Raw genomic sequence first — 57,172 nt, forward strand, 5'->3', positions numbered from 1 at the left:
TTGAGTGCCAATGCAAGCATTCCCTCCGGGCTACAAACCATATTAAATCTCCATAATTATACTTTTAACCTTTCATGATAACAAAGTCAATCGAAGCAAAAATTCTTAAGAAAATTTGATGCAGAGTTCTCTAAATTTTTTGAAATTGATCTAAGAAAATATGCCGGACTTCGAAAATGTCAAAATTGAGTAAAAAAAAAAATTTTAAAAACGATCTTTGAGATCCAAAAAATGACTAAATTGGATCGTCTAATAAGAAAAAAAGGCTCGACAATGCGTAGGATACATAACTGACTGGTCTGGATGACATTTTTACCTATTTCAGTTTGAAGGTCAGTGAGCCATTTTTGCTAGTCACTTCAATTAGAAAAATTGCTTGGATCGAGGTAAATTACATTTTAACTATTTCAAATTTCGATAATTCCGCGTTATTGAGATTTTTCTGATAAAATTTGTAATTTAATTTTACAAAATGCAATTTTATTGGATTTTGGTAACTTTTATTCGTATTTACTCACAATCTAGTAATGTGGTGAAATTTTGAAAACTTAATTTTGACAAATTATAGATTATTGGATGGGGAATTATTTGACAGTCATTAGAGTATTTTTGTAGACTCATATAATAATACTGTGATTATTTTAGTAGTATATAATGCTTTTTTTTTTTCAATATATGTGAATAAAAAATTTGAACTAACCACGAAAAGAAATTATGATATGTATTAGAAATTCTAGATCCTCAAGGCTATATTTATTAAGAATGGATTTTGTTGGCGGTGCGTAGGAATTTTGTTAATTATTATATATAAAAAATTGGGTTATGCGGACCATTCTAATAATTATTATGAAATATTTGGTTATATTTCAGTCGGCATCAGTACAATTTTGATAGTTATTTAAATGCTTATTAAAATGTAGTAATGTTATCCATTTAAGTTTCAATTTTTTGCATAATACTTCAGTTTATTAATTCAGTATTTTTAGTTGGTTGAAGCTATTGATTCTTGTTTTAGGTTACGATAGCCTACTGAGCCGTGTCAGCTCATTCTTGCTTTTGCTTTCACTTTTAGGTCAGGGAAAGGGTAAAGAGAGAGTTGTATAGTGCTTCTATCAAGCTTTGATCTATGCTATATATATATATATATAATAGGTTGGGGTTTTATTTTATTGTACTTTATGTTTTCGAGCACTGTTATAAATAGGCATTAGATTGTACATGTATTTTTGGATGATACATAGAATAATTATTTTTGAGATTTAATCTCCCGTTTAATATTGTATTCAATAGTAGCTCTGTATTGTATAAAAAGAAAGTTTAATTTTTCTTAGCATTTATCCTGCTGGATCTTGGGATCAATTTCTATTTCTTGTTATGATTGGGCACGATATGACATGTGCCGTATTAGGTCGTATTAGGTCAGGTCGTGACATGTAGTCCCTATGGAAAGACTCTAATCCTCCCGTAAAAAAAGGGAGTTCATTATCCTTATTGGATGGATATAGTTTGAGGATTGTTAAGATTTCTAGTCCCTATGGTGAGGCTTCGTTCTTCTCTTGAAAGAGGTGTTTACTATCCTCTTAAAGAGATGATCAAGACTTCTAGTCCCTATGGTGATGCTCTGATCTTTCCTTAAAAGAGACTTTGCTTGCCTTCATCCGACCATATTTAAAGGCATTCAAGAACTTTAGACTCTATATCGAGGCTCCGTCCTTTGAAAGAGGTGTAGACTAACCTCTTTTTAAAGATAAAATTGAGATGTGATTAGGGCATGCTTCTGCACTTTTTCTCTAAATTTATTCTCCAATATCGGTTATGCAAATATTCGTGTCGGTCTTAACACTATTGGAATCATTTAAAATGTGATGCAACTGAGGCATTACTCTATTGAAAATTATAACAAACTTCAAGGGAAATGAGATATTACATTGGATATCAATATTAGTGATGAAATAAAGGCTTTACCAATGATGGAACTTTAACTAACCTCTTTATCTATGCTAAGTAGAGTCATGAAAAATTCCTTTCGAACTTTTTCTTTCTTAGGTTATTAGTATAATGTGTGATTCAAAATCTTAACTAGTGGCGAAATATGTTGAGAAAAATGCAACAATTTTTTTTTTAACATATCAAACATTATTTGCTAGAAAATTACTTGATGGCATTAACATATATGACAGAGGTTGATAAAAGACATATCACGTGTTATTTTTTAGAGTAAAACATAAATATTAAACTATGTGAAAGAGTTCGAGAGAAACCACAAAAGATATTTTACATATTCAAGATTGTTTGTCAAAGTGTTACTCAATAATTAATCTGTGTGAAAGAAGAGTTCAAGAAAATTCACCAATAATATTTAACATTTTTGAATTTATTATTCAAATCATTGCTAGATAATATTAACATATATGAAAGAGGTCGAAAGAAATCTAGCAAATATATTTAACTTATTCAATGTTATTTATCAAAATATTGTTTGATGATGTTAAACTATGTGGAAGATCTCAAATCAAATCAAAAAATTGTACTAAAAAACCGCTTTAAAAAGCAGTAAGAAAACCGTCCCAAACGAAGCCTTGAACAACCATTCAAGGTGTGACAAAGGTTGCTTTTGGCTGAGAATCATTTCGGCGTCAGGAGGGAACTCTGTTGCAAATTAGGAAGAATTTCAGCATCACGTGGAAGTTGTGAAGAACTCCTGCGTTCTCCCGAATATCACGCAGAATCCCGACGTGTTCGGGCAGCAGTAAGAGCTCCGGCGGTGGTCGAGGAGGAGCTTCTTCCTTCTCCTCATTCTTATCTTCTTCTTCTCTCTCTTCCCTTCTGTCCCTTTGGTGTAGAATGAGGGCTTTATTTATAGTTTTTCTGGAGTGGCATAGCCCGTAAATAGGTGTGAGATCACGGGCGAATAGGGAGTGATCCGAATGGACGACCGATATGGAACCCTTCGATCATGCACTGTTCGTTGGACATTTGAAGGCCTTAATGATGTCGGAATTCGGCGATCTTGGGCTCGTTTGATTCATCTCGTCGAGACGTTTGATTCGAGTATAAGCTCGTCAAAATCGGAGACCGTTTGATAACTCAAATTGCGGTTTGAACCTTCCAACAGCGCTTTGAGCCCTTGATTCGGACTCATTTGGGCTCGGATTGGGTTGATCTTGGTGTCGTTGGGTTCGTATTTCTGAGACGCTCAGTTTGACTATAAGCTCGCTGAAATCGGAGTACGGGAGATTTCAAATTTAATTTTTGAAGTTTCCAACTAACTTTTGCCTCAAGATTCGTGCCCGATCAAGATAATTTTTGCGTGACGTATCACTTATAATTTTTTTTCTCATATTTAATAGAAGCTTCACAAAAGATTGTTATCAACTAGGTTGCATGACTATAATTATGTCTAAGATGTTAGCATAAATATCTCTTAAAGGTTAAAATCAAGGGTTCTCCCTGTCTTGATTTGCTTCCCATGAAATTAATACAATAATGAATTGTAGAAGAGAGAAGTTTTTAGACTACAATCATGCGTAGGACTTTGCATGCTTTATGTTGTGATTGAAATGGCAAATTATTGGGTCAGGTGACCGGAGGCAAAAGATAAGTTCGGACATCCAATAAAAATTTGCCGCGTCACCTTGCGCTTTAATTGCGCTTTACCTGCACTTTTTGACTTGCGCTTTAGTTGCGCTTTAGTTGCACTTTACCTGCGCTTTAGTTGCGCTTTACCTGCGCTTTAGTTGCGCTATTTTTAAAATAATATTTTATTAATATCCGGACCTATCTCTGCGTTCGGTCACTTGACCCAATAATTTGCCGATTGAAATTGCACGCCAATCTTAGCTTACTTCTTTTAAAGCAGATGAATTAATAGATGACGAAGAGATTCTCCGAATACAACCATACTAAAGATGTTGACTTGTGCTTCGTTTGGGACGGCTTTCTTCCTACTTTTTAAAGCTGTTTTTTAATACAAAAATCATAAAATTTGTAGTAAAAAGCCGTTTTAAGAAGCAGTAAGAAAACCATCCCAAACGAAGTCTTGAACAACCATTCAAGGTGTGGCAGAGGTTGCTTTTGGCTGAGAATCATTTCCCACATACGACACTAAACTATTGCACGTCAGAATGTTCTTGACAACAGAGTCAAAGAATTTATTATCTTAATCCATCACACATAAATAAAACTATTACAATAGACAACAGAGTTTTACATTGAGAAACTAGGACCTAACCTAGCTGAAATAATTTCACTAATATATATTATCCGTTATAAATAATGACCTTTTTTTTATGATTGAAAAAATATATTGATACAATATGATAGACAACAAAATAAATTTTGTGGTGAAAATTAGAAGTGCCTTGTGGCAAATAAATTATAAGGGACCCTTTTTTTTCAAATTTTTTTCAAGAACCAAAACCAACCAAATATTATGAAAAACAAAATCAAATAATATCCCGACTCAATTTATATCAAAATGAGCTTTACAATCATCAATTTTTTTATACATCAATTTTTTTATACCAAAATTAACATATTAAGGCTATATATAACATACAAAAGCTACACTAATCTTAACACAAATCCAAAGACTTCAAATCCCATCATGACATAAACTAAATCGTAAAACAACCTTTGGTTCTGTAACTATAAAACAGTTGAAAATTTTTGTCTAAAAAAGATCTCAAATTAATAGAAGAAAGCAAAGCCAAATGTCACAATCCTCTAACTGAAATGCCAAATACAAAATCCTGGAAAACAAAAGCAGGAACTTAGATAGGAAATAAGCAATATTGAATTCATACAGGTTTCATGTACTGATAGCTGAACATACAAATTAAGGCCTCCTTGGTACGACTTTCTTTCGCTTCTCAAAATAATTTTTCAATATAAAAATTAAAATTTTTATACTAGAAAACTATTTTGAGAAGCAGAAGAAAGCCGTCCCAAACGAAGCCTAAGACGTCATTTTAAATTACTTCTTCTTAAATGTACTAAAATTTTGTTTTAAAAAACAGTAAAAAAGATATCCCAAATGAAGCCTAAGACCGGGCACAGATTTCAGAAAGGAAATCACTTGACCATAATTCTTTTCCAAAATGTTTATAAAATAATGAGGGAAATCACCGACTTTTTTACTGTTTTTTAAAGCAGCTTTTTAGTATAAAAATTTTAATTTTTGTACTAAAAAGCTACTTTAAGAAGAGGTGAGAAAGCCGCCCCAAATGAAGCCTAAGATGTCATTTGAAATGGCTTCTTAAATGTACTAAAAAGATGTTTTAAAAAACAGTAAGAAATGTGTCCCAAAAGAAATCTAAGACCGGGCACAAGTTCAAAGTTTATAATCTTTATAAAATAACGAGGGATTCAAGTTCTTTTCAACAGTCATGTGCTAGCCTCACCCAACCTCTTGAAACAATTTTAAAAGTTCAAAGTTTCAATTGATCAAAAGCATCTAAATCACAGAGCATAAAAGAGAACGCTCAAGGAAATGAGAAACCAATAACCAGTCAAATAAAAGTAAGCAGCTTTAATTTTCACTTAAGTTGATAAAATAATCATCCATGTCACCACATAATATGTATATAAAAGATGATCAGGAAATAAACTCTTTCAAACAGTCCTAGATAAGAAAATCACCAGAAATAATATTACCAAAATGGTTGCTTGATTTAAGAGCTCCTGCTTAACGTTTCTTCCTCGATGTCATTAATGGCTGCAAAGATGACGAAAAGCTGAGCAACAGTACATATAAGTTAGGATAAACAACAGCAAAATACAAAGAAGGCCATAGCTTCTCCTACATCAAAAGGCTACCATGCCAATCAATCCCCCATGTGAACAACTAAAGCGTATTTGTAATAAGTTAACCTTCATACAAATATTTCATCTTACTTCAGCATTCCCATGAAGTGGCTGCTGGGAAAAATTGGCCTATAGGAAACTGAATGACAAGCCCTTGGATTGCAAAAACATCATTAATGTTAAGGTAAAGCCTCAGTTTTTTGGATTGCTACTGGGAAAAGTTGCCAAATTTGGGTTATTTTGAGAGTTCGACTTCAAGTTCGAGCCGTCGCCACTGGCGTGCTGGACGAACTCCTCTTGGGACATATGGATCCCATGGCAAGCACAGACAACCTTTATTTCATTTTGATTGTATTTGTAGGTAACACCAGATATGGTTTTGCTATTTGGTCCTTGTCCTGTGGTGGAAACCCAAGGAAGATCTGGGTATGAACCACACCCACCAAATTCTAAATATGGGGCAATACCTGGCTTAATACCTGGCCCGCCATGGAAAAATCCTTCCTTTGTAGGCTTGTTTGTTGTTTCATTTGTCATTCTGGTAAGGTTTCCTAGGTTGTTCCCAACAGATTCAGCGGATTCACCAGTCTCTCCGACACGTTTAGTCATGCCAATTTTCAAATCTGATGACTTCACATCAGATGGCAAAGCTCCAGTTGAATTATGAGCTACTGATCCTAAAAAGATTTTGAAAAGTTATGAAAACATTTTCATGAAAATATGACATGGGAACTGCAATTTCTTAACACGGTTGTTATTTTTGATAGACAGGTGGGCCTGAAGTAAAAAAAAAAAAAAAACTCTTCTAACTCATTTATTTGATGACCTCTTCTGGATATTTGTTCTGCATTAACTTCATACTATGCGCTTAAATTAAATATGCAAGCACAACATGTAAATACAGAAGCCTACATTGTATTGAATGCAATCAATTCTTATACAGGAAGGGTGAAGCAATTATGATTTTCAATCAGATAAAAATTCCAGATTTAACTGAATATCTGCTCATAGCTTTAAAAATGGGAAAAAAAAAAGAGAAAATGACCAAAATGATCCTTTAACTATTTGGGATTGGCCAAAATGATCCTCAACTATTTTGAGGGACCAATTTGATACCTCAACTCTTTAAAATAAGACCATTTTGATCTCGTCATTAAAAAAATAACGGAAAATTTGGACGGCAGAAGTATGTTGAGAGGGTGTGATCGGCATAACCAATATAATAATAATATAACGTCAAAACAACAACTCATTCATTCTTCGAACCTCCAACAGATGAGCGTTGAACCCCAGCAACCAAACCCTTCTTCAAAAGTGAGAACAATAGTTACCATCAAAGAGAGCGAGCTCTCATCGCTATGTCCGATCTAATAGGAAGAATGACGAACTTTCGCGACTTCCAATGTGACAGGAAGGAACATCATTGAAGGAGGGGAAGAAGGCTTTAGTGACTTGTTTAAAACCCTACCTCACAGCTCATGCAAAGCACAAAGTCCACAACAACGAATAACGAAGAACACATAAGAGAAGAAAGAAGAGCAAATCATTTGTAAATAATTAGGAATTAATTTATGTAATTTAATTATTATAAATTAATAAATTTAAAATTTAATTAGATAATTAATAATGTAAATAATAATTAAAATAATTAATTAGATAATTAATATTCTAACAAATAATTAAGTAATTACTCAAAATAATATTAGTAGTTATATAGTTATTAATATTTATAAGAGTAATTAGATAATTAAGCTAGTTAATATCTCTAAGATATTATTAGTTAAGTTAGATAATTAATATATGACTAAATATCAAGCCTTTGTCCCACTATGTGGGGTCAGCTACATAAATCCTTTTTATCCATGTGTCCTATTAAAAGTCAAATTCTCGTTTAAATCTAATAAAGAAATATCATTTCTAATATTTTCTAACCAAGTCTTTTTAGCTCTACTTCTACCTTTCTTAAGTCAAATCTAATACCTCTACTTTCCTAATCAAGTCATCGGAAGGCCGCCGTTTTAGGTGATCAAACCATCTAAGACGTCTCTCTCTAATCTTATCTTCCACTGGAGCTACTCCAATCTTTTCACGTATATGCTCATTTCGTATCCTATCCCTAAAGGTAAAGCCACTCATCCATCTGAGCATCCTCATCTCTGCAACACTTAACTTAGTATTATGCTTCTCTTTTAATGGCCAACATTTGGCACCATAAAGCATTACAAGTCTCACCACCATCATATTGAATTTTCCCCTAAATTTGAGGGGGACTTTTCCATCACAAAACATGCCTAATGCATTCCTCCACTTCAACCATCTAACTTGAATTCTGTTAATAATATCCCCATCTATTTCACCATCACTCTGACCAATAGATCCAAGATATGTAAAATGTGTACTCTTATTAATAACTTGATCGTCCAAAGTCATAATCCCCTCACTAGGTTTATTACTACTAAAATTACACTATATATATTCAATTTTAGATCTACTCAAGTGAAAACCTTTAGACTCTAAGGTTGACCTCCATAATTCAAGTTTAGCTTCAACTCCTTCTCTAGTCTTATCTACAAGAAGACTATCATCAACAAAAAGCATACACCAAGGTACATCCTCTTGCAAATCTCTAGTGAGAACATCTATGACTAAAGCAAAAAAGATATGGGCTTAAGGCTGATCCTCGATGTAATTCAATCGAAATAGGAAAATACTTGGTCAAACCACCTCGTGTTTGAACACAAATAATAGCTCATGCATACATATCTTTAACGACTTGAATATAAGAGTTATAACTCTCCATAACACTTCTCTTGGAACTTTATCATATTCTTTCTCTAAATCAATAAATATCATATGTAGATCCTCCATATTCTCTCTATATTTCTTCATCAAACCTATCAATAAATGTATAGCTTCCATAGTAGACCTACCCGACATGAATCCAAATTGATTTTGAGAAACATTAGTATCATACCGCAACCTTTTGCAATATTCTTGATATCACTAGTCACTCTTTTTCGCATAACATTAACATCCTCATGCACAGACAAAATCTTAAGATCTAAAATCTCATTCTCAATAAATGATAAAAAAATATACCCATTATATGAATATATAAATTTAATGTTAGAAAATTAGGAAACAAAAGGAATAGGTCTAAAAGATAATATGAATAAAATTTAATGAAATGAATTTGTAAATAATAAGTTCAACACTGTTGGCACTCAATAAGAATGAATGAAAAATGAATATTCATAAAATCAACAAAAATTAGCTGGGATATAACTAATGATGATGATCATCATCAAACTGAAAGTGATATTGAAACTACACATTCAAAACTTCTGAATTCAGAGCTTAAGCCATTTATTTTGGCCAAACAGATAGGCTAACAGAACATTAAAAACTGTTTGGGGGAAGATGAAAACTAATTTGTGCTTTGCTGAACTTTGAGTAATTAACTATAAAATTGATCATTTATTAGGATAAAATAGCTAATACAATTTAACTAAATAGATAAACAATTAAACCGGATAATTAAGGCTTAAGCATAGTCTTTATGCCGATATTCAATGCAACGTAGATGCAGCAAGGAAGGATGATGATAGGCGGGTGATTTGGGCAGTGAGAAAGGCTGTTAAATGTTATAAAGAGCAGCAAGCAGTAAGAAGGCAGCATGACAAGCCATGGGATGCTGGCATAAAAAGGGACATGAGCTGGGTTGTACTACATCAATGGTGATGGAGGTCATGGAAAAGTGAGGGCAAAGAACCTGAGGGAAAAAAGTTGCTAGTTAGCTTAACCATACTGAAAGTGCCTCCTAGCTGAACAGAGTTGAGTTGATTATTCTAAATTCAGACCGTAGCTTTTCTAGCTTAAAGGAGCGAAATGCTTGGTGAAAAGTGAAATGACTAGGGGAATCAATAGCGCAGAACTGTTTGGTGAAAAGTGAAAAGATTATGAGCATCAATAGAAAATTTGATCAAGAGTTTGAGATAAATTAAGAATTTGATTTTTATCAGAAAACCTAAACCCAAACTTTACAAATAGCAATACAAATAGTTTTCAAAAAGAAAGAATTACAATATATATTAATATCAACAATCAAATAAAACTATATTGTGCGCATAAACGCATGCACATGAGATGCACACGAGTGTAAAATTTTATTATCGTTGGCATATTTTTGCACAGATGCACTGAATGGTTAGATGACTACACTTGGGGGTGTCAATTTTGGGTAACGGGTCGGGTTCAGGTCAAATTTGAAACTGACCCGACAGTATTCGGGTCAACCAAACCCGACCCATTTTTTTGCAAATGGGTAAGTTTTCGGACCTAAACCCGACCTGCTTTGGGTCCGGTTCAACCCGACACGAACCGAATGACCCGGGACCGACCAAAAATTGCTAGTTTTTTTTTGTCAAAAACCCGATAAATCTCAGATTTTCGGGTAAAAAACGGGTCAATCTTGGGTTTCCGGATAAAAAACGGGTCAATTTCGGGTTTCTAGGTCAACCTGAACCGGACCCGGTTTTTGAAACGGGTTGTTTTGTTGAACCCGAACCCAACCCATTTCGGATTCGAGTTGACCCTAACCCAGAATTTTCAGGTCAGGTTCATATCAGATTTCGGATCGTGTCAAATATTGACACCCCTATCTACACTCAATGATGTCAATATAAGAATAAATGTAAATATCAATGCATATATTAATATATGGGTCAAGTGCTGAATATATGTACAGGTTGATCCATCTCTACAGCCAAATGTTATGGGGCCATTCATTATTGGATCACATGGTTAAGTCTACTTCTAGGAAAGTAGGCATATAATATGTCCTTGTTTTGCTAAAGATAAAAAAGGACCTGAACCACAATATCCCATAGATAGGATAGGCTAAAATCCTTTACAATTGTGGATGCAATACTCTCCATATATCAATTCATATGTGTAGCTCTTTATCAAGCCAATGCTTCAAATAGGTTGAATTTCCAAGCAGGGTTAGAGCTGATATAAAGCCAGTATTAAACGTAGCAGAATAAAACTTTAAAAGATGCTAACTTAGATTTAATCTATACCTGAACAAATCTTATCATGAAAAGATTAAATTTAACCAACATGCCTTCCAAATTGCCAACTGACTTCATGAATAGCTTGCAACACTTGCTAAGCTGTTCAAATAATCTGAGCAGGCTATTCAATTGGTACTATAGAAAAGCCTAATACTATATTATATGAGCAAAAAAGCTTAGAATTTTAGTATGTTTAATGCTTTTTCTTTTGAACTATGCCATCAAGAAATTTACAATCGTGAGAATACACCAAATTATTGTAAAAAATCAATCTTGATGCAATTTGATGATGGTCCCTAAGAATGATCTCCTACTTGATCTCGTCTTCTTTCTACTCTTTGAATTTAACTTGATTGTTAGCTTTCTTTCTTGAATTCTACCCTTTGGATGCGTATTGCTACATGGGATTTGGGTTGCACAGCAGCTATGAAAGTGAACATACCATAGGAAGATCTTGAGAATTGGGTTTATGGAGAAGAGAGAAAAATAGGTATACAAAACCAAAATTTCAATGAGACGTTCAGATACTTGGGAAACCATGAGACAGAGAAAGAGATATCATGCGATAGAGGGAACGAGGAGAAGGATTTTTTCAAATTTTAACCATAATTGGATTATTCAACTTCAAGCAATAAACTCCTATTTATAGATATGAGGTTATATTTATAATAAACCTAGATAAGTTATGATTCCTATTATCTAATTTAAAATAAAAAAGTAACAATTAAGTTTCTTAAAATTGAAATAAAGTTTTAAAAATAACCAGAAAATATAATAATTTAGAATAATCTTGATGTATGCCTTCAATTGCATTAACTCCCTTAAGGCCCATAGAATTCTTCTCTAGAAGACTCATTCATAATTCCTTTCTTTAGAATCTAGTTTTTATGGTTGAGGCTGTGGAGTTGGTTCATGAACATACCTCCAATCATCAACATGTGCAAATTGAACATAGAGAGTAGAATCAACAACTTTGGCTCTGAAATCCGAAGCTCTTTATGCATAGTACATCTTTTTAATACTAATACCATAGAAGAGACTCCCACGGTCACATTTAGATGTCAGTATGGGAACACAACCTCAATCCATATTTCTGAGAATAACTTTTATACAACAATTTGGAACCTATAGAATAACATATATATGTCTAAAGAAGAATCTTACAAGAATACTAGCTTATAGGTCAATCTGTCTCTTCATCTAAATATTAGATATAACAAAAGATATATCTATCTCAAGCTTGATCTTAAATTTAGGATTACGAATAGTCTCAAGTACAACATCAATGTCAATCTAAGCTAGAGATATGATTAATGATAAATAAATATAAACATCAAGCACATTTATAGAAATTGGATCCTCATAAACCAACTTAGCATAAGATCATATCAAGCCCATCTATAGAAATCGAATCCTCATAAACACAGGTGCATGGGGGTAATATCAACTCATTTGAGTGAATCAACTTAAACTCAAAATAAATTTGTTTCATTTTAATGAGCTCAATTAAAGTTTAGCTAAAAGTAATTGATTTCAATAGAGTTTCAAGTTGATTGAGTAATTTTTATTACAACAACAACAAAAAAGCTTTTATCCCACTATATGGGGTCGGCTACATAAATCATTTTTCTACATTATGTCCTATTGAGAGTAAAAAAAGTCATTTTTAATACTTTCTAACCAAGCCTTTTTAGGTCGATCTCTACATTTCTTAACATAAGCCGGATCTAATAGGATCAATGAAGGTCATTGGAGTAAATTTTATTAATCTTACAAAATATATTTTGGGTAAATTAAATGCATGTACTTGAGATATATGCCATGTTTTACGTTAGTGCATATTTTTAAACACTTTGCTTGGATCTACCGCATCATTTTCCTCATTCACATAGGTCCCAAGCATAACTACATCATTGCTCAACATTAAATGCAGTCATATGACCTTGCATGTTATGTTTTTGAGCATTTTCAAAAAAATAAATGGCTAATAAACCCTTTTTCACTCATCAACTTCCTCTCCCTTTGCTATGTCCACCACCAAATTCTCTCCCACTTCTACTATCATGCCACTCCTTCGATTTAGTGAGCAAAAACAAATGTACTCAAGATTTAAAGATCAAAGAGATTTTCAACACCAATAGCCTCCATAGCTATACCATATTCCAGATCACAGATCACCACAAGATAAGGCTTTAAGAAGATATGACCACATAGATATAGTTCTCGAGGAACACAACTGCTTCACTTTATTTTAATCCACAAGAAATATCAAGTTTTCTAAGGAAAAAAATGAGGAATGAATTATCAATCAGCAACACTAAAAAAGAACTAAGAAGCACAAAATGATATATGAAGCACAAGATAGCTAAAAGCTTTAGTTCCCAAGCATCATAATTTCCCCTCATTTTTAAAAGTGTTTTTTATATTTACAAAAAAAACAAATAGCCCTCAAAAAATTAAGCGCCGGCAATTTCATATTCCCTCATTGTCAATAGAAAATGAGAATAAATTAAAGCACTTAATAGAAGAAAAAGGGGAAAGCATTGTAGTCTAACTATGAAACATGATCTATACTTTAAGAACTTGTATGTAATTATCAAACATTTATTGACTATTAATAAAAATTAGTTTACATAAAAGTATTCAAAATTTATTTATAAAATATATCATTAAATATACTAAATATAAGGGTAATTGCCATTTAACCCTATCACTTTATTATAATGCACGCATAACCCCAACATTGTTTAATAATAAGTGCTTAGCATAGATGTGTTTCTATATAAAATGTAACTTATTGAGGTGTTGATATTAATTTTCCTATTCTTTGTTGATAAATCCATCAATTTTTAGATCAAATTAGCTCCAATCGGTTATAAAATTTGTTAATTTATATTTCCTCATTATTAACAAATGTTTTACCTTATTTTTCTTGTCAAATCCCACCGTAGGAGATCTATAAAAGCAGTCATCGTTCTCTCAACTCTGTGTGGTCTTCTCATGTTTTGAGAGTAGCCAACATTAGAGATATTTTAAGTCCATCTTTCTCTTTCGGTAAAAGTTTATCAAAGGGATTATACCTCAAGAGGTGATCGATAAATTAAGATGGATGTAGAGGATGCAACCAACACATTTAATGAAGGCAAACTTAGTTCTTTATTGGAGTCAAAGTCCTGTCTACAAGCTACCAGATCATTAATGGTGTAACACCTAATTATTTACACCAAATTCCAAGTGTGCAAATGGCCAACAATTGATAAAATGAGAGCCACTGAGAAGCAGAAAACTCTGGTGGATCTATTAAATCAATCAATCTCGACTACTTAGCCCAGGGTCTACTCCCTCTGAATAATTGATCATTTTAAAGATTTTATTCTTGAAGGTTCATCTTCTGTTCACACTCTTTTAAGAATATCACTCATCGACCTGAATTGACGACCTTGGTCCTTGACATCCATCGATCGCCTTTGGCGCAATCTGCTCGGACCACCAACAGCTTAGGTTTATGCCTTTTTTAACATCATATTACTCCTCTTTTCCCTAAGTCTCCTCCAGTAGCTCAGATTAGATCAACCTATTTGGACCTCCATCTCTTTAAGTTGGTGGCATTTGTTAAGGATTTCCAATTGAAAATTTCAGTTGCAAATAGAAGAATTTATTTTTAGATAGTTTAAACTTGAACCTCATTTTATATGACCTATAAATCCCATGCATTAATATGGGTAAAATGATATGTAAAGGTCAATGATTACATTCAGCAGTTAGAACCTTAACAATTTAAACTATCTAATTTACAAGTAATCAAGCAACATCAAAAGCACTCATTCAGAAAATTAATCAAAAAATATGCATAAGAAGTGGTATTAAGATAATGCGAAAGACTGGTTGCAATGAAAGCATAAATAGCTACATGATCATTTGGGTTGAAGAGGGTTGACCTTCAGATGTCTTCACGCCATCCTCAAAATGCTCTTGCTTTAGCGCACCAGCAGAGTGCTTTCTGCTAGTAAAGGAAGATGCATGCAGAGATTGAGAATTAAATGCCCAGGGAGAACCTTTTTCCATTGCCGGATGCGGGACAGAAGGGTAACTAAAGGCAAGCTGCATGTTGTTGGTATTGACTGAGACCACAGGATGTTCACCATTTGCAGTTGGCATTAGTTGCATGACACATTTTGAAGGAAGAGACGCAGCATTTGGCCCGCTACTAGTAGAGGGTATCATTGCAGGAACTGGATAAGGTCCACTCATGGCAGGTAATGGCTGGAGCATCAATGGAACCCCAAAAGCAACTTTTCCTAACTCAGGTTTGGGTTCATTTCCTGATTTATAGGCCTCTTTCTGACATTGTGAAGCACTTGAACTGCTTAAAACGTATTTAGCATTTAAGTTAAAAGCTTCTGAGCACTTTGCTTTTTCTTCTCTAGGCAAAGAAGGCCAAGATTTCGGGCCTTCCGCTTCAGACTCAGCTGCGCCTCCATTTTCACCCGTGGTACCATCTTCCATGGTACTTGAAACATGTGAGTTTCTCATGGAAGGATCTTCGGTACGATTCTTTCCATGATTTTCAGCATAATCAATCAATTTTTCATGCTTGTTTTGAAAATTGATCTCCTCAAAGGACAATTTCCTTTTGCTGGAACTTGATTTCTCTTCTTCAGTCTCAAGAGTTTTATTACTTGATATCCACAGTTCTTGATACCTTGTGAATTGAGGCTTGCTCCGTCCATCATTATAACAATCTGCTATAGGAGAGGAGCACTTAGAAAGGTCTGTAAAGAAGTTCTCTTGTCTATACTGAATAGGATCACTCTTTTGTTTCCCCTTAGGATCATGGTTCTCCAAGCCTGATTTGAAAAAGTTCTTAAATGAGTCATCAGAAACAGTCATATTGCTTCCCGTATGTCTACTGGCATTTCCTTCATCACGTTTAGTATCTGAAGTTACATCTTTGACTTTAGATTTGTTCGATGATCTACCACATGAAAGGCCCAAGTCTAACTCAAGCCCACTTTCATCCACCATTTGCTGAGTGAGTAAGCAAAACAAAACACAGAATTTATACTTCCTGCATCTGTATAGATCATAAAAAGCAACTGCAAACGGAAAGACATGTTAATGTTAATAAAATTAACAGTGGAAAGAAAACGAAAAGTAGGGATGATGAAATCATGAACAAAGTTGGAAAAGAGTTAAATAGATGAAAGATATACCAGAGAAGCATTGGTAACCTAGAATTGTATTCAGCAAAACTAAGCAAATGACTAAGTGCCATGAGAATTGATTTGATGAAATATTAAAGAGGGAAGATGTGTATCAAAGAGTTTATTTTAATTATGTATGATAGAACATCAAAAAACATTAAAATCAATTCAGCAAAAACATTATTTTAATTATGTAGCCAAAGTTTCAATTACAATAGATTTACATCACTAATCAATATCAAATCAACACCTTCTTATATTAGGTATGTAGATGCTTACAAAAAAATATTCAAAATGTAATAACTATGCATATGTCATTAGCCAAAGATGCATCAATAAGGAGGCAAGTAAACATAATTAATGCAAAAGTTTTTACAGGAAAAAAAGGTGGGCTAAAAGCATGATGGCCTGTTAAACTTGCAAAAGCTAGAGATGAAACCCCATGTGGTACTCAAAGGTAATGAATCACGACGAAGAAATCGCAACACAAATGACAAATAATATGGATGAGGTTAAAAATGACTGATGAAAACAAGAACTAAAAAATAAAAAAGTTGAATAGAAAATCCAGTAGAAATCCCAAATTTTGCTCAATAAGAAGTATGTTGGATGTCCCATGAGTATGAACATAGAAACTAGGCAGTCCTCATAGAAACAGGTAGGAAACACAGTAAATAAAAGCACCATTTGCAGCATTCATACCCACTTGTTTTGGTTTCTACTAATCAATACAATAACAATAAGCCTTTATTCCACTACGTGAGGTTGACTACATGAATCCTTTTTATCTATTGTGTTAGATCAAGAGTCAAATTCTCATTTAAATCTAATAAATAAAGGTCATCTAATCTAAAGAAAATTAAAAAAAAAACTGATAACTAGCAAGAAAACCAAATATCTGATATGAATCCAACAAAAACATAAATCAAAAGTGATGTGAAACCACATAGGAATTCCAAGTTGAAATTTATAACGATTGAATTAGGCGTCGCAACTTAAACTTAATGTTTCACTTTGAAAAGATTTTACGAATTTAAAATTGTTTAAATTGATATGACAAGTAACAACACAATAAAAGACAATATCTCAAAATAATATCAAGATTATAATGAAAACAAGTAGTGCAACAAACAAACAATCCACCACGTAACAAAGAGAGAATTCACCTCAAGTTTCTGTTAGGCCGGCCAAAGAGGGGCCGGCTGGACCGGTCCAAGTTTATTCCAGGCCAGGGCCTGGCTGGGCGGAAACAGCAAGGGGAGCGGAAGCCCCTGTGGGCCCCACTTGGGGTTAAATCGATTTTGGGAGGAAAATTTCTGAATTAGGGACTGTTTAAGGTATTTTGTAATTTTCCCTTGTCTTTAATTAGGAGTTATGGTGAGAGTTTGGCTCTCATCTTGAATTTGAATTTTATTTGAGATCTAGAGTTTGTCTTGGGCTCTTGGCATTGCCAGAGATTGTGGAGAGTATTTCCTTCCTCTTGAATTGAAGGAAAATTGTATCTTGCAAGTGCTTTTCATCTCCTAGTGGAATACAAGTGTTTGCTTTGATTTCCTACGAATTTCTCTTAAGATTCTCTCAGTTTTCCCACTGTTTAGGCTGTTTTTCTGCTGTGGACAGCAGCTTTCTTTGTTTAGATACTTGATTTTGGTTAGGTTTCTAGTGAATACAACCATTTCCTATCAAATTGGTATCAGAGCATCGATTGGGGACCTTGGGCGGCTGAAATCCCTATTTTTCAGCGAGCTTTCGGCTTCCGGAAGTGTTTTTTAGAGATCCGTTGGGAAGAACGATGGCCGGAAAGAAGGTAGAAGTCTTGGAAGGCAAAATCGGAAAATTGAAATCCGATTTAAAAGGAAGGTTCTTCGACTTTCAAAATCAAATCACCTCCAACAATGAAAGGTTGGAAGGAAAGTTCACTGTGATGGAAGAAATGATGAAGAAATTACTTGAAATGAAGACCAATCCGGCGACATCGGAAGTAAGAGAGACCACCAACGGCCATGACATGGGAGGAAATCCGAAACCTTCGCGGGGGAAGAGAAATTCGGAGGTAGAGATCCTAGAGGGAGAGAACGACATGCCTCATCTAGAGCCTCTTTCTAGGGAAGAGATGAGTATGGGATATGACATAAAGGGGTGCTGATTTTGGCGGGAGAAGAGAGGAATTTCAGCGTCGATGTGCTGATTTTGAAGAAAGAAGAGAGGAATTTTAGCGTCGAGGTGCTGATTTTGATGGGAGAAGAGGGGAATAAGATGGTGGTTTGGGATACAATCGTCGGAGGGACGATCGGGACAATTGGGGAGATCCTCCTCTGAGAGGAATGGGAGGTTATGGAGGATACCGGGGAAACGGGAGAGATCCCAAGGTGAGGAAATTGAAGATGCCCGTTTTTTAGGGTGAAGACGGCCATGGCTAGATCTATAAGGTGGAGCATTACTTTGCTGTCAACGGGTTGACAGAGGATGAGAAGCTGACGGCTGCGAGATTGTGTCTGGAAGGAAAAGCTTTGGCATAGTATCAGTGGCGTGACAGAAGGGAGCCCATCCGGAGCTGGAGGGAGTTCAAGGATTGCTTATTAGAGCGTTTCCGAGCTGATGGGGGAGGAGACTTTTATGAGCAGTTCTTTGCCCCGACTCAGGAGGGGACGGTGGCGGATTATCGAGACAGATTTGAGTACTTGGTTAGCCGATTGGATCACATCTCGGAGTCGGCCCTGGAGGGGAACTTCATGAAGGGGCTTAAACCAGAGATACGAACAGTTGTCAGAGTATTGGAGCCTAGGAACATAGGGAAGGCTATGGAACTAGCACAGTTGGTGGAAGATCAGAAGAAATCTGAAAGAGAAGCTCGAGGAAACTATTCGCGGCGGAGGGGGGGGGGTCGTACAAGATGACTACTACCTTCTTGCCTTAAAAGGGGGCAGCCTCAGGGAGTCTGAAGGAAGCACCAAAGGATAGGACTGGAGGAGGGGGAAACTGATGTAGGCAAAGGGGGGGTCAACTCAAACCCAAAATAAGTTGGATTTGACTTCCCTTGAGCTTACAAGCTCAATCAATTTGAGCTAAAATTTTAGTTTTGAGCTGAAATTTTAGTTTTGAGCTGAAATTTTAGTTTTGAGCTGAAATTTTAGCTCATTTATGAGCTGGTCTTTAGTTCACTTATTGAACTAAGGGTTAGCTCATTATTAGCTAAGTTTTAGTTCATAGTTATCTTTTATTAAATGTGCTTTTTATTGTTTTTATGTCTTTAATTATGTTTGTCCCTTGAAATTCCAAACCGGCCTTTGGAATTCCAAGAAGTGTTGTTTCCCATGTGTGGCTCCTTGGCTTCCACTATGGGTTTTAGTTTTTTTTGTGTGCCTTTGCCCCCTGGAATTCTGGTCGACTGCTGGTTTTCCGAGCCTGGGTGTTTTCCCGTGGCTGTAGCGCCTTGGTTCCGTGCGGCCTCCTTGGCTCCCGCGGCTGCTCCTTCGGTTCTTGGGCTTGGGCTATTTTTCCATGAAAAGCATTTGGGTTTTAATGTTTGTGATGTTTAGAATTCCTATGTGAATTCATTGTTAGTGTCCTTTTGTATTTCCCCTTTCATATCTATAAATATGAGGGGGCTTGTAATGTTTGAAAAAGTGAATGTTATGTGATTTTTGGAAATGTAAACCTGCGGGTTTCATTGAAAAAGCTTGCGAGCTTTGTGCACTTCTTCTTCTCATCCCCTACGGAAATCTTGCGAGCTCTTTCCAACCTTTCGTCTCGGCTTCTAATCTCTTTCGTCTCTCCGCAAGTGCCACTCCATCTGTATCAACTTTAGGGTGCATTGATTTTCGATTCGAGTTTGTTAGCGTTTGTAATCTTTTAATTTCTTCTTTTTAGTTTAATTTGAAATGTAAGAGTTTGTTCTTCCTCATCTTAGTCATCATCGTTCGTGAATCAGCGGGTCGTCGGTTTTAAGGGCCAATCATTCGTGTGGGCGAGGGGTATAGACCCCCTATATTTCTTGCCCCCACCAGAAACGGGGGACAGTTCAAACGGCTGACCGAGAAGGAGATGCAAGAGAAGAGGTCAAAGGGGTTGTGTTTCCGATGTGATGAGAAGTACATGCCCGGACACAGGTGCAAGGACTGAACTCTTCAGGTTATCCTCGTTTGCGAAGACGAGGAGGGAGGTGAGAGCGGGTCAGAAGGGGAGAAGTTGCATCTGGATGTGACAGAAGTCTCTCTGAACTCGATAGTGGGATTCACTCCGAGTCACACTATGAAAGTAAGATGAGAGATAGCTGACCGTGAAGTGTTGGTGTTGATCGATAGTGGGGCAACCCACAATTTCATTTTTGCCCAGATCGTTGAGCAGTTGGGGATAGAGCTAGTCAATACAGGAGGCTATGGGGTGATGATGGGCACGAAGAAGGTGGAGATGGGGAGAGGAGTTTACAGGGGAGTGGTCTTGACCATCCAAGGGCTACAGGTGAGGGAGGATTTTCTACCCTTAGAATTGGGAAGTACAGATGTCATCCTGGGGATGAAATGGCTACAGACTTTGGGGGAGACCAAGGTCAACTTGGGTGCTCTGAGGATGGAACTTATGATAAAAGAGTAGAGGAAGGTGATCCAGAGGGATGCAGACTGTCAAGGGCAGTCGTATCTCTCAAATCCATGATCATATCCATATAGGAGGCGGGAGGGGGATTTTTGATGGAGCTGCAACGTTTGGAGAGGGTCATTGTGAGGGAAGAAGGAGAAATTCCACAGGTGGTGCAACCGCTCATACAGCAATACAGGGAGGTATTCCAACCACCCCAGGGATTGCCACCACCTAGAGAGCAGGAGCACGCCATCCTTCTGAAAGAGGGAGTGTCACCGATCAATGTTTGACCATACCGCTACCCCCAGATTCAGAAAGATGAAATTGAGAAGCTGATTAAGGAGATGTTAGAAGCAGGGATCGTCAGACCTAGTGTGAGTCCTTTCTCCAGTCCAGTCTTACTTGTCAAAAAGAAGGATGGGAGCTGGAGGTTTTGCGTAGATTACAAGGCCCTGAACAAGGAGACGGTACCAGACAAATTCCCCATTCCAATAATCGATGAGTTATTAGATGAGCTGCATGGAACAGTTGTGTTTTCTAAGATGGACCTGAAGTCGGGCTACCACCAAATCAGAATGAAGGAAGGGGACATTCAGAAGACGGCTTTTAGAACACACGAGGGACACTATGAGTTCTTGGTGATTCCATTTGGGCTCACTAACGCCCCTGCTACCTTTCAGTCCTTGATGAACAGGGTGTTCAGGCAGCACCTGAGTAAGTTTGTGCTAATCTTCTTTGATGACATTTTGGTGTACAGCCAAACCGAGGAGGAACATTTGAAGCATCTGAAGGAGGTTTTAAGGATTCTACAGACACATCAGCTGAAAGCTAACTTAAAGAAGTGCAGTTTTGCCCAGTCTAGGGTGGAATATTTGGGACATGTAGTGTCTCAAGAGGGAGTGGCAACCGACCAGTCAAAGATGGAAGCAATGCAGAAATGGCCCATGCCCAAGAACATCAGGGAGTTGAGGGGTTTCTTGGGACTGACAGGATACTACCAGAGGTTTGTGAAGGGGTACAGTTCCATCGCTTGGTCGTTGACGGAGCAGCTGAAGAATGACAATTTTTTGTGGGAAGAGGCGGCGACCCAGCTTTTGAACGATTGAAGACGGCCATGATGACTGTCCCAGTGCTAGCTCTCCCATATTTCATCCAGGTATTCGTGGTGGAGACCGATGCTTCAAGGTACAGCTTGGGAGCAGTGTTGATGCAGAATCATAGGCCTATAGCTTATTTCAGCCAGGTGCTATCGACCAGGGCGAGATTGAAGTCAGTGTACGAGAGAGAACTGATGGTCATCGTCTTAGCCATTCATAAGTGGCACCCTTACCTGTTGGGTAGACATTTCATTGTTCGTATGAATCAATGGAGCCTGAAATACTTGCTGGAGCAGAGGATGGTGACTGAGGAACACAAGAGGTGGCTGTCAAAACTGTTGGGCTATGATTTTGAGATCCAGTATCGACCAGGGGTGGAAAACAAGGCGGCTGACGCCTTATCCAGGTGTGTGGGGGAGTTTCAGGAGTTGACAATTTCAGTACCCCTAATGGTTGACTGGGGGGCCATCAAGGAAGAAAGCAAACGGGATAAAGAGTTGGGAAAGATCAGGGAAGACCTGAAGAAAGACAAGAGTAACCATCCGAGTTACTGGATTGAGGGATAGAGACTATTATATCAAGGGAGGTTTGTGATGCCACGAACTTCCATACATATATCCCACTTGTTGCAAGAGTTCCATGGCAGTGCAATTGGAGGCCATTCAAGAGTTCAGAAGACGTATAGGAGGCTAGCAGCGGAGCTCTATTGGAAGGGCATGCATGAAGATGTGGATGAGCTGGTGGCAAGGTGTGAGGTGTGCCAAAGAAATAAATACATGGTGATGGCACCAGGAGGGCTACTCCAACCCTTGGAACTTCCAAATAGAGTTTGGGAGGAAGTGTCCATGGACTTCATTGACGGCCTACCTCGCTCAGAGGGATTCATAGTCATTTTGGTAGTGGTGGACCGCCTCAGTAAGTATGCACATTTCGTCCTCCTGCGACACCCGTACACCGCGGTCTCAGTGGCAGCAGCATTTATTAGAGAGGTGGTGAGATTACACGGATTCCATGCTTCAATTGTGTCAGATAGAGATAGAGTTTTCCTTAGTCAGTTTTCAATTGTGTCAGATAGAGACAAAGTGTTCTTTAGTCAGTTTTGGAAGGAACTCTTCAGAATGCAGGTCACTGTTCTCAAGAGCAGTACCGCCTATCATCCACGGACAGATGAACAGACAGAGGTGGTAAATCGGAGTTTGGATACCTATTTGAGGTGTTTTGCTTTCGAAACACCACGTAAGTGGGCTAAATGGTTACCATGGGCAGAGTATTGGTATAATACTTCGTATCATTCTGCATCCCAAATGACCCCTCTCAAGGTACTTTACGGAAGAGACCCCCCACATTTAGTGCATTATAGGAGGGGAAACACACCGATCTTTTCAGTTGAGTGGTATCTAGAGGAAAGAGACCAGGTGTTGGAGGAGTTAAAGAAACATCTAGGAAGGGCATAACAAATTATGAAGAAGCGAGCCGATACACATAGGAGAGACATACAATATGAAGTGGGGGAGAAGGTGTTCTTGAAGCTAAAACCCTACAGACAGAAATCAGTAGCTAACAGAATAAATGAAAAGTTGGCACCGAGATATTTTGGTCCCTATAAAGTCTTGGGGAAGATTGGAGCAGTGGCGTATCGTCTGAAGTTACCCTCCTCCGCTACTATACACCCAGTGTTCCATGTGTCACAGCTGAGGAGAGCACTAGGGGAACAGGTAGCTAGTGCTGAACTACCAGCATCTTTGACAGAGAATTTGGAGGTGGTCATGGAACCCATGGAGCTGGAAGGGGTGAGGGTTGATAAAAAGGGAAACAATGAGGTGTTGATTAAATGGGAGGATCTTCCCGAATACAAAGCCACCTAGGAGCCATATGAAATTGTGAAGCAACAGTTCCCCGACTTTCACCTTGAGGACAAGGTGAGTTTTTGGGAGGGGAGTACTGTTAGGCAGGCCCAAAAGGGGCCGGCTGGACCGGTCCAAGTTTATTCCAGGCGGGGGCCTGGCTAGGCGGAAATAGCAAGGGGGGCGGAAGCCCCTGTGGGCCCCACTTGGGGTTAAATCGATTTTGGGACGAAAAATTTTTAATGAGGGGTTATTTTAGGTATTTGTAATTTTCCTTTGTCTTTAATTAGGAGTTATAGTGAGAGTTTGGCTCTCATCTTGAATTTGAATTTTATTTGAGATCTAGGGTTTGTCTTGGGCCCTTGGCATTGCCGGAGATTGTGGAGAGTATTTCCTTCCTCTCGAATTGAAGGAAAATTGTATCTTGCAAGTACTTTTCATCTCCTAGTGGAATACAAGTGTTTGTTTTGATTTCCTACGAATCTCTCTTAAGACTCTCTCAGTTTTCCCACTGTTTAGGCTGTTTTTCTGCTGTGGACAGCAGCTTTCTTTGTTTAGATATTTGATTTTGGTTAGGTTTGCTTGTGAATACAAGCATTTCCTATCAGTTTCCCTCACTCGCACTCTTTAAGGGTTAGCGAAAGAAGAATTGCCACAATCTGGAAGATGCCACCACGAAGGAGAGGAAGCCGGAGTAGAGACCCAACAAAAGTTAGTCGGAGGAGGGGCTATGTGTAGACGACCGGTGATCCACCAACGTCCGGAAGGAAGATGCTTGACTTCTTTTCTTGCAAGAGAGCTCATGGGATGAGAGGAATTCCAAGAAGGTGGGAAAGCAAGAGGGTCGGCCAAGTGTGGAGGGAATTCGGGTTTCTGGGGTCTAGGTTTAGGGTTATGGAAAGAACATTAAATCTGAAATTAATTTCAGATTTAATTAAATGAGGGAAAAGAATTTTAAATTCAAATTCAAATTCAAATATGAGTTAGGGGAATTAGGGTTATTAAATTCTCTTTAAAATTAATTACCAAGGAGGGTAATCAATTAAGAGAATTAACTTGGGTTGGAGTGGAGTATTAGAATTCAAAATTTGAATTCAAGAATTTGGAGCATGCGACATAGAGAGAATAGGGGGAAGATTGGGAAGGGTTTAATAGTTTCCTAATTAGGGATGAAATAGGAATGTCCAATCTAATTTAAAATTAAATTAGATCCCAATTTATAAACTTTTCTAATTTAGCTTTCTTAGTTTAGGAAAGTATTTGAAATTTGAAATTTGAATTTCAAATTATTTAGATCTTTCCCAAACTAATTAGGCTATTTTAGGTAGGTGTTAATGATGATTGATTTCATCATCCAAGGGGAACTAGGAAGGGGGTGGCCGACGGTTTGGGGGGTGAAGGTGGGGTGGTCGTTGGCATGTGGATGGGGTGAGGGGTGGGCGGCGGCTTAGAAGGAGATTGGGGAAAAAAGGGCCGGCCGGTGGAGGAGGTAGGTTGGATTGGCCGGCGGTGTTGGGAGGGAAGATAAGATGGCTGGTGATAGGGACAGGAAAACGAAGAACCGCGAGTCCCGGAATCCACCGGCAGCTTACGGGTGATACAAGACCCTCTCCTAGGATTTCTCCTCTCAAGAATTCACAAAGAGATCAAACAAGAAAAGATGAAAATTTTCATTCATAATCATCATCCAAATACAAGACCAATGACCTAATATATAGGCCTCATAGAGAAAGAAAATAAATGACTAAAATACTCATAGGGCTATAACTCAACTCCACACACAAGCAATGGTACAAACTTAAATAAAGAAAATCTGAACTAATACATAAAATATCAAATATATAAGCTCCTCATCGTAGCCGTCGATTTACAATACTTCCGGCGGAAAACATTCCGGAATCTCCTACTGATGTCCTCATCAAAAAGTTTATGAAAATAAATGGAATGGTAAACGAAGTAACTGAAGAAATAATTTAAATTTAAACGGCACACAAATTTTAAAACACACAAAATACCTTCCATGTGACTATTTTGCTACCATTCCATGAAAACATGTGAATTTATATCAAACATTGACATCTATCAAATCGTAATGCCTAGCCTAATTTTAGGTTTACATGTTTACACTGGCTCTTTTGGATCCTGCTTGATCGTTTGCCCCTTTTCTCTCTTGCTTTTATGGTATCTCACGTAAAATTTACTGGAGAGGAATGAAGAGAGTTTTAGATACCAGCAAAATCATTGATCACTTCTATCAATTGATTGTTCGCATAGACTTTCAATGAGAAAAGTGACAACTACCTCTTAAGCTTTTCTTTCAGCACTTTATAGTTGCAAAAATGAACATGGATTCTAGAAAAACTCAGCTAACAGTTTGGAGAGTCAACCAAAATCAAATAAATATTGATGCATTGCACTGGCACATTATAAGATATGGGGTATTTTATCACCCGTCAATATTACTCTGTTTTCATCTCCACTCTCACTATCAGCTTTCTATCCTTTTTGGTTATACTAGCACTATACAAATTTTTTAGTATTAGACAATCATAATCAATAGAAAGTTATCAAGGTATAGATATAGAGAGGGAGAGAAAATATACTAACGGAATACTTCTTTTTCTCTTGAATAGAATAGACTAGTTTTTCCTGCTTCTCCTTATCACTGCTCTTCTTCAATATTACCACACTAATTTGGTATTAGAGCCACTCTAGCAGGGAAGACAAAATGGCAGAAGGAAGTCACCTTAAAGCTCTTGATAAAGATCAGAGCTTAGATGCTTTGTGAGCAGCACAAAATAACATTGCAAAACAACTTGATAAACTTTACTCAAATCTCTTTCAGTTCTTGATCAAAATGGGGCAAGAGTTACAGGCCATTAGAATGGGTAGAGGATTTGATACAAATCCTTGGCCAAATCCTCGACGTGCAGCTCCAACAACCATACCGGCAGCAGCACACAACAACACCCTATTTGAACAAGAGATGAAAAGACTTCGAGAACGATGTTGGACATCTCAAACTCCGAAGAAGAGGAACAGAGGTGACTTGCTGAAATAACTAACTTTGATGAAAAGGAACAGATACATCATCCACAAGAGAGGTTTCCAAGAACCATATCAAATTTTGTGCTAAATTGGACATTCCATTCCTTGTTAACCAACTTCATATTAAAGACTATTTAGATTGGGAGAGAACAGTCGAAACATTCTCGAGTATATGGAGATTGCGCTAGAAATACAAGTAAGATATGTAACTTTCCATTTAAAGAGAGGTGCAAGGGCTTGGAGGCTGCAGTTATTGCAAACTCAATGCCTCAATGGGATAAACTACTTTCGTAATTGATATCATATTAAGCAGCTGCTACAGGAACACTTCTTGCCAACTAATTTTGAACAAATGCTCTATATGAAGTATCAACATTGCATTCAAAGACATTGCATCGCGAGTGAGTACACAAGAATTTTATATATTGAGTGCTCGAAATAATCTTACTGCGTCCAATCATCAGGTGGTAGCTCGTTACATTGTTAGGTTAAAAGAAGCCATCCATGACAAATTAGAATTTGAATTGAGTTTGTTCTTTACCTCTGACTGTTAATTTAGCTCTAAAGGTAGTAATGCAACTCAATTGACACTCTAGGAGTCACTAATAGACAACAACTCACTAATTATTTTGTTGAACCGAAGCTTCCATCACCTAGGAGCAAGCATAACCAACAAAGTGACTACTTTTAGACAATGTTTAAAATTGTGTAATCAGGTATTGAGGCGTATTTCGTTCGTGAGGTGAGGCGTAAGCCTCAAAATCAAAAGATTATGTAAACATAAAATGATAAAAAAAATTTATACTAACGAGTGAATAACATAAAACATAAAAAAGCATACAATATGAAGTGAAATCAAAATATCCCAATAATAAGACAACATGAAATATAGTTCAACTCAAAATTCTATCTTTCATAAATCTCAATATTCTTTTCATTAACATATAATTCCAATTTCCAAAAATAAATAGCAATGACATATCACATAATAACTCATAAGTCATCAGCACTGTCATCACTAAGGGATCTTCATTTGAATCATCATTATGATGAACTGCTCTATACCCTTCCTCCTCTCCTATAGAGTCCAATGTCTTCCAATGAGCTCCTTATTCCTCAATATCAGTTATCTTCCTCTTCCCTAAACATTTTTGAACAATATCAAAATGAATAATATTGTAATTCATTAATAAAAGTCTAAGAAAACTATATTATTTATATACCTTTTTTATTTTGTTCTTGAGTTGTAGTGGATGTAGATGCTCTACGACCATCAAAGAAGTCAACATTTAAATATTCATTTGTAATTCAGACGGCATCACTTCAACTTCATCATCTACAAACCACACATCATTAGATTTCATATCCACGCAAAGCAAAGGATCTTCATCATCATTTAATCTTTTTTTCTTCAAATTCTTGTCTCTGAGTCTCCCATTGTACATATCCTCAATGTCGACAAACAATTTCTCCTCTTTGTATGTACTTGGTTGTAGGTACTCCAATTTCGTTCACATCCAGATGAAGAACATGTTAAGCCTAAAACTTTCACAATAAAACGCTGCAATTTTGGAGTCCCGTCACCAAACTAAATCCACCACTCAACTAAGATTTACATAAGGGAGTTTAATTAGTGCTCAAAGAAGGGAGTAGAGCGCTCGTTTCGGAAATGTCGGAAGACGCGCAGGGAGGGGGGGGGGGGGGGGGAACAAAAAAAAAAAATTTTAGGTTGGGGGGGGGGTCGAACCGAATAGATAAATATTAGGTTAGGTTTTCTTTTTTTTTTTAGGCGGACGCCTCTAAAACTTGAGGCGAGGCGCGCCTCAGGAAACTTGGGTCGTACGCCTCATTCCATACTCTCATTGCGTAATCTTTGAGGCTTAAAAAGTCGAAATTGCACTGAGGCACGCCTCTTATTGATCAATTTTAAACCATGCTTCTAGATAGCAACCATGCTGCAGACACAAAAACCCCCACTAGAATGCGTATCACAGGTAAATAAAATTAATATTCAAAACCTACCATCTTCAAATATTTTAGATATTTTCAACCTGGGCAAGTCGGATGAATGTCCGAACATGCCGCAAATTCAAATTGTCGAGGGCGAATTGGAAGTTGCTCCAAATATATTAGATGATGACAAAGACATTGAAACTGAAGATGTAGTCGAGGACAAAGCTAATGTCGTAGTTTGTATTTTTTGAAAAGTTAATATTAGGTACTCAACAACACAAAACTCCCAACACAATGCAATTTTTTTGCGCCTGGTGTAGCATTAATGGGAAGGTTTGTGACTTGCTTATTAATAATGGCTACATTGAAAATATAGTCTCCCGCTCACTAATCAAAGCACTTTAGTTCAAGCCCACTAAGAATCCCCAACCTTGTAAAATAAGTTGGGTTAAGAGATGGATAGATATCCCCGTTTCAGAAATGTGCCAAGTTACGCATTCAATTGGTAGGCAATGCATAAACGAAGTAGTGTGTGACATTCTAGATAGGAATGTTTGTCATATAACTTTGAGGCAGTTGTGGCAGTATAATAGTGGAGCTTTATATGATGGTGGATAAAACACTTACTCGTTTTATTGAAAGGATAAATAATTGTGGTTACTACCCTAATAGGAATAATAACAAAACAACCCTTAATATCATATCCGGTTTGGATTGCTTCTGTGAAATTGCTACATTGTATGTGTTAGTAGTAACAAAGGAACATCATGATGAAGATTCGACTCAATCACCTAAAGAAATTCAAGAATACTTAAACAATTTGCAGATGTTAGACCGCTTGATCTGCCTACTTCACAAACCATACAACATCAAATTGACCTCACACCTAGAGTTGCATTGTTGAATTCGCCCCCACTGTAGAATGAACCCTAAAGAACAAAGCATTCTTCAAGAATTGGTAGATGATCTCATGGACAAACACCTCGTCCAATCGAGCCTAAGCCCATGTGTTATCCTGGAACTCCTTGTGCCCAAAAAAATGGCCAGTAGCGGATGTGCATTGACAATCGCACGATCAACAAAAGTACGATCAAGTATTACTTTCTGATGGCACAAATTGAAGATTTTTTATATAAATTAGTGGGTTCAAACATTTTTCCAAACTATATCTACACAATGGTTATCACCAAATCCGCATTCGACCTGGGGACGAGTGGAAGACTGTCTTCAAACCTTGAGAAAGACTATAAGAATGGAAGGTCATGTCTTTCAGATTATGCAACGGCCCCTCCACATCTATGTGTCTAATAAACAAGTTATTAAAATCTTTCTTTGGGATGTTCTGTGTTGTTTATTTTGACGACATTTTTGTCTTTACCACATCCCTCACTGAGCATGTAGAGCACCTTACTAAAATTTTTCAAATTCTAAGTCATAAGACACCTAAATGCTAATTCGCTACACTTAGAATCTATTTTCTTTTCTTGGTTTCATTGTGTCGGCTCAAGGTGTCATAGTGGACCCTTGCAAGGTTTCAACCATTATGGATTGACCTAACACCTTGATCGTTATTTAATGTTCAAAATTTTCATTGACTCACCAACTTCCATCGCCTTTCATCCATGATTTTAGCATTATTATGGCTCTGATGAATGATAATGGATTGCTTAAATGATAAAAATTTCAGTTGATCAACTGCACAGTGAAGGAGTTTTGAAGCCCTTAAAATTGCATTCAGTTCAACTCCAGTCCATACATTACCGGACTTCAAAAAACCATTCCATGTTGAAGTTGATGCGTCCGCAATTAGCATGGGCGTTGTCCTATCTAATCTTGATCGGCTTGTTCAATCTTTTAGTGAAAAACTAAATTTGGCACGATAAAAGTGAGCAATGTACAAACATCATATGTATGTAAATGTCCAAGTGCTCAAACATTGGGAACATCACTTACTACATCAAAACCTTGTTTTGTGCAACCATCATCACACAATTCAATTTATATATAACCAAAAGAATATTAGCAGTAAGCACACACTAGATTCTATGTTGCAAAAACTCACATTCATTTTGAGGCACAAATTCGGTTTGCAAAATAGAGTTGCTGATGTTCTTAGTTGACGAGCTTCCATGATAATACAGCTTTAAATTGAAAAGATGGGCCTAGATTATTTAAAAGAATTGTATCGCAACAAAAAAGATTTTGCAAAATCTGGAGTCAGTGTTACGTCGCTACTCCACTCGTTGATTATTCAATTCGACAAGGGTTTTTGTTCAAAGGCAACATTTCATGCATTCCAAACTCATATTGGCGACATCAACTCATTAAATATGCTCGCGATAGAGGATTGGAAGCACATATGGGCAAAGAAAATACACTATTACAACTACAATCAATATTTTTCTGGCTCCGGCTACATTGTGATGTATTACAATTTGTCCAACACTGTTCCATTTGCGAACAATTCAAGGTATGCACCAAAACATTGATCTATCCCATTACCGGTGCTAGACTCAATTTGGGAAGACTTGAGTCTCAATTTTGTGATGAGTTTTCCGCAAAAGAAATAGGTAATGGATTCAATTATGGCTGTGGTAGATCGATTTTTGAGGATAACTCACTTCATTGCGTGCAAAAGAACTTTTGACACTATTAATATAGCTTGTTTGTTCTTCGAATGAATCATTCATCTCCACGGATTGCCTTGCAACTTAACCTCTGATAGAAACGTGAAATTTATTAGCCCATTTTGTTGAGCATTGTGGAAGCATCTGTGAATTCAAATCAATCTCAGCTCAGCATATCACCCCTGATTTCACTGTCAAATTTAACCACATGCTAGGCAACATGTTGCACAATCTTGTACAAAAACATCCAAAACAATGGGACAATACACTTGTTTCTCTAGCCTACCATTGTTTCTCGATTTTTATCGTCATTCTCACTTCAACTTTTTGCCCTTTTCATATACAAGTACTATGCAACTTTTTAAGAGATTAGACAAATATAATCAACAGAAAGTTACCAAGGTATAGATATAGAGAGGGTGATAAAATGCAAGAACATAATACATATTTTTCTATTTCATAGAATACACTAGTTTTTTTCTGATTCTCTTTATCATTGCTCTTCTTCACTATCGTGATTGTGTGCTTAAACTCCAAGGTTACCGCACAAAATATGCAATCCAACTGATGCATATATATTAGGGTATAAGATTGTTAATGCGACAAGATGACGTAATGGATGAAATCTCACACATCACATTTAAAATTCATGGATCCAAAATCAACAATTAAATAATTATTCACTAACTTTTGATGCAATCAAGAAAATAAGAAGAATCCATGTAAAACAATAATAAATCAAAGAAATTAAGCAAGAAATTAAGCAAGAAATTAAAACCATCAAAATCTATAAGTTGGCTAAGATTCACTCCACAAAGGAAAATTTAGCTGTGAAGTATTTGAGTAAAATCAACCATATTTTCAAAAACCTATTAATAAATTATTTAGAAACAAAGAGAACAAGAAACATATTCATAAAGTAGAAAAAATCAGGCTTCAAATTAGAAAAATAAGACAACTTATCCTAAAAATTTTGTAGTCACTCTTGCATTACACTTGAAGGAATCCACATTCAACCAAGAACCATCAAATTAAAAGAAATTAAATTTTTTATCTAGCAAGAACCTAATCCATAATACATGCCTTAGGCTTTCTATTTATAAATAGTGCACCTAAGGTCAACAATTCCTTAATTTCTAGAAATGAAGGAGTTGCTGAAATCTCACCCAAATTTAGTTGCTTCACTAGCTCTAAGGACGGACATATAAAGCGCAACAAAAAAAACACAAATGGGCATATAGAATTAGCAATAGGATAAACAAATCATTACAAAGACTTAGATATTTCAAAGATTTAACGATATCAAGGGAGCCATCCAATACAAAAACCAACACTACCAGAAGGCTAGTAAATAAGTAAATTAAAGCAACCCAGTAGCAAATTTTGTGAAAAAATGTCGACAACAACAATAACAACAATATCAAGCCTTTATCTCACTATGTGGGGTCAGCTACATGAATCTTTTTTCTCCATTGTGTCATGTTAAAAGTTAAATTCTCATTTAAATCTAATATAGAAAGGTCATTTTCTAATATTTTCTAATGAAGTCTTTTTATGTTTACCTCTACTTTTCTTAACGAAAGTAAAATCTAATATATCTACTTTCTTAACCAGGTCATCGAAAGGTCACCGTTTTATATGACCAATCCATCTAAGGTGACTCTCTCTAATCTTATCTTCCACAGTAACTACTCTAACCTTTTCATGTATGCTCATTTCATGTCATATCTCTAAGAGTAAAGCCACTCATCCTGAGCATCCTCATCTCTGCAACACTTAACTTAATATTATGCTTCTATTTTAATAGCCAACATTCTGCACCATAAAGCATTGCAGTTCTAACCACCATATTATAGAATTTTCCCTTAAGTTTGAGGAGGACTTTTTTATCACACAACAAGCATGATGCATTCCTCCACTTCAACCATCCAACTTGAATTCTACTAATAATATCCTCCATCTATTTCACCATCACTCTGAACAATAGACCCAAGATATTTAAAACGTGTACTCTTAGTAATGACTTGATCACCCAAAGTCACAATCCCCCCACAAAAACTATTATTACTAAAATTACACTCTATTTATTCAGTTTTAGATCAGCTCAAATGAAAGTCTTTAGACTATAAGGTTGACATCCATAATTCAAGTTTACCTTCAACTCTCACTCTAGTCTTATCAACAAGAAGAATATCATCAGCAAAAAACATTCACCAGGGTACAACCTCTTGCAAATATCTAGTGAGACTATCCATGACTAAAGCAAAAAAGATATGGGCTTAAGGCTGATCCTTGATATAATTCAACTGAAATAGGAAAATACTTAGTCAAACCATCTTGTGTGTAAACACAAGAAATAGCTCCTGCATACATATCCTTAATGACTTGAATATAAGCATTATTAACCCCTTCTTTTCTAGAACACTCCATAGCACTTCTTTTGGAACGTTATCATATGCTTTCTCTATATTAATAAATATCATATGTAGATCCTCCTTGTTGTCTCTATACTTCTCCATCAAACCTCTCAATAAATATTTAGCTTTCATAATTGACTTACCCGGCATGAATCCAAATTGATTTTGAGAAACATTAGTATTAAGCCGCAACCTATGCTCCATAACTCTCTCCCATAGCTTTAAAGTATAGCACATTAACCTAATTCCTCTATAATTCGCACAATTTTGTGCATCACCTTTATTCTTAAAAATAGGAATCAACACACTCATTGTCCACTCATCTAGCATCTTTTTAGTCTTCAAAAAAATATTGAAAAGTTTAGTTAGTCAAAAAATTCCTTTATTTCCTAAGCATTTTCATACCTCTATTAGAATATCATCAGGTCCAACAACTTTTTTATCCTTTATTTTCTTTAAAGCATCTCTAACTTCGGTTTTATTAATACGCCGATAAAAAGTTGTTAGATCTGAAGATTATTTTGTAAAAATGTTGTTGGACCTGATGAATAAACCTAATAATACGCCGGTTTTACAATTTAATACCTTGTAGGAAACCTAATATTTATGCCACTAATTTTGATTTAACACAATGAGCTTCTTCGTAATCAATATAACATTTTTTTAATTCAAATTACTAATCCATTTTGAAAATTTCCCAAAATTATACCTATCACCAAATCTAGCAATGTAACTTTAAACCTCATGATATAACACAAAGTTCCCCATGGACCAGTGGCGCATGGCGCAGCGCACACCATTTTACACATGGAGCAAAATATTAAAAAATTATGAATAAAATGTAGATAAATATGAAAGACTAAGTAAAGGATAAAACATCATGATAATAAAAATAATAAAAGTGATGCTTAAATTCAAATGCTCAATACCTTAACTAATTAAGTTCAAGTGCAGTTTGAACTAAATATGGCATTCTCTTAAATACATAATAGTGATAGAAATGACTAATACTAACATGTGTACACTAAAAGTTTTTAAACAACAAAATACAATTTGAAAATAGTGAAGTTAGTGTGAAAGGAGAGCAACGATAGCTTCGTAAGAAAAGACAATGTGTGAAGCTGCTATGAGAGGAAACAAGGTGTGCGGCTTGTTGTGCAAGGAAGACAAGGCAAGCATTTGTTGTGGGGTTATGTGAGGAAGAGAAGGTGGCCTGCTGTGCACGATGCTCTAGCTCAGCGGACTGAGGCTGAGTGTTTACTATGAAGTCATGATCATGCACTTGTTGTGCGTGCATGGCCAAGACTGCTTGGTTGAGATGATGTTAGACAAGTGTGTGCATGATTGAAACCATGCGAACAAAACGATATCCTAGCCAATTGAGACAAAAAAGGGCGTGCATGCGGGACTCTATTGATTAATGGGACAATAGTGTGTGAGAACTCAACAACAACATCAGTAACATCATCAAACATTTATCCTACTATTTGGAGTCGGCTACGTGAATCCTTTTTCTATATTATGTCATGTTAAGAATCAAATTCTCATTTAAATATAAAGAGTAAATAATTTTAATTTTAACTTATATTACTAATTTATCAAATTTAAAGCAAGTTCTATAAGGCTATGCCTCATGCGCTATTGCATGTGCATAATGCAGATGATGCGCGCTATTTAAATCTGAGTACCCAGTATGAAAATGGTGCAAAGGATGCACTACATATTGCCATGCATCATGGTGCGCACTATTTTGTATTGTTAACATGTAGGTTTAGAAGCATAACCAACTTGACTCTAATTAAATTGCATCATTTTTGCAATTTATTAATTGACCCAATTGATATAATGCAACCTTAAGATCTAATACCAATTTGATGCAAGAAGTCTTAGAGCTTAGGGTTTTTAATTCAACTTGATGATGCAAGGGATGAAATCAAGCAAATCATATTTGAAACTCATAGTTCTAAAAGCAACCAATTAAATAATTATTCATAAACTTTTGATTCAATCAAGAAAAAATATGAAAAAATCATGCCAAGTTGTAATCTAATGATTAAATACACAAGAGAATTTAAGAGTTAAATTGAAAACATCAAAATTACCAAGTCAATTAAGATTAATGTATATAAAGGCACTTGTAAGGGATTTGACTAAAATCAATCACATTTGCAAAAATCAATAAAAAAGAAATTTAAGATATAGGAGAGAGAAAAGAATTCACCAAGCAAGAAAGTCACATCTCATGTCCATATAAGAAACTGACTTCCCCCAAAAATTATAGTTGTTCTTGTAATGCATTCGAATAAATCTACACTCATAAGTCCGACAAAATTGAAGGAAAATTTTCATTAAGCAAAAACTGAATCCATAGTACATGCCTCAAGTTTTCTATTTATAAAGACTAACTCTAAGGCCGCCAATCTCCTGAATTTTCCAAAATAAAACAATCGTTGAAATCTCATCCACATTCAACCACCTCATAGGTTCTGCAAATTGGTATATTAGGCACAACAAAAAAGCATAGATGAACCACAGAATCAATGGCTAAATAACCACGTCTAGTTTAAAGAAATATTGACACAAAAGAGCACAAAAAACATCAAATATAGGCATATAGCATATCACATGAGACATTTAAAAATAAAACTAATATTGCTGCATGGCTAATAACAAGTAAACTAGAATAATAGCCAAATCCTGATGTCCATGAACAAATGACTGAACCAAGATAATTCTAGTAGATTGTATCAGCCAAATTAAACCAAATCAAACCAAGTACTAAAAAATGCATAACGCATAATGTTCTGAAAGGCTATATCACCACAAGTATTTTTAAGGAATTAAATTGGAATTATAAAAAAAACAACAACAAAAACACTACCAAATAAAAGTAAATTAAACATTGTTCAACTGATTTATTTGATCGACATTTCTAACAAGTATGAACTTGCATATCTCCAACAACAATCATTCCAAAAAAACTACATATATTTATAAGAGCAACCAACAAACTCTTAAGCAACAAGCGCTACAAGGTCTCCCAAAGGACAACTTAATTTCACTACAAATCTGTGATGAGTTCACATGGGTTTATGATAAGAAATGTCAAGGATAGGTCAATTACCGTACAACTGACCATACAAATGGGTGAGATTCAAAACTCATTAGACAATGGCATGCACATTGTTAAATAACCTTTACCATTTTACTGAAGCATGAGTTATACTTTAAATTGAAAATTGGTAAAAAGGAAAAAAAAAAAAACAATGAAAACCTCTGAAACACATATGTAGAGAAATAACATGAGAATTATTTTAATTTCAAGTGGTCATGATACTTCAATGAACTAAAGTTTCATCTGTCATCTGAACATCCAGCCCAATCAACATCTTAATGAAAATATCCATATGTCGTTATACTATCAATAAAGGGTTTGCACCCCACAATTATAAACAATTATGATAGGGATAAGCTTGCATTGCTCATATTCCACCTAGCTTGCGGTTCGGGAGATCTACAACATATACTAGCCAAATAAATAATATTTATACCCACGAGTGAATTTCTTCAATGTTCAGGTCTCCATTAACACAAAACATCAAGAACACCACATAACCTTTGATTGCCATAAACGTTCCTCCAGAGACAATAAACTATGTTGTATACCAATCAGAAGAACCACAAACATCGAAATTTCCAGTTAACAATGGAACAAATAATGATCTCATAAAATATTCACAAAATTTTATGGCGGATATCGAAACAGCTCTCAGAATCATGAATATGCAACCACTCATATATATGTAAAACAATTAAATAAAGCTCACATTATTTTGTTAAAATCATTTTCACATGCATTTTGTCCCTCAATTAACAAAGAAAGACAAATAAACTTCATCTTGAACCAACTTACTCTAATGTTATTTACTAAATTCAAGGTAAAGCTATTCTATACATCAAACTACAAGTAAATTGTCACCTGGCCAATTTATGCAGAGTTATCTCACAAATATGAACTGCTCCTCATATCCATATGGCCACAAACCCTGGTTTAATATAATAATAATAATAATAAAACATATCATGTATAGCTGTATAAGCCTATGCTCAGATAAATTGAACTAGACTGCAATAAAAAAGCTTTCAGGACTGAAAAGCTTCCTTATACTCTCTAATTTCTACCAAATTTTGCAAACACGGCAACAAACCGAATTTTTCAATAAAACAAAAAAGGTAGAAAATCAACCACCGCAATCTAATTAACTAAGAAATTTTTTTTTCCCCTCTTAGCTTCAGCAACTTTCTTCCTAAAGTATTTTCTCTACAGAATCCCAATTAGAACCAATTTCAAATAGAATATGATGGATCTTTGCCTGTATAAAGAACCAGAAACTAACGATACAGCTAGAGACTAGTTTAGAGCAGGATGTTAGAAAAGTAAAATAAAGCATGAAATAAGAACAAAGAAAGATAAAAAAAGGGGATTTTGATCCTACCTCTCCAATAACCGCGCTATCCGGAAAAGAAAATCCACGAACAATTATAGAGAAGGAAAAAAAGGGAGGAGAAGCGAGATTTTAAGGAGCCTGAAGAAGGACAGGAAGAAGAGACACCACTCTCCTTAGTTGCGATTTTCACGTCGATTAAACTTCCGATACCGGAATATAGACGCGCGAAGAGGAAGAAAAAGATCGAAGAGACGCCACGATCTCAGACGAAGGGATCTCTTGGCTGGAAAGGCTCTAACTACTAGTGCGAAACTTCCGGCATCAACGAACAGTAGCCGTCCGATCGTAAACAAATGACATTAAGATTCTCACATTGATGAGATAGAGTCGAGGTTTCTTTGTGGATAGAGATGATTGAGAAAAAATAGTTTTTTTTTTTAATTATGTAAGTATTACAAATATTTTTTTCCTAAATATCATATTTTAATAATTCTAATTATAAAAAATAATATTTCATTACAAAAAATTTTTAAGTAATAAAATAATACTAATTAAATAGAGATATGATAACAATCTGAAAAATAAAAAAATGTCTATAAATATATTTTAAAAGAATAAAAAATATTTTATAATTATATTTTGTTTTCGTTTTCATGGTTGGTATGAATTAATGATTAGGATTGTTGCGGGCTATAATATACACGGCAATAGAGTGAGAAGATTTTTCATATTAGAGTTGTACGGATATCCAACACATAAACAGAGAACTCAAAAACACAAGGGTTTTTACATGAAAAATTGAAGAAAATGTAAAAATCACGGAGGCCATGCTCAATTGAAATAATTATACTATTTTTGGAATATATTATAAAGTTGACCCATCTCGAAACTCAAGGTCGGTGACATTATAATAAATTGGTGAGTTGGGAAAAGGTCCGGCGTCAATTGGTGACCGGGCGGAAGTCCGATGATCGTTGGTGGCAGGAAAAAATTCTGACGACGGTTGGTGGCCGGGCAGAAGTCCGACGACAGTTGATGGCCCAGTAGTAGTCCGGGGACAATCAATGACAAGGTAGAAGTCCAACGACGGCTGGTGGTTGGGAAAAAAGTCTAACGATGGTTGGTGGTCTGGTAGAAGCCCAACGACGATTGGTGGTCCACCGATGGTCTAACGATGACCAGTGGTTCGGCGATGGCCGAGGAAGAGCTTGTGGCAAGAGATATCTCTTATTTCTCCTTCTTCTTCTTTTATATCTTCCTCCATTTTGTGAAGAATGATAGTTCAATTTATAATTTTTTTGGAATAATATGGCTAGTAAATAGGGAGAATATCAAGGGCATATTGTGTTTTTTATGGATATATGGTTTATATTTATTCTCTTTATCATAGACAGTTTATCGTGCATTTGAGTATCTTAATGATGTCATAATTCATCAATCTTAGGCTCGTTGGATTCGTCTCGTTGATCCACTCGATTCGACTACAAGTATGTCACATTTGGAAATCATTTTGTCCTCCAACTTATCCTTTGAAGATTCCAAATGTGCTTCGGACGCTCGATTTGGACCTATTTGAGCTTAGATTAAATCGAATTTGGTGTTATTAGGTTCTTCTTTTCAACATGTTCAGTTTACCTATAAGTTTGCTGAAATTAGAGTTTAGTTGGTCTCAAAATTAACTTCAGAAGTTTCTGATTCAATTTTGCCTCGAGATTCTTGCCCGATCAAGATAATTTTTTGATAATATATCAGGGATAATAAAATTTTATAATTTTTAGAAGAAATTAATATTTAAATAAAGTGCTTAGACTTAGTGAAATTTATCTTTTAATAATTTTACTTCCAAATACTATAAATATTTTTCTATGTTGTGATATTTATCATACTTTCAATCATTTTTCCAACAAAATTAACTCTTTCTACAAGAGTTATAGAATATGCTCTCCAAAATATTTTACTTTAAAAATTTTTTATGTCTTTTGATATTTCATACATACTCAAATTCACAAGATTTTGTTCCCTATGAATGTGAATATGAAAATATTAAATATGATTATTATTCATTAAGGTCTTAAATATATTTTCTATATACATTTGAATGTGATAGCTTGATGTATAATAATAATTTATATTGTATGAATTTAATTATCAAAAATTTAGGTATGACCACTAGAAAAGTTGATCGATCTGATTATCTGAATTATGATTTATTTTTATAAAATGAGTATATTTTACTAAAGAAAAAAGTGATTATTTGAAGCTAATTTTTTATAAGCTTAGGGTTTAGGGTAAGAAGAAAAGCTCATAAGCACTATATATTCACCTTTGTGAACAATAATTGACATGAATTCCAAAAATGATAAAATAAATACATTGCACTAGTGGCTACAAAGATTACAAGATAGGTTACATCCAAAAAATGATAAAATAAATATATGGCACTTGTGAGAAGCTTTCAATAACAAGTACTTTCAGCGAGTTCCTCTGGTGAGTAAATGTCACGCACCAATATCAAATTTGAAAGAATTATTTATTTTAATCTCTAATTAAACCACCATAACTACAAATAATCTATTAATATAATTATGTCTAATAGAAGTAATAATCATATACATTAAAATGTAAGATTATGCTCATTTCTCCAAATTCATATACAATAATCATGAATTTCATAAATGCATCAATCAATCTATATTTCTACTCCTAATTACGAAAAAATAGAATAAAATACAAAAATAAAAGAAAAACTTGAATCCCGAACAGCCTCTCTCTACGGGATCCTGAAACCATTATTTGCCCTGAAATCAATAACATCCACAGAGTGAGCTAATAATAGGTGACCGGAACCTACAACCAAAAGCAATGCAAAATAGTCGAAGTTGTATGCATGTAATCACTGAATCCAAAATCAAATAGATTCCTATGGTTAAAGTATAGTGGCAGAATATAACAGCTAGAGAGGCTACGTGGGAGAAGAAATCTCAATTGAAGCAGTTGTATCCAGGTTTATTCTGACTCGTTTTGCTATGGGAATGTTGAGGACGATATTTTTTTAAGGTGCACTACGAGAAAACACGCGAATACCGTCGGATTTTCCGGCGGAATATTCTGGACGGTAATAAACGGCGCAGTTACCGGCTGATTTTCTCGACGTAAAGTTTGCGTCAACATTTTCGGCGCCAAATACGTCGTAAATTCACTGACGCATGTTCTGCCGGTAACTCCGACAGTATTGGGATGCCTCAACCATTTCCGTCGCACGTTACGGCGGAACCATTCCGGCGCATTTTACCGGCGGACATTGCGCCGGCGTATTTAAACTCAACGAAATATATTCGACGGATGAGATGTCGGAATTGATACCGACGTCACTAGTGTCATTACCGGCGGAACGTCTGCCGGTAAAATCCCTATTTCGCGAACCCGAACCCCTCTGGCCGTCATTCGTTTCCTTCCATTCTCTCACTTCGACTGCTCTAGTCGCGCGCCGCCTCTCTCCTTCCTAGTCGCGCGCCGCCAGAGGAGATAATCGAAGGTTTTTGTTTTCAATTTTTTTTGCGATTTCGGTTGGATTACATATAGATTAGCCTTAAGTCCATATCTTTTTGCTATAGTCATGGTTGTTATCACTAGACATTTGCTAGAGGATGTAGTTTGATGCATGCTTTTTGTTGGGTAGGACTACTTATGAAAGCGACATATATTTTGTGAGGTTTGATGATAAAACATGTGATAAAGTTCTATAGAAGTTCTCTTGAGAGTTTTAGGAAAGAGAAGCGTTAATAATACATATATTTAAGTTTTTAAGGTTATGTATGTAGAAGTTTTTACTTGTGTTCAAATTCAAGGTGGTTTGACCAAATATTTTTCTATTTTAGTTGGATTACATCAATGATCTGTTTTAAGTTAATATCTTTTTTCTTTAGTCATGGATAGGGCTGCAAATGAATCGAGCCGAGCCGAGTTTGTGAGTGTTCATGTTTGAGTTTGTTTAGTATTAGCTTGTTCAATTTCGGTTCGTGTTTGATTCGAGCTTTATTATTTTTGTTCATGTTTGGTTCGTTTAAAAATTTGGGATGTTCATGTTTAGTTTAAGTTTTAGTTTGTGTTCCATATTTGGTTCGTTTAGTGGTTATCAAGCTTTAAACAAAACAAAGCATTAACTAGTAATGAACGAGCTCAATTTCTATATATCCATCAACTTAACAAACGAGCCTTTTGGGAATGCCTTTATATTGGTTATGGTTGGATGGAGGAAATTAAGCTGGGAAAGAAATATTATTACCTAATAGTTAAATCTTGCCTCTTGTTTAGGTGCGTTGAATATCTTGGATCTACTAATTAGATATATATATAAATTCATTAATTTTTTTACTCTTATATATAGGTTAATGAGATATTAGAAATCAAGAAGTTGGATATATAACCGATTATCTCAAGGTCGGAAGACATTAACAGATGAATTCATCAATGGGGTGAACTTTTTTCATTCAGCAAGCGAAAACAGCTGCCCAGCTTTATATCAGAAGGAAAGTTTCGATGTCCATGTTCTTAAACACAAAAATCTAGTGCACCTAGAACCAGATGATGTAACTGGGATCTGTATCGCAGAGGATTCATTGCACGCAGGTATTGGTATTGGACTTCTCATGGTGAGTATGACCGTAATTGATTATCAATGCGTCCTTTCTACAATAGTAAGGTTGTTATGTTGAACATGAAATCTGAGGAATTAGTTCATGATGAACTGAACTCAAACTGAACAAAATACAGAAGAGGTACCGAATACGGAGGCCACAAAACTTTTATGATTTATTGCATGCTGCCCAGCAACCAATCTGGAAAGGGTGCACGACTCACTCAGAATTATCTGTTGCTGTGAAGATGTTAAACATCAAGGCTGAATATAACGTTGCTCATGAATGTTTAATCAATTCATTGGGCTGCTTAAGGAAAACCAATCCCGACAGATAATTTTACTTGATTGTATTTTTTTTAGCTACTGCACTGCGTTATTTTTTATTAATTTTGTTATAACTCATATTTCTAATATTTTTATTTATGTGCAGATGGCTTCAGGTGAGGAGCGCTAGTAGAGGATTGAAAAATATTTTAACAGTGCGCACAAAGAAGACACTGCAGCTGGACCACCTAGGCCAGTATGTAATGAGGAGACCACCTCGGCTCAGCCTGCTTACACAGCCTCAGCCTGATACACTCCTTTACCCACTCATGGAGCGCGTAGCCCACAGTTTTACTCACCAGACCCCCGATTTGCTTCACCAGATCCTGGCCAGAGTACTCCTTTCTACCCATACTACACACCCCCACCATTTGCTGGGCCCCTCCTACTGATCTTATTTCCATCATATGCTCCACCATACTATCCCCACCACCCCATCAGCCCGCTACAGGCTGGTCCTTCGACAGCCCAGTGGGACTGTCCGACAGCCTGGACCTTCGACAACAGCTGCCAGTAGGCAGGAGACAAGATGCGAGAATGTTTGATACGACCTGCGGGTGACACTACGTACATTTCTCTTTATTTTTTTAAACTAACAGGAATATTTTTTATTTTATATTTTTTATATAATAGTTATTTTTGTAGGTTCTCCATTCAAAGACAACCGACACATAAATCGGACATCATACGGGAGCAGGTTTGACGCTCTTTATGTTTCTTGGAAGAAAGTTCCCGAAGAAGTCCGGAGCATTTGGGGGGTGGTGATTTTTGTGGGGGGGGGTGTGATGTTCGGGGAGATATGCTGAGAGTTTGAGATATTTTTGGTTTTAAGTTTTATGTTGAAATTGATTTTTTTTTATTTTGCCTTTTTTTTTAACTTTAGCTAATACTTCTTATATGATTATATGATCATATGTATTTGATTGCATAAAAGAGTTTTTGGCTGCCTGCCAACACAATGACAAGATTAAAAGAATTTGAGAAGCGTGGGTCTGACTTGTGATGCGTGACATGTTCACCAATATTAGAAAGTCTGGAAGCGGACCACTGTGGATTGGAGAGTAATATGGGCTGAGTTTAAAATGCAGCTTGGGCAGCGACGGTACAGTAGGAAGAGAGATCATAAATCGAGAACATAGCCTTCTGTGTTTGGTGGGTTGGAAGTCACTTCAGTCAGGCGCTTGTTCCAATACTGAGCACGAGGCGTCGTTTGGTAATGATTTTAAATATTTTTTAAAATTATTCTTTAATTATATTAATAAATTTCTCTAATCAAAAGAAGCGATGCTGTAGAGAATGCAACTCCTGATGAATTGCATAGTCACTCATAAGCGACAGGAAGGATTAATCAGTGATTGATGAGGAATAGAAAAGCCTATGATAGTATACTATTTTATATATTTTAATATTTCTTAATTTTTTTAACTATATATTTTATATTATACTTATCACCATGGAGATTACACGGCTTCGTAGAGCTCATGCCGCTCAGTAGGCTCTTCTGGAGCTCGGTGGAGTATTCTGAGTTAATCGCATTCTGGTACGCTAGGCCGTCGAGAATCAGCAATGGTAGAGATATATGGCTTAGGTGCGCCTCAGGCATACAAGGGGATACGCCCTACTGCAGTCCAGCTCTCGCATCCGTTCGCCATGCCTTTACAACTCAACAAATAAGTGTGCCTTCAAACTAGCTAGAAAGAGTAAGAAATCACAAGCTGATTGGCAGCTCCGCGCAAGCACAGATATTCAAGCTCAGCATGCAATATGCACGGTTCAAAGAAAGTATTTAACAACACAATCAGTTGTTGGATGAAATGCGCAAGATGAGGGAGCAGCTGAGTGGAAAAGATGTAGCTCCACCTGAGGAGTCCACGGAGTCAGAGTAGTTTAATTTAGTTTATATGAACTTGTTTATTTCTGTGAACATGTTTTATTGAATAGTTTCTTTTAATGTGATGTGTTTAGTTGATTGTTAGTACTGAACTGTTTCTTTTAATGTTATAAACTGTTGTGAAACTATGGTGAAATTGTTGACATGTTCTAATGTTACAATTGAATTGTTATGGAATTGTTATTTGTATTGGTTTGCAGGTGTGGAAATTTGATTGTTGGCTGGGAAGGAAATTTTTTTTTTGTCAATGCTACAGGTTTCCGGCAGAATTTGCGCCGGACGTTCGCCGGAAACGACGATACAACGAATCGTATCGTATGTACTGTCGCCTTTGTTCTGACGGAACCTACCAGCGTAATTACCATCGCACAGTCCGCCGGAAATTACCGGCGTATACTTTGCGTCGCAAGCGAGTTCGTGGGTTTCCTACATACACTTTGCGTCGTTATATCCGCCGGTAATGGCCGGCACATCATGCGACACTACTTACCGGTGGATATGGCGCCGGAATTAAGACGTTTTTCAACGTCGAAAACGATCTGTGTTTTCGCCGGTAGTTCGCTGGAAACTGCGCCGGAGAAATTTCCGACGCAAAATTGGCGCCGGAAATAATTTATCGACGAGGCCGAAACCGGCGTATGAATTTCCGTCGAAACGTGCGACGGAAACGTATGGTTCCGTCGGAATATCTATGTTTTCCGGCGGATTTCGTCCGCCGGTAATAACGGGTTTTCCTGTAGTGGTGAGTAGATTGTGAAACCCTTAAATTTTTTTAAAAAAAAAAAATTTGATTGACCTAAAGAAATCCAAATCACAAACTGTCTTAACCAGAATATTTATAATGTCTTGTTTTAGCTCTCCTAATTTTTTCATAATTTTTTGGGCACTATCGAATTTTCTTAAGAAATTGACACTTATCGATACAAGTGGGGTTTTTAGGACCGTTAGGTGTCTAATTTTCAAACTAATTTCACCATAATTTTCTAAATAAAAATAGCTACTTTATGAATATTTTTTTATAATTTTTGGATTTAAAGATATAAAAGAATTTAGATAAAATTAATATTTTAATATTAAATAATTAGAAAAAAATTAATGTTTTATTAACAAATCCTAATCCACTATCATATCTTATAATAAACCTTATTTCATTTTATCCCCAAACAGATAATCGGCTAAGGGAATTAGAAGAGAAAAAGAGAGGAGAGAGAAAGGTAAATCCGATTTTTGGGCGACTTCGGACCATTTTCGTCCGTCGGCCCAATTGAGAAACTTGTTCGTCTCGAGGTAAGACGTATAATGTCTATCTCAATTTTAAAAATGTATAAATTTTAGCAAATATTTCGATTAAAATTTTGTATTTGTTTGCAAAAAACGGGGATAACTTTGCCCTGATAAAAATTTCACTACATAACTTTTTATATGTCATAGAGATTACGATTATGCATATTTTGAATATTTTCTAGAAAATTTTCAACTAGGGTTTTGAAATTTGTAGGTTTTTTATTGAATAGAAAATTATTTTGATTGAAAAATAATGTTGTAGTTTAATAAAAATTTTAAAACATCATTTTACACAATATCTGGTAATTTGGTAATTTTTTTAAAAATGTGTATTTTTGCCTGGTTGGATTTTCTGTTGCCTACCATTATATAACACTATGAAATTTTGATACGTGATTAATTATTCTTTAATTATTATAATATGATTATATATGTCCATATGTTAATAAATTATATATGTTCGAAGCCATAAGTGACTAGAATCCTCTGAGATTCTATTTGTATCAGAGAATTATGAGTATTTATAAGGGGCCAAAATGCTTTAAAATTATATTTGAAACAGAGACATGTGATTTGTTCCAGTGTTATAAGCATAAATAAAAATGGAGTCATGAGTAGTCATAATTTTTTGAGGTTTTGCTGGGTCCGAAAAATGTGATCTGAATTATTGTATGATATGAATTTTAATTTATTTATTTATTTCATATTGTTATTTAGATTAGAGGATAATTGGTATGCATTTATTACATTTCCTAATTTAATGATTTATTTAAACTACATTTAACAACTTTTAAATATTCAACAAGATATTTGATACAAAAAATATTTAAAATTTTAGATTATTTATGTTGCTTTGTTGAGCTGTTGTAGTTCACTGTGGTTTTACTTCTATTTTTTAAAATCTGGGAAGGAGAAAGAGGTTGTTGACTAGCAGTTCGGGATTAGATTTGAGGTCATATGTATTTTTCTATTTTAATTTTTTGTACATTCAAGACAAATTAAATTTTCAATTTTGTAGTTCTTACATGTAGTTATATATTATAATGTATATATTTATTTTGATGAAATGAAAGAAATTTTGTGAATGAATTTAATTTCAATATTTGGATATTTTAGTATCTCTATAACATGCAGTTTATTTCAATGAATATTGACAGAAAAGTTTGAATTAATTTCAAAACTAGATCTTGGGATTTATCTGTCACATCTCAACACGATATGACATATCCTAATCGGGTTGGGTTGTGACATTGTATATGTCTCATTGGGTTTGGTATGACAAACATCTTTTATAGTTTTTTTGATATAACATGTATTTTGATATGAGTATATTAATAGGACACGCATATCGATAAATATACTAAATATCCCTATTATAGTTCATGGTGCTAAAATGATCTATATATTAACTACACTAAATATATACACAATACATGATGCATGGTATTATACATGATAAATATATGATATGACATATGTGTGTATTTGCAAGAAAGGTTGGCTAGAGATTTAACTAATTCATGTTAGTCAAACAAATGTTATCTTTTAATGGAGGGTGAGCTGATGAGCTTTCTTTTTAAATAAATTTTTGTGGTGTAATCCTAAAATATATAAAGGGAAGCATAATTAAGGAGATCGATTGATATGATTGATGGGAAGTGACAGTTCCTATATAAAGTCACCTAGCTTATAATTGATGAGATCGATAACTAATATGACTGACTCCTATAAATTTGATTGACATGACTTGATAAGACTGATACAGGAAGAATTGAACAACATATAAGCCATATGTATTGACTTGCATTAATACAATATGATATGTGTATATATATAATTTCATATAATTAGACATGAAAGTATTCCATATGATTAGATATGACATAACATAACACATGCATAAATTATATAATATAACATGATATATGAACACAATTTGTGATGAAAGTGATATATGTATAGGATATATGATATATATGTAATGATATGATGTAACATAAATTGCAATAGACATACTAATATATGATGTTATAAAATAGACATATTGATATACATGACAAGGCATATAGATGATATCTATAACATTAACCTAAATTGATAATCGATGGAACATGAATATAATGCATTGATATCGATATCATCTAAAAATGTACTGATAATCGATAGATCATAGATATATTTATTATGTTCTAGTAAATGATACATACTGATCTAGTCATTTCTACATTTTATGTGATATAGGGATTTGATTAGTTTATAGAATTCATTGAGATAGCTAATATGATTGTATTGATTCATATGATGGCCTTTCTCATAACATTTCACATAATACAATGAGATCAGATTGAGTCATGGATGATTGATCTTGATCTGATATATATAAAATGATTTGGCATATACATGAATAGCGTAGATGATATTGATAGAAATATTATATATAAATTATTATTATTATGCAAATGATACTGTATATTAAACAATATAATACTAATTATAGATAAAACACATTAATCTAATCCAAAGACCCACCATAAACATTATCTCTTCATAATCAACTTTATCCTTTAGGGTGAAGCCATTAATAAAATATGATAAAATCACATAATAAACTTGTGCAAAATCTTGAGGTCATAACATGTAGGTGCAACATTGGAAAATTTGTAAGATGTAGGTGATTGTCAAGCCACACTTGATTTGATGATATGTTTGTGAGCAGGGGTGTCAATTTTGGGTTTCAGGTCGGGTTCGAGTTGAACTCGGAATTGACCCGGGTCAAACGGGTTCATCCGAACCCGATCCAATTTTGTAAATAAACTGAAATTGACTTAGGATGTACTCACACTACAAAAAATTCAAACATTACCAATAATTTTTTTTGGCGGTTGGTGTTAGATTTCCGACAATTTTCTAAACTACCAACGATTTTTTGGTGGTCAGAAAATCGCTGGAATAAAACACGTAGGAAATGATTTCCAACAGTTATACTTACCGGCGAATTTTCAGTGGCCTAAATAGATGGTAATTTCTGGCGGTCATAGCGCCGGTGATCGCTGGTTAATCACCGGGACTTACAGACCATCAAAATCGCCAATGTTACTGGCGGCTTATCGGTCGTCAAAACCGCAGGTTTTACTTGGGGCTAAACCGACGGGTTACCGTCGGTTGACCGTCGGCAACCGCCAGTATTTACTAGAGGCTTTATTAAACTTCCAGCGGCTATAATAAGCCGTTCGATATCAAAACTTTTGACAGCCAAATCACCTTCCAGCGGCTATAATAAGCCGTCCGATATCAAAACTTTTGACAGCCAAATCACCTGTTGGCCGCCGGAAACATGTAGTATATTGAAAAAAATTGACAACCTCCCCTCTATTTACTCAATTTTTCACAAACTTGCACATAATATAGAACAATTATCACAAATATGGGTAACACGCCACTATAATCAATCCACAATTATAATCCAAAATCAACATATATAACATTGAAATGAAATCCATAATAAGCAAATAAAGTCTACAAAGTTCATCAAACCAAATAAAGTATACAATGAATATAACATATAAATCCATAATAAGATGTCAATGTCCTCGCTTTCACACAACAAGAAGAATATCATGAGCAAAAAGCAAACACCAAGGTATAGACTCTAAGCTAGGTTGACATCCATAATTTAAGTTTACCTTGAACTCCCTCTCTAGTCTTATCAACAAGAAGAATATCAATAGCAAAAAACAAATACCAAGGTATAGACTCTAAGTTAGATTGACCTCCATAATTCAAGTTAATTACCTTAAACTCCCTCTCTAGTCTTATCAATAAGAAGAATATCATGAGCAAAAAGCAAACACCAAGGTACATACTCTAAGCTAAGTTGACCTCCATAATTCAAGTTTACCTTGAACTCCCTCTCTAGTCTTATCAACAAGCTAGTTGCGAAATCATGAGCAAAAAGCAAACACAACGGTACATCTTCTAAGCTAGGTTGACCTCCATAATTCAAGTTTACCTTGAACTCGCTCTCTACTCCTATCAACAAGAAGAATATCATGAGCAAAAATCAAACACCAAGATACATCCTCTTGCAAATGTCTAGTGAGAACATCTATGACTAAAGAAAAAAGATATGAACATAATGTTGATCCTTGATTTAATTCAAGCGAAATTGGAAAACTTTTGTTCAAACCACCAATTACAAATTTGAGAAAAAAAAAAAAGCAAACCTAAATTCGGTTTAGACGGCTTTCGTAGGTAGATTGCTGGCGTGCTTGGCTGTCGGAGTGGGGGCGAGATCGTCGGCCAGAGGGAGGTTGTTGGTGGCTGGATTCCTACGCAGTCACTCGGAGGCAGCCTTTAATTCCAATTAAATGGGCTAACTTTGACCAATTTAGGACTTGGGTTGACCAAGTCAATGGCTGACCTGGTCAACCCAGTCAAAGAGGTCAAGGGGCAAGTGGGATCAAGCCATGAATAGGTTTAGATTTGATTGAAATTGATTTGGGCCTCTAATGGGCTAGGTGGTCAACCTTGGTTGACTTGGTCAACCGGGTTGACCCAGGGTCAAAGCCCGGGTCCAGCAGGCTCGACTCGACCTACTGAACATATTGGAGGGGGTTCAGGGGTCTAACTTGGTCAATTTGACCAAGTCAACTGTTCGATCCCGATTCTGGGCAAAATCGAGGTCAACAACCCTAGCCGCCGGTTATTATACCGCCACTAATTCCTGCGGCTGTTTATTAAAAACTGCTAGTATTACCGGCGGCTATAGGACTGCTAGTAATAACCGTCGGTAACACCTGAATTTCCTGTAGTGTCATATTGAGTCAACACCTTATAACTTTTATCTTCTTAGGTCACACTCGTCTCTAAAGAGAAAAATTCATCCCCTAGCTTTGGTGTGTCATGTAACTACTGCAATATGATTGGAATCATATTGTTTAGACCAGCTTCTACAAAAAAAAAAAAAATGGTTGGTAATTGATATATCATCAAAATATTATCTTGATCAACCACGAATCTCGAGGCAAAATCAAACCGGAAACTTAAAAAATTAAATTTGGGATCACCTGAACTTCGATTTCAGTGAACTTATAGTCAAATTGAGCGTCTCGGAAATACAAACTCAACGACACCAAAATCGACTCAATCCGAGCCCAAATGAGTCCAAATCAAGCACTCGAAGCGCTATTAGAAAGTTTAAACCATAATTTTTGTTACCAAACATTTTTTAAATATGATGTTCTTATAGTCGAATCGAGCGACTCAACGAATCGAATCCAACGAGCCTAAGATCGTCGAATTATGATATCACTAAGACCTTCAAATGTCTAATGAATGGTACACGATCAAAGGATTCAATATCGGCCGCCCATCTGACCACTCCCTATTTACTCCTGATCTGTCACATATTTACAAGTCATGCCACTCCATAATATCTATAAATAGATCCCTCATTTCTCATGAGAGGGGACACAAGCAAGAAGAAGAGAAGGATTTGAGGGAAGAAACTCCTCTACGACCACCGTAGGATTTCTGCTTGATGCCCGAGTGTCGCCAGATTTCTGCTCGATGCTCGAGTGACTCCGAAATTCTGTTCGACGCTTAAGTGACGCAAAAAATCTACATGATATTCAAGTGACGTCGGAATCCCGCCTTATCTCCAAGTGATGTCGGAACTCTGCCCGACGTCATAACTCGATTTCAATCTAAAAGTGATTCATTGTAATCTGATTGTCCTAAATTTTAAGGTCGAGTCAGCCTTTTGTATTTCAAGCAAATACTAATAGAACTCTTTCAACTAGGCGTGGCCCCTTGGTTTTTTTCCATTTTAGGGTTTTCCACGTAAAAATCATGGTGTTGTTATTTCATTTCTTGTTTGTGTGTTGGATATCCGTACAACGCTGAGACAAAAATTACTTAACTCTATCGCCACGTATATTCTAGTCTGCAACAGTAATATAAAATTTAAAGATGGAACCTGAGAAGATGCTTGAATTTCTGGTCGAAGCAAGCAAAGATCTAGAATAAGTGCTTGACATCCAGCATGTGCATAAGTTGTAGGTGACTGAAACTAGAGCATGTGAGACTACATCAATGTCTAGATGAATCCCATGAGGAACTTGAGTAGGTGATTGCACGGATTATTGATTTGATCCCTGGCATGCACTAGCATAGCTACAGTGGGGGCCCTAGAGACACGAGTGCCCACTAGCCCATCAAAGAAAGCCCAAAACAGTTTATAATAATTATTTAAATTTCAATGATTTAATAATAACATTGCAAAATAAAAAGGTTCCTCTTTTGTATATATATATATTATGTGTACGTTATAAATTTCTTTTTTAATAAAACTAATATCTAAACATTTAAAGAAAAATAAGATGATGGTAGCTTTGTGTGTAATACATCTACTGTAATATATAATTTAATAATTTATTGAAAATAAATAATGTTATTTTTAAAGATCAAATATTATTTTACTATGAACCATTAAATGAAAATGCAAAATAAATCACTAAAAAAGATTAAGAGTATTTTAAATATTATTAATTTTTGTTTCCATTAATAAAACTTTAAGGCTTCACGCATGTGAGGAGCATCGATGCCCAAATCTCTAACTGGTGTTGTTATTTGGTGAGGGTCCAAATGCATGGGAAAGCACCCTTTATTTGTCGAAATTATTACGTGTGGTCATTGGACGTCGTCTAGAGGCCAATCAGGATGCGCCATTTGTGTACCGTCATTGTGTATCGTCATTGTGTACCGCTATGTATCGGGTGACGTGGCGCATCCTAATTGGCTTCCAGATGGTCTGGTGACCACATGTAATAATTTTTCCACTATTTGTAGAAAAGTAAGTGTAAAGTATTCTAAATATAGATATTTTTAAATTTTTAATATTTGATTTGATGAAAAATGAATGCATAGTAAAATTTTAATAAATATGAAATTCACTTAGTTCATTATTGTTTATGAATTCAAAGCTTGCTCGCTTTTTATGAATTTCAAAACTTATAGTGAGTTGACTCAACGCTCGCCGCCACCCACCGCCCACCACTATACACCGTTGTTGACTACCGCATGCCGCCACAGACCATCGCTATCATTAAGCTTCAAATTAAACAAAAAAAAAATCTGCATTTGATTTATACTCATCTAAACCATTCTAAATATTCCAAATATATTGTATTTTTTTACATTATATTCTAGCTAATCATGCATTCCTTTTTCAACAAATGAAACGGCCCCTTAATTTTAAAGAAAAAAAATATTGGATAAAGATATATGATCGAAATTTTTTGTTAGAATGAACTTTAAAACATACAAATTTATTTAGAGATGAGCGCAATACAAATTGTCTATAAATTGCATTCATCTCAAAATAGATCCAAATAATCTAAAATACATTCTATCATTTTTTATCAGAAATATCATGACAAAGTTTTATATTTTTTTTTCTCTCATAAAATGCTATATTTTATTTGGATTGAAGAGAAATTAAAAGACATTTTAATAATTTATACATTGGTTATGAATCTAATAATAATTTTAGTTTTTCTATTTTTTGTTATCACCTCATTACTTCTTAAATTTGAAGCATTCAAACATACCCTTAAACTCCAAGCTATAATAAAGGATTTATTTGAACAACTGATCAACAACCAAGGCATCAGAAAATAAGGGAAAATGATCCTCCCAATAGAGGCTATCAAAACCAATAGTTCCATTGTTAGATCATTCACCAGTTTGGAAGCAAAAAGAAGCACAATTGTATCGCCATTTGCTCCATGGTTAACTAACTTGTGAGTCTGACTTATGAGTGAACTCGAACTCGTAGAATTAAGCTCGAGCTCTAGCTCATGCTCACCTCAACTCATTTTGATCCCTAGTCCCAACATATATATATACACATGATAACAACAACAACATCAAATATTTATCTCACTATATGGGGCCAGCTACATAATTTTTTTTCTCCAGTGTGCTCTATTGAGAGCCAAATTCTCATTTAAATCTAATAAAAAAGATCATTTCTAATATTTTCTAACCAAATCTGTTTAGATATACTCTACATTTTTTTTAGATAAATCTGATCTGATACAACTGTTGTCATAATCCGAATTTTTTTAAATGATTTTTTTAAATGAAAATTTTGAATTTTAGCACCGTGCCTTACCGAAAAGGAGAGAGGGAAGAAAGAGAAGATTGTTCGGGGCTTTTTAATCCTTCAATCTTGGTCAAATATTTCTTATATTTATTGTAAGTAACTCAAATCTCATTTTAGTTTTCAATAATTTTGATTATTATATAGGTTCTTATATTGAATATAATTGATTATTTCCTACTGCAATTTGATTATGAGGCGTTATATCTACTCTCCTAATAGAGCCATCAAATACATTATAAGCATAGTTTGACCAGCAATAAGCTCCAATTGAATGTGTGAAGTAGTTCACAGCTCATAAAAAGCATATCCACCTCACAATGGCTCCATCTAGAAAAATTATTACATCCGGTAAAAATACCGAGCAATACCGAGCATAATGAGCGCGCTGTACCGAGCACTTTAGCCGATGTAGTGTTTTGTTATTAATTTTCGGATGCATTCGATAACCTGACGGAATAATTATTCCTCCATCTAAGGGGTATCATTCATAGTCTGACCAGCAATATGCTTGAACTATAAACTTTTGTTAAATATTGCCAGTTACATCAATGACCATCATTGCACATTTGAATATTATAATATTATTATAATAATAAATTTTAAAATTCTCTCTCTATTGACCATGCACACAAAATGCCAAGAGAGAAATAATTGATATTTTCTATATATTCTATTAAAGGGGACAACCTCACATGCTCATCAAATTTTATTGTTAAGATGGATTTTTTTTTTATAAGATCATATGGATGAATTCTATCTAAAAATTTAATATTAATTCAATGCTTTATTAGATATTTTTCTCATAAGTATACTGAAAAAATAATAATAATAAAACATATTATTTGTATTCTATGCGAGAAATTTTGTGATGATTGAGAGAAAAGTTAACATCTGAGTATTGCAAGAAGAATAAAGATCCTACACGCATATAGATATAAGAAGAGTTGTATGGGATGTACGAGCTTTTGTGTGAAAATTTCAAAAGGTAAAAATGAGAGAGTGTGGCCTAATTGAAATAATTCTACTATAATTAATTTCCTTTTTTGTAATTATGAAAATGTTGATATAATTTAGTAGATGCTAGTTATAAATGGTTGATCATGTGGTGAAAGTTAGGGGTGTCAATTTCGGGTCACGGGTCGGGTTCGGGTCGAACCTGGAACTGACCCGGGTTCAAACGGGTTGACCCTAACCCGACCCGTGAAGACAAACGGGTCGGAAATTCGAAACCGGACCCGACCCGGCGGGTTAACGGGTTGACCCGACCCGGTTGGCTGCTGGCGGACGGTGGACGGCGGCGCGGCGGGCGAGAGCGGGGGCAGGCACCCACCCGGTCATATTCAATCCTACGATCGATGCACACGCGTTCTGGAATTTGAAGTGCTTAATGATGTCAGAATTCTGTGGATCTTGGGCTCGTTTGGAATTTCGTCTCGTCGAGCCTTCGATTCGAGTATATAGCTCGTCAAAATCGGAGACTGTTTGGTAACTCAAATGTGGTTTGAACTTGCGAAGCGCTTTCGGATTATGATTTGCTCATTTGGGGCTCGGATTGGGTCGATGGGTTGGTGTGTTGGATTCGTATTTCCGAGACGCCGTTTTGACTAACTGTCTGAATCGAGATTCGGGAATGCTCCCGAAATTAATTTTTTGAAGTTTCCAACTGTCTTTTGCCTCGAGTTTTTGCCCGAGATTCGGCCTGATCAAGCCTAATTTTGTTGTATACATATCCAAACTCATTTTAAATAGACAAAAAATTTGATACTTAAAATTTTTAAGAATGAATTAAAATAAAAATAATTTGCTTTGCCACGTTGGAAAGCTGAACAATTTTGCTTCCATATTTTTGATTATAATATAAAATAATGAAATAATTAATTTTATTATAATGCTAATTAAGTAACATCTGAAATAATAAAATAATTTATAAATTTCAATAAATATTACATATTATAAACTGAAATGTTGTAATTATTAGTTTATTAGAAGTTTTTTAATTAAAATGTAACAAAATATGATTTAGATGAGAGCAGTCTCCATCATAACTAGAATGCTCCAACTGAACTCCAAATGAAGCCATGATAGTAATTAAAGAGAATAAGAAGCATTTTGGGATAATAAATAGACAATGATGATTCATAATTCATGCTAATAGCAACACCCACTATTGCTTGATTATAATTTCCATCACCATTGCTAGACTTATAGACTCTCAATTATTGTCGCCTAACTACTTCGCAAGCTAGTATCCCACTTGCTACACGAGCAATATCGATATGGTATCGCCAATAAGAACTTATGTGCGCCATCTTCACCAATATATGTTGAACTTTTGTCGGAGCCTTATTTCCTAAAGGAGACGATCAGCATTGTCTCCTGAATATAACTTCATCGCGGCCACAGGATTCTTATAACTTTCACTAGGGTGTGAAAACTCTTGACACGACCCGAAAACCCGACCCGAAAAATCCGGGTCTGACCCGACCCGTTTGATTAAACGGTCGGGTTCGGTTCCACAGATTCGACCCGATTTAAAAAAACGGTCGTTCCGGTTGACCCAGCGGGTTGCCGGTTCAAACCCGCGAACCCGCTTTAATTTCAAAAAATTTTTGAATCCCGCGCATGTCCGCCACGCTGCCCACCGTGCTGCCCGCCGCCTGCCCCGATGCGCTGCCCGCGGAGCCGCCCGTGCTGCCCCAGCGCGCCTCCGCGCCGCTGCCCATGCGCCGCCCCCGCGCTCACGCGCATGCCCGCCGCTGCCTGCCCAGCGC

The 57,172-nt window shown here is 35.7% G+C and overlaps 1 protein-coding gene across 3 annotated transcripts; it reads right to left on the reverse strand.

The window, feature by feature from the left end:
* Nucleotides 1–5,725: 5,725 nt before the first annotated feature.
* Nucleotides 5,726–38,373, reverse strand: LOC110112291 (protein NINJA homolog 1). Of its 3 annotated transcripts, XM_020844463.2 has the most exons (4): nucleotides 38,145–38,372; nucleotides 37,628–37,694; nucleotides 14,819–15,976; nucleotides 5,726–6,482 (listed from the first exon to the last, which is right to left on the reverse strand). In XM_020844463.2, exons 3-4 carry the CDS (start codon nucleotides 15,903–15,905, stop codon nucleotides 5,998–6,000), a joined length of 1,572 nt encoding a protein of 523 aa, XP_020700122.2. In that variant the 5' UTR covers nucleotides 15,906–15,976; nucleotides 37,628–37,694; nucleotides 38,145–38,372; the 3' UTR covers nucleotides 5,726–5,997. The 3 variants fall into 3 exon arrangements, with proteins under 3 accessions (XP_020700122.2, XP_020700123.2, XP_020700121.2); XM_020844464.2 differs by lacking the exon at nucleotides 37,628–37,694 and having other exon boundaries at nucleotides 5,726–6,476; nucleotides 38,145–38,373; XM_020844462.2 differs by lacking the exon at nucleotides 37,628–37,694 and having other exon boundaries at nucleotides 38,145–38,371.
* Nucleotides 38,374–57,172: the final 18,799 nt, after the last annotated feature.

Source organism: Dendrobium catenatum, unplaced genomic scaffold (genome assembly GCF_001605985.2).
Source record: "Dendrobium catenatum unplaced genomic scaffold, ASM160598v2 fragScaff_scaffold_8, whole genome shotgun sequence".
Classification (NCBI taxonomy): Eukaryota; Viridiplantae; Streptophyta; class Magnoliopsida; order Asparagales; family Orchidaceae; genus Dendrobium; species Dendrobium catenatum.

What these genes read in the sequence shown, in the direction of transcription:
- LOC110112291 (XM_020844463.2), bottom strand. Translation starts at nt 15,905, where the DNA reads ATGGTGGATGAAAGTGGGCTTGAGTTAGACTTGGGCCTTTCATGTGGT. An exon ending in TGGCGTGAAGACATCTGAAG is followed by an intron (nt 6,483 to 14,818) that starts GTCAACCCTCTT and finishes AAATCTTTTTAG; the next exon opens with GATCAGTAGCTCATAATTCA.